We start from the raw sequence: 69,895 nt of genomic DNA on the forward strand, positions 1-69,895 counted from the left end.
ACAGCCCAATGGTCCCACATTTCTAAGTAATCTAACTATATAAGAGAAAGGTGTGTCTGCCTGTCTGAAGCCTCTGTTCTCCTCATTGGGTTGACCAATCCATCTGACACGGCATGGGCGTTGAGCATTGGGACAGCCAGGAACTGACGGAGAACAAGATATACAGTATGTACAGTATGCAAGGTTTTAACCCATTATGCTTAGCCAGTCACTGAAGTCTGCCTGCATCCATTTATCTCCTCGATTGGTTGGCTAATTGGTTGCCTAACCCTAACCCTAAATATTCGAAAAGTGGGACCATTGGGCTGTGGGAAGATAGGGATGACCCCATTTGATGTGAGGACACACATGAAGACTCCTGCCTCGGCCCTTGTAGCTTTAGTCAGACAGTCAAACCTACAGCACGGCTCGGTTTACTCAGCCATGACACAGCCACTCTTACTGGCTCCCCCACAGACATCCAGGGCATTCAAGCCTGTCGACTGACACCTACGGTAACATAACTGTGACACTACACTAGACTGAGTCTTTTGTGCATCAAGCTGCCATAGAACTTGGCACCTACAGTCCATGCCAGTTTGACAAATTAAAGATACTGTACAAAATAGAAAAGGAGAGAGCGCACAGATGAAAGATCAAACCTGAGAGAGGGCGTCATAAGCTGGTGTGTCAGATAACAGGAAATTTGACGCTGTTAAAAGCTTTTCATGACAAGACAGACATGGTGGCTAGCCATAGGCTGTGTTCGAAATGGCATACTAGCATACTATTCATAGTAGATATGAAGTAGATTTTGAGTATGCAGTGCGTTCACACTGTATAGTATGTGAAATTTGAGTATGCGAGAAATACTAGTATACATACTAGATTATCCCGAATCTTTGAGTATGCGGTCGATGCATGCTATTCCTACTCAACTTCCCCAAAATGCATTTGCGCGTCTCTTCAGTCTCGTCAAACTGCGTCATACAAACTCGTCATACAGCTGTTGTTTACATTGTCCAAGAGCCTGGATACCGAAAACTCCCAATAAACAGATTTGAGTGTGCGGAACATGACACTGGTTACTTATTAGAGTTAAATTCAAATTAGCTCGATGCCAACACATTAACCTTCTGAATCGCCACAACTTCCTGTGGGCCCTGCAGGCTCCGATCTATGAATAAGTAACATCACATGTATATTATTTAGAATTTCAGCTTTTGTGAGTTTCTCCAAAAATGTAGATTTCTATATCTATTATATTGGTATAAGGCTGCCTGGTTACTTGTTATTGTATTAATAAATGAATCAATTAATTCATAAAATAAATGATTAAAAGACTATTTCTGTTCCCCGGACACCAGTTAAGAGGAGGACATACAGTCAGTTCAAACGTACACCCCGAGACACTTTAGTCCACTTCTGCAGGCTGGACAGTTGCCATTACACAAACAGTGTCACAAATATTATTAATCTCACATCTTTTTTTGTTGTTGTTTGTTTCAATGTCAGAGGTGTGGACACTTCTATAGTGTAGGCTTGCCTGCTTTCCATAGACTCATGAACATACTGTACTGTAATGTGTCCACACCACATTACCGTTCATTACAAAAGCATTTACGTTTTCTATAATATCTCTAACAAAGCTAGCTAGCTAACAAGCTAACACCTGTGTGGCTAGCCTAGTAAACACTGACACAGATTAGCATGTAACATGTACACTAGGTAATAGTTAGTTAACAAACTGACACGTTTGGCTATGGAATGTAACTAGTGAGTAAATTGTTTATTATGGTTAATAAATGGCCTATAAATGGTCATTATTATAAAGTGTTACGTACATAGATGTTTATTTTGGCTTGACTGTGTGGTTCATTATATAATGATAAACGATGTCTGATCTCATTAGACAACACAGTTCTTTGTTTAACACTAGAAGCCCCGGGTCCTCAGTACTAATGAAAGTACCCAGAGGACCGGAGACATCCATGTGCTGACGTTAGTGTAACAGTATAATTAGATCAATACCGTGCAAAAAAATAAAGCAATGGTTGTGTTTAGTCAGGACTTAAGAATCATTCATATACCACATTTTGCTAACATATTGAATAGAATATGCCATATTGACGGCCATAACTGGTGGATCTGTACATATAGACACACAAATCTGGAACAACAATGACATGAAATATAATTCTACATATGTATGTGCAGGCACATCTATACACCAGTCGTTTACTAAAAAGTAAAGTGGACACAGTGGCAGTTATTTTATTAGTGTGGACCTTTGTTGACTATGACTAACAGAGTTTTTCAAAATAAGCTTTTGCTCATTGGTGTGGGGATCTCAAGAGCTTCCCTATACTTTAAGTTGAAAGTTCCTTAGTCATTAAAAACAGTATTTAACATTAAAGCTACATTAAAGCTAGGGTTATATTGATATTAGTGTTATCTTCTAAGCTTCTGAAAAAGAAATCAAACCTTTTTCTTTGGCGTCAAGATTAATTTGTAATTCAGAAAAGTATTAATTCAGCCTATGGGAGGTGAACAAATATAAGGTGAAAAGATAAAGTCACCATTTAATTTGTGCATGTAGAACATTTGTGCATGTCAGGGCACTGCCTTTGTCTTAAAACTGTGTTCAAGTGGCTTAGATAGGCTAGAGGTAGGCTTTGAACAAAAGTGAGCATGAAAATTGGCACACATGCATTTTTTTGCACTGAACAAAACCTGATATAGCACCAATCTAACCTGGTCTTTTTGGAGGCTATAGCACCACCTAGGGGTTAATGACGAACTGTAAATGCTTAGATCAAACATTATGAATATTATCAAGGTAAGATTGGCTTCAACATTTTAAAGTTTAAGGTTTAGAGTGTTTAGCTTAAAACACAGTAGAACACTAGTTCACCATATAACCAATGGGCCATTGATACCCATGTTAAATCATACAACTTTAGTGTAAAAAGTACACAACAGAAAAAACATCCAATTATACTATAGTAGAACGTTATCATGATGTATTAAGAGCTGCAGATAGTATGTAACTGGATCACTGAAGACAAACTTGTCCTGAACATATCTAAGACGGGGTGGCTGTGGCGCAGGAGGTAGAGTCGCCTTCTAATGATCACAAGGTTGGCAGATCAGCGGTTCGAGACCCGGCTGACCACATGTCGAAGTGTCCTTGGCAAGACACTGAACCCCAAAATTGCTCCCAGTGAGCGAGCCAGCGCTGTGTGAATGTGTGTGTGAATGGGTGAATGAGAGGCCGTTGTAAAGCGCTTTGGAGCAGCAAAAAAGGCGCTATATAAGTGCAGTCCATTTACCATTTATAAAGACTCACTTGTGCAAAAGATGTTGAGAAACATATCCGTAGTCAAGAGATATTTTTCTTTTTTGACACGACCAAGCATGTCCTGCAGACCCTGGTATTATCACACTTAGATTACTGCCCGGTGGTCTGATCAAGACCCATCTCTTCAGGTTACACCTTAACTGCGTCTCCTGAGACATCTACTGCCCCCCAGCACTGCGTCTCCTGAGACACCCGCTTTTCCCCTTTACTGTGTCCCCTATGACTTCTACTGTCCCCCTTGTACTGTTTCTCTGTTCTCCGGTGTCTATATAAAATTTAAATAAAACGTTTTTCCTTCTCTCACGGAGAATGGCCCCGGGCCTGAGCTGGATTACTCTTCCTGCTACGACTGGTGGATTGATGATTCACTTGCTTAGTCAAATGTATTGACTGTAAGTCGCTTTGGAATAAGGCGTCTGCTAAATGCCAAAAGTGTAAAAATGTAAAAACAACTCTAGGGAAGCTACATCAGAGTCAGAACAGAGCAGCTTGGCTTGCCCTGCAGTGCACAATGAGAGCAAAAAAACACGCATGACCGACTCTCCTGGGTAAGAGTTGATGAGAGGTTAAAAGCCTCACTTCTTTCATTTGTAAAAAGAATATTAATGTTCTGAAAACCCCCGAAAACATCTGATTGCATAGCAGCTCACACTCAGCTCTGACGCACACACACACACCCCACCAGACATGCCACCAGTGGTAACTACACAATTCCCAAAACTAAAACAAATTCGAAACAGCGTGCAGTGCTGTATAGAGCTATGGTTGAATGGAACGCCCTACCAGGTCATATCTCTAAAACCCAGAATAAAATCAGTTTCATGAAACAAGTGAAGCAACACATCATACGCATTAGATCCTAACCGAGTATTTGAATTCTATTTCTGTTATTTATCGTTGTGTGTGGACGGTTCTTCTTTGTTAAGTGTTTTGTGATGCTCACCAAAAACTGAGGCTGTGACCATTACTACTCACTTTTATTTTGTTTTTATTTTTGTTGTTTGTTATGTACGTTGGTGTTTTTCTCCTTTGTTATATGTTTTGTGATGATTTCTTGTATATGTTTTGTGTGAACCCCAGGGGGGTATTCCATCAACTTCACTAAAGTAAAATCCAGGTTTATCTGATAAGTTTCGCAAGAGTTCTTAGAAATATCCAGGCATATAAGTGTCGTGAGAGTTATCAAAAATAAGCCTGGATTTTCCTTTAGCAACGTTGATGGAATACCCCCCAGGAATGCTTTGCATCAGCTAATGGGGATCCTAACAAATCAAATATATCAAAGAAAACTACAATGCTCATTGTTGTCTGGCCTCATGTTTGTGTTTTAGCCAGTGAAGGTAAGGATGACACTGATATCAAGATCTTAAACCTTTTTACACACATGCCAAGATATGGAGCGCTAAACCCTAAAGCCAAAGCTGGGAACAACATGAACGGGACGTAATGGAATACTGTTGGTGGCGGGCCAGAATATTCTCCAACGATAAACGATAATGAATTATGTCTTGATGTAGAAAACAGCTCAAATATTCATGAATACATACAGTGCTTGTAAGCTCCAGGCGCTGGCATTCTCCACGTTAAGCAGACAGGCCCTTACAGTCACTGTAAATCTGTGTCAGACAAACTAGACATGTGTTCTCAAATCCCAATGCACCACACCATCTGACGCTGTGTCCATCACAGAACAACAAGCCCACAAAAGTATGCCAACTAAAAAGCCAAGTCTACAGTAAACATGTTGTTGGTCCCACAAATGATGTAGCGCCCCTCTTGTGTGTGAATTGGTGACTTGGGAAAGGTCACTGCGTGTTTCAGCTCCTCCCACACCCCCCAAAACCACCACCGTGGAGTGAGTCAGCGATTAAAGTATTATGTGTAAGCAATTACAGTTTTTCTCTATCACTTTAGTAACACGTTTTCTCAAAGCATAGCTCATTTTCTCTTAACTCTTAACACAAATCCAAAAACTCACACACACAAAACCCTAAACTCCACAAATCTCCACAAAACAAGCTAATTGAAAAGCTAGAATAGGTGTTTGCCCATAATGAGTGTGATTGTGTGATTGGTGGTTTGAGTTTAGCATTCTGAATGGTAGTGTTTTCCATGCGACAGAAGACAGACAGGAAAGTAAGGAGAAGAAGGGAGAGAGAGGGCGTGTCAGCAGGGCATGGGCCGGATTCTAACCCATGCCAACAAGATTTGTGCATTTGTGTATTTGTGCACTGTAGACCGCGGTGCTGGACCACTGGACCACCCCAGGCCACTTTTGAATGAATCAGCATCACCTCGAAACTCCTAAACCACCTCTGTGACCAAACGCATCATTCACCTACGTTTCATCAACACTGTCCCAGTAGTGTCGGAGATAAAACGTGCGACATACAAACAGACAGAAACCGATTCATACTAAACCCCCCAGATTTCATCATGGGGGGGACAATTACTGTACTTCTGTCTAGCATCACGATAGCTTGTAAAATGTAAAAACCCAAGCCAACACGAAAAGATATCAACATTTTAGAATCACAAGCAATCCCCTTTTTTTCTTTTTTCTTTAGGCACACTACCTATGAATTAAGAAAGACAATGTATCTAACTCCTGTTTTATGTGGATGTGTTTCTTTTGTCCTCTGCTGCCCTCTATGGCCACACTGAGAACTGTAAAACCGAAATAGGCAACTTCTTTCTTTATAGTTTTTCTCTATCGCTTTAACACGTTATTCTCCACATGGTAATCTGTTATGTAAGTAAGTACATGGGAAATTCTGATTTAAAATGTCTGGAACACCTCTGCCCCCAGGGCTGTATCCAATCTAATTGAATGTATACTCACTCCAGTAAGTATATGCAAAAGGACAGTGGAGGGCCTAATTACAATAGGACTCCATTACAAAACACTATAGGCCAACAAGCACACACACACACACACACACACACACACACACACACACACACACACACACACACACACACACACATTTAGGACCCCCTCGAAAACGAGATGTCATATCTCAAGGGGTTATTCCTAATAAAGCAATTTCCTCACACATACACACGCACACACACACACACACACACACACACACAAACACACACACACACACAAACACACACACAAACACACACACACACAAACACACGCACACAAACACATACACACACGCACACACACAATAAGGAGAGAGGAACTGTGTATGTTTACTCTTTCTAAAACTAGACATGTAGATTTCACGGCATTCAAGCAAATGATCTGATTATTTCTGTTTACATTCGGCTTGAATTCATTACTCTCATCCCCCCCGTCCTCCGTGTGTCTTATGTTCCAGCAGCCTTCAGAGGCCACTTGTATTGTTTGAACTTCCTTAGCTTCGAGGCACGCACCTATCCAACCAATAGGCACGCACCTATCCAACCAATAGGCACGCACCTATCCAACCTTGGAGAATGGGGTTGGACTGAGGATACAAGTAAGTATGAATGAATGAATGAATGAATGGTCTTTATTGTCATTGCTATAGTACAGGTACCAAACAACGACATTTAGGAGGGGGGGCTCCCCTGGTGCTAGGAAAGAAAAAAAAAAGAAAAAAAACAAGAAGGGAAGGAGCTGGTTTACATAAATAAAGGCTATGTACACTATCCACTATACTATATTGTACAGATAAAACGACTAGGGTTGTCATATTGCACATAGTGTTATTGCACATTCATTTAAAGTGTCGCAGTTTGCAGGCTTGAAATGTACACATTTGTGCCTCAGCACTACACCTGATTTTTCAATCCAGCAGCTGCCATCAATCCGTCCAGACTGTCCAGGGCCCAGAACCTAGGTCTTTGCTGCGATCAGGGCCTGGATGGCCCTGGGGTAGAAGCTGAGCTTCTTTGTCCTTGCGGCCATGGTCCTGTACCGTAAAGTAAAGTAAATCGAATCCAAACATTGCTACAGAATGCTATTTGTATGCAAGAAATTACAACACATTTCTTTTCATTAATTGAGTGTTTTCTGGCTAATTAATTAAGTCCACTTATAAACCCTTAATAGTATCTTTCTTCATATTCAGTTGGAATAGTGTGCATATGAAAAGCAATGTTTCAGAAAAAAATAATTTATATAATTTTTTTTTGCTTTATAAAGTCAAACTCATCAATAAATCAATAGACTCTCTCCCATCTTTGGGTCAAGGCAAGGCAGTGACTATGGACCATTGCAAATCTATTTGCACCTGCCTCGATTGATCCATTGTTTGTTTTTATTGTTGCACTATGTAGGCTGTTATGTATTTGTTGTGTTGAAATGTTTTTATTTATCCTGTACCCTCGGCCCCACCGAACATGAGGGTCCCCCTCAGTGGTCCCCGAGTTTAAATAAAGGCTTGAAATTAAAAGCTAGCCACCACACACTACAATGTATTATAGATTCAGACTAATGTGAAGATGCTTCTCACTGAAACCTGATCTGAGTTGGCTCTGCCCGAGGCTCCTCAGACCGTCTGCTAGGCTAGGCTGCTCCGCCCCGCTGTCGTCTGGGTCACAGGACCTGACTGCCCCATTTATCACTGCTGCTTTCCATGAAACTCTGTGATTTAAACATCTTGATAGAACAGCATACACCTATCTAGTCAGTCGGCTGGAGTCTGGGTTAGACTCTGTCTGGGTTACATGAACTGACTGCCCTGTTTCTCACTGCTGCTTTCCATGAAACTCGGTGAAAACAGGATATCCACGACTCTCCAACCCTGGCAGACAAGTGAATGCAGTGGTTTTAAGGGTTCAAAAAAGAACCCTATATGAATGAATTAATGGTCTTTATTGTCATTGATATAGTACAGGTACCAAACAACGAAATTTGGGAGGAGGGGCTCCCCTGGTGCTAGGAAAAAAAACTAAAAACAAGAAGGGAAAAGAGCTGGTTTACATAAATAAAGGCTATGTACACTATCCACTATACTATACTATACAAATAAAACACTGTGCTGTACTCTATGCTATGCTATACCTATTCTAACATTTCCTATCTCTGAACCTTATGTACCCGAGGGTTGTCATATTGCACATAGTGTTATTGCACATTCATTTAGTGTGTCGCAGTTTGCAGGTTTGAAATGTTCACAGTTGTGTTTCAGTGTTGCACTTGATTTCAATCTAGTAGCTGCCATCAAATTGTCTAGATTGTCCAGGGCCTAGAACCTAGGTCTTTGCTGTGTTCAGGGCCTGAATGGCCCTGGGGTAGAAGCTGAGCTTCAGTCTGTTTGTCCTTGCGAACATGGTCCTGAACCGCCTGTTCGAGGGCAGCCGAGCAAAGTGTTCGTACCCAGGGTGGGATGGGTCTCTGGAGATCTTGGAGGCCACTGCATACTATATACATACCACTGCATTCACTTGTCTGCTTTATGCCTGAAGAAGGTCTATGACCGAAAGCTCGTATTAAACTATGTTTTATTTACTTTTTTTTTTTAGTGTTTTAGTGTGCGGATGCTGTTATTTTTGGGCTTTGTCATAATAAAATAGTTTTGTATGTAGAGAACTCTGCAGTGAGAGATTGTTCACGTCTACAAAAATATGTGCAGTACTTTCTATTTTTCTCCACGACAAAATCAGTGCAACATATGCACAGCACATACAGTATACATTACAGTTGTGTGAACAAAAAATATACTCTCTGTCAAATACAATAACAGAAAAGAAAATAACTCTGTTGGGTTGAGAAATGGAGACTAGGTTGGAAGGTATTCATGTGCACTTGGTTTCGATGGAGAACGCAGGCCGGTGTGAACAAGCTGACTTGCCAGATGTTGCTGAAAATGGTGTTGTCCCATATGATGTGGCTGGGAGTCTAATTGCATTATTTGCCAAAACCAAGTTCAGTATTGCTGCTTAATGTGCATCTTTGAACATTCGAACCCTTCCACCATTATGTCTTTGTCTCTCTGTCCTTTAGAAAAAACTAAAATATAGTGGTCAGTGTAGCCATCGCATTTGACGTGCAACTCTGAATTACAAGTTATATGCGACCTGCCTGGTTAGATCACAAATGTGTCGAAATGACACATATCCGATTCGTATCCGATTTATTTCCACATATGATTGAGGCCTGAATCGGATCTGAGAATATCATATTCAATGTGCTTTTTTTACTGGTTACACGTTCATGTTACATATCCGATCGGTGCCACATGTGAGCAAAAAAATCTGAGTTGTGTCACTTGGCAGTGTAGATGCGGCCAACTAATGTCCCCTGGATTTCATCAGAAAGTTCTCTTCTTCCTTGTCCTCTTCTTTGCCCTCGTCCTTCTCCTCCCTTTCCAGCTCGACCCCTACCTCTCCCTTTCACCCTCCCTCTACCTCTTCCTCTCACCTCCATTGTTGTTGTAAAAAGATACTCATCTGTGGTCTTTTTTATAGAGCTTACCTCCTGATCGATGAGTCGACAATTAAGCAACAAGGTGTCTGGCCAGATGGTAAGTGGCATTTGGATTGGCAGTGTTTTTAGACTGCAAAATGACAGCACGCCTGAAGAAGGTCTATGACCGAAAGCTCGCAATAAACTTCTTTTTTTGCACAGTGTTTGAGTGTGCGGATGCTGTTATTTTGCACTCTACTGATACTCTTCAGTTCCAGCACCTCAGCAAAGTCTGATCACGGATGAGCGGTGGTATTTTCACTATTTTGATTGGCAGTGTTTTGAAATAGCAAACAAGTGACATTATGTCAGATTCCCGTGTCTTATGTAGAGGACCGCGTGCAGTGTGTTCCAGAAAGTTCCGTGTTGAATTGCAAATTGGTTAAGAGTGTGTTTTGGAGACTTGAGCTGAGGTTTTGCTCTCCGAGTGTCAGTTTCAATAATTCAATAATTATGTGTCATTTTAGTGTGTTGGGCAATTGAAAAAACAGACAAACTGAAAGACAAATGTAATCCCTTTCATGTAAAAACAGACCACACTCTCAGAGTGTTTGAGTGTTTTGAGTGTCGCCAATTGAAATAAGTGGGTTAGCCGGGAACAGGGTTACGGTTGGGTTGAGGGTTGAGCTGTCTTACACTTCTAAGCTGCTACTTTGCCAAAAGGGAGGTGGTGTCAGAGGCCTGAAAGAGAGAGAGAGAGAGAGAGAGAGAGAGAGAGAGAGGGAGAGAGAGAGAGAGAGAGAGAGAGGGAGAGAGAGAGAGAGAGAGAGGGAGAGAGAGAGGGAGAGAGGGAGAGAGGGAGAGAGAGAGAGAGAGAAAGAGAGGGAGAGAGGGCCCCGTCCTAGGAGGGGCCTTCCTTTGATCACAAACTACGAGGAAGAAGAAGCAGAGGAGGCGTTTCAGAGACGACCCAAAACAAACGGACTAAAGACCTTGCATGTCAACAAACACGAACCCTGGATCTCACTGATCATTCAAGGGTGGTCTGCCGGTCAAATTAGTTTCAGGGTCGCGTCTTAGCTATGCCCCTTCTGTACAGTGACCCCCAACCGTCACGCTTATAGGGAGAACACCAAATAAACCGATACAAAACTCAACAAAGAAAAACCCACCCCACCATCCCTCCCTGGTCCATACCCTAACCCACAACTAACTTGGTGGTCAATCAATCCCATAAGCACCCTCTCTTATTTTCACAAGGAAGTGACTTCCACAAAGAGCAGCTGTATTTCCTCTTGTTATATTCCTATTGTGGTCAGGGGATCCCCGACCCCGACGCTATTAGAGAGGAATCACCTCAACCCAGTCGGACCCCCTCTTTTGTTAGAGTCGAGGAGTTTTTTTCAACAACGACAATCGGCGGAGGTTTTGTGTGCCTCCTCGCGCTCGACTTGGCGCATTACCTCTCGCTTCACGTGGTCTCGCCCCAAGTTTGTCCAGGGTCTGTAACAAAGAAAGTGGCTTATTAACCAGCCTGCTGGAGGAGTTGTCTGCACATGTACGACTCGGTAATTGCTGCCGCTGAACAACCGGAGTGGATTGGACGTGACACTGAGCCATTATTAGGGAAATCAACTGCTGTTTTTGCAATTATGTTAGTTTGGCTGAGCACAGTGAATCGCCCTTGTGAAGGCTCATAAAAAGTTAATCTGGCCACAATCGCAGGGGCTTCAGTGCTACCGCGTGAAGCGTCGGAGGACAATGAGGCCGCGGGGAGAGTTTGAGAGGAGCGGGCTCGCACACTCTCCGCTATCCAAACCCAGACTGGTGGTGCCTTTGGAACGAGGGGGTGTAGTTTGGATGAACTGGTGGGGTTGGACAATAAAGCACATCCCCAGTAGGGTTTAAGTTTGTTTGTTTTGACTGGAGGGCAACTGAGTTCATTTCATTCTTCTCCACAAGAAAGGGTTATTTGGTGCATACCACTGCCCCAGTCACAACATTTTTTCCACCAAATTCTTACACATTAAAAAAAATAATCTTTATCTAATAATAAACATGGAGTTATTATACTATACATTATCTTGTCTTTAATCATTTCAATCAGAGCTTCACTAAAACAATTTACAGTATGAAACTCATTGTTTCATCCATTCCAGTGCTTGTAAAATGTAAAAAAAGTTGCTGGAATTGAGTCTATTTAAAAATCGACAGTTACTATCTACAGTGTGGCCCTGATTTAACAAGTAGGCCTAATCGTACAAATTCAAGCAGAATAAAGCAAAACATCTTTCCCACTGGAAGATGGTCCTCCAACAACAGCTGATGTGAGACTGGATGCACTGCACATTAAACAGGAACTCTCTCACAGAGGTCAAATGGTAGCCTACCAAAACTGACATTATAATACGTTCATTCATCGGTACGATTGGTAGATTAGCAGCCACAGCCCTGGTTTCATTGCCTTCCTGACCAATCCCAACCCAGCAAAAGAGTCACAGTGACATCATAGCTCAGTCCATGAGGGACCATGATTCCTCTAACTCAAAAGATGTTGCTGACCCTTAACTGTGTATTTAAAAGTAGATGCACCATTGAGTACACGCAATTGAAATTAATGGAGAGATATTACTCTGGCTATGGCTAGATATAACTCTATGGAAGAGACACATGAGGTAGTAGATAGAAAGTAATATTCTCGATAAAGGTATACAGTATAATGGCAGGAATAATCGTGTTAACTGAAAATGACAGAATTGCTTTAAGATTTTGCAATCTAATATGAAGAAAATGCAGTGCCTTTAGAGTTCACCATTTGCCCATACAGCATCAGGGTGGATTTCCTCAAACTGGCCTAAATCATGTTTAAATATAGGATATAAGTATATGTTTTTCAATAAAATAACCCCATGTTCATTAAAAAATAAAATGTGAGCATACAGTAGTTTGATAAATCAGCCATGCTGATATTATGGATAATGGAATGGCTGGAATGCTTTACAGCCAATCACAACGCTTGAAATTATCAACCTGTTGTATAATCAGTCATAAAGTAGATTCAGGACTTCAGGAGGGACATATTACTGTTGTTAGGGGAATAAATAAAAGCAACAGCTTAATGGAACTGAAAGGGAGCATTACTGGCAACAGTCTACCTGCAAGCAGTCTGATGTTAATAGAACCAGGCAGTCTGGAGGAGCTCCATGCAACGTTCTCAGCCTCCCTAAGTAATTGGTGACCCAGGGTCCCACCTCTCATGAGGAGCCGGGGGAGGTCAGGTCACAGCAAAGCAAACAGGTCAATCCCATACAGGGCTGTGCTCTACCCACTCTGAGATAAATGACCTTCCCATAACTCCTCTCTCTTTCTCTCAAAGCTGGAGATCAAGGCCTAGGCTCAGGAAAGGCCTATAGGCTCCTAGGAAACAGCAGTTTGGATACATTTACATTTACATTTTTGGCATTTAGCAGTGGCAGTTTCTGTGGCAAAGGACTGGCTCCGTTTTGGAAACCAGACCTGGACTACTTTAGGATCATCATTCAAATCAAGTGGTGATGGACCACATCCACATGCCACAGGCCAAGATGCAGCCTTTTTATACTGATGATTGGGCTTAGGTATGGCCATCAGAGCCCAACCACTTCTGGCCCGGGGAACAAACGTTCTGGTTTAGGCTGGGCCTATTTGTGGCCACGGCCTTAGCTATAATGTGTAATTACTCAAATTGTGGTCAGAATCTAATAACTGCCACTGGATCAGGCCCACACATATGGTTGTATTGAGCTTGGGAATCGTCGTCATGACGCTGCATTGTGGGATACGGCCGCCATGTTCTTTGCTCTCCCAACCGTTTACATAATTGCGCCTCCAACTGTTTACATTTTCTGTCATGCTTCGAGATAGCTAACGAAAATGATAACGAAATGATATACCAAATAACGAAAATGTCAACTGCCCCTTCGTACATGTAAGCAATGGTCAGCCCCCATACACCTGCCCATTCCTCCAGTCCACTCCTCCACCTCTGCTGGCCGACTGGCACCACCACCTCTACGGGTTTGCAGCAGTGGCACTACCCGGTCACGACCACCGACCTACCCACCACTGTCAGGACTGCAGAGTCACTCCCTATCTTCCGCCGTAGACTGAAGATCTCCATCTCTTCAGGCTACACCTTAACTGTCCCTCCTGAAACCTCCACATCCCCCTGTTAAATGTCTCTACTGTATATTCATTTTAAAAGTATAGATATTTATTTATTTTACCCCCCACCTTCTAGCATTATGACTGTTATGACTGGCCCCTGGTCAGGGATTACTTTTCTTGCGATGACTGATGGATAGATGATTCACTTACTTAGACAAATAGAAGTCGCTTTGAGGCGTCTGCTAAACGGCAAAAAAGTAAAATGTAAATTTCTATTCACTGTTGGCTGTGTTGGGTTGCGATGTGACTTGGGATTGTGTATGAGAGAATTTCACAGGTGCTTTGAAAACCCAAACCACTCGTTTATCCATTTCAATGTCATCTATCTTCTCATTAGCTAGGGCTAAACATTGCTATAATTGTTCCCAGCAGTGTATCAACATTCCTTGTGTCCTGTAAGTGTTAGTGAGTCAAGTAAGGGGAGAGGAGAGACGAATATGGGTGTGAGGGGGAGATGTGGAGTAGCACTTACAGAATTAACATTTTCATGTCCTATATTAGCCAATACAAGTGACCCAGAAACTACATTAACTTATTTGGTTCTATACACTATAATGCATGCCAGAAATTGCCAATAAACAGCGATTCAGAGTACCGTAGTGAGTAGGCTACTGGTCCCCTCAGACCTACAATGGGTTTAGCCTAACTAAACTTGTTATAGCTGTACTCTACAGACAATACCAGAGCTTGGCCAGAACCACAGGTCCAGCTGTCACCCATCCGTCACATTTAGACCAGAAATAGCCCAAGCAGTAACTGTGGGAACATATCAGAGCCACATTTCTCATAACAGAGCTGGCCCACGAGCAAAGTCCCAACTGTCACCCTGTAGGCGACTGGTCCCCCACATTTAAACCAAAAATGGTAACTACAGGAACATATCTTCCACTGACACGCCTTGGGGCGGCTGTGGCGCAGGAGGTAGAGCTGCCGTCTAATGATCGCAAGGTTGGCAGATCGGTGGGGCAATCCTTGGGCAAGTCACCGAACCCCAAATTGCTCCCAGTGAGCGGGCCGGCCGGCGCCTTGCATGGTAGCTTGCCACCATTGGTGTGTGAATGCGTGTGTGAATGGGTGAATGAGAGGCCGTTGTAAAGGGCTTTGGATAAAGGCGCTATATAAGTGCAGTCCATTTACCATATATGGGCACATCCCAGAGCTGGGGGCTGGCCCCCACAATTGGGACCAAGTCTGGCCCATATAATACATGCCATTTCCAGTACTTAGCCATATGTGCCACCACAAGACCACTACTAGCCTACAATTGTCTGCTGACTCGGTTAATGATGATGGTGACAAACAATTTGCTTGTAAACATTGTAAAAATGCCTCTTATTAATTCTTACCTGCAGCATTGTAACAAGGTGGCAGACAGGTTTGGTGGGGATCCATCTTGTGTCTTGTCTTGGGTGTGGTCAAAGGCCCCAGCAAGCAGTCTGGAAATATTCACAAACATAAATTAGGTTATGCCCTATGTTTACTAAACACTGTAACTCAAAATGTGTTGGAGGTAAGAATTCAATTAATTAATTCTCCACCTTCTTCCGGTCTTCTATGGCCGAAAGCTCGTAATCAACTTTGTTTTTTTTTGCAGTGTTTGAGTGTGCGGATGCTGTTGTTTTGCACTCTATTGATACTCTTCAGTTGCAGCACCTCAGCCAAGTCTGATCACGGATGAGCGGTGGTATTTTCACTATTTGGATTCATTAATTCATCCATTACCACCTGCAGTGATCAGTAAGTCTTCACTGATTGGACAGAATGTATTAGAGCGTTGTTTTTACGTCCTGACGTGTTTCAGTGTATTCCTCCCCCCCCCCCCCTACGTAATTACAGAATTACATTTTTAATACTAATATCAACAACCACAATGCTAACATAATTGCGTGCACACAAAAAAAGTCCGCAAAAAATATTGTAAAACTGTCTTCTTTTTTTCCACAAGATTGACACAGAGAGCGATGTGAAATGACAGGCTGTATGGTCCATGAGGCAACGCTGACAGGTTTATGAAACTGACACATCACGCCTCTGGTTCTGCTTTAACAGATGCTACACACGGCCGTGTGGAGGAGGGAGGGATACAGCAGCACTCCTTATAGACTGGATGTCTGCCATGGCTTGAATGGTCGCCGTCATGAAAATTACAGCGGAATGTGGAATTATGCTGCCCCCTTCTGGCCATTCCAATCATTACCTCTTTTAAACGGATTTGAGGAGACCGGCAATGAGAATAAACAACTTTCAAATGAAATACAGTATTATTACAAAGTAAACTTTCTCCTAGTAGAAAGTAGGTAAGTGAGGTAAAGTGTGACACATTTTAACGATGTATTTTTTTGTAATTTAACATACTAAATGTCAGTAGCAATTAAAGTCAAAACTGTTATTTATTTGTGTTTTATTATAAACATACAAATATGATGGTTGGAGAGACCATTAGATATAAATGGGAAAGATAAGATGAAGCTAAGATAAGATTAAATTGACAGGGCGTCCTGTAGCTTGTAAGCAGACATGCTTGTGGATAACGTGTAACACCTCACATATATACAATGCCAACTATACAATGCCTTCAGACTCCCTCACGTTTTCCACGTTGTTGTGTGTTAGACTCAATTTAAAATGGATTACATTTAAAACAAAATTACCATCAATCCACACACAATACCCCAGAATGACAAAGCGAAAACACATTTAATTAAAACTGGAATACAGAAATACCTCATGTACATGTAGTATTCAGACCCTTTGCTATGACACTCTTAAAATGACCTGAAATGCAAAGATATCATCAACAAATCACTCAATAAGTTAAATTGAGTCCATCTTAATGCAAGGATAATAGTTCATATAATTAATAGGTTCTCTCTGATTTGCATAGGAATCAATTACACACTGTGTGGATCAAGTTGTTAATACAAACTGAGCAAATGGAGAGGAACAAAACTGCTCAGGAATGCCAAAATAATCTCATATATCCATAATTGTATTGGCAACAATGAATTCAAGCGATACAGCAAAGTGGCATATCGTTAGCCTCATAGCATCATGCTTAAGTCTTATGGACTACAGAAGACAATTCTGTAGTCCATAAGACGTCCTAAATACGTCACCTGGACGTCCTAGAAAGACGTCATCTGAACCCACATTCCGGCATCCCTGAGGACGTCTTTTGGAGATGACTTGGGCAGATAGTGATTTTGGAATGTAACAAGCATTCTGATAGGCTGATGTCATAAAGGGCAATAACGCACAGTGAATCAGCAGTGTTAGGAGAGGAGAGTTAGATAGAGCCAGATATCTAAATTTGGCCAAAATATGACTTAGGCAATTATGCTATGAGGCTAACGATATGGAAGTGGAAATGGTTGATTTGCCTATGCCGTCAGCCTATCAGAATGCTTGTTGTTACATTCCAAAATCACTATCTGCCCAAGTCATCTCTTTGACATAGGCGTTTTTGACACTACATACAATGTAGTTGCAATTATGCTACGAGGCTAACGATGTGGAAGTGGAAACGGTTGATTTGGCTTAGTTAGTAGCTCCTGAGTAGCCAGGTGGGGGTGGAGCCTAGTTTAGTAGCCTCTGAGTAGCCAGGTGGGGGAGGAGCCTAGTTTAGTAGCCTCTGAGTAGCCAGGTGGGGGAGGAGCCTAGTTTAGTAGCCTCTGAGTAGCCAGGTGGGGGAGGAGCCTAGTTTAGTAGCCTCTGAGTAGCCAGGTGGGGGAGGAGCCTAGTTTAGTAGCTTCTGAGTAGCCAGGTGGGGGAGGAGCCTAGTTTAGTAGCCTCTGAGTAGCCAGGTGGGGGAGGAGCCTAGTTTAGTAGCCTCTGAGTAGCCAGGTGGGGGAGGAGCCTAGTTTAGTAGCCTCTGAGTAGCCAGGTGGGGGAGGAGCCTAGTTTAGTAGCCTCTGAGTAGCCAGGTGGGGGAGGAGCCTAGTTTAGTAGCCTCTGAGTAGCCAGGTGGGGGAGGAGCCTAGTTTAGTAGCCTCTGAGTAGCCAGGTGGGGGAGGAGCCTAGTTTAGTAGCCTCTGAGTAGCCAGGTGGGGGAGGAGCCTAGTTTAGTAGCTTCTGAGTAGCCAGGTGGGGGAGGAGCCTAGTTTAGTAGCTTCTGAATAGCCAGGTGGGGGAGGAGCCTAGTTTAGTAGCTTCTGAGTAGCCAGGTGGGGGTGGAGCCTAGTTTAGTAGCTCCTCAGTAGCCAGGTGGGGGTGGACCCCCCCGAGCGGACAAAGTAGCTCCACCACCAGGGCTTCTCCTGCCTCTCCTCCCCGTTGCGGCCCAGCTCCCTCATGGTGTAGCGCTCGAACTGGTTATACGGGTCGAACCGCTCGTAGGTCCCCATGGACGGGATGCTGTAGTCCTCCTCCATGTCCGGCTCCACCACGGCCTTCTGCAGCACAAAGTCCACCCTGCCTGCCTTCCGCATCTGGCCGGGGAGGTGGACCTTCTTCATGACCTTGGTGTAGCCGGGAGCAGAGGCGGTCAGGATGTGGACGCCTGAAGTCAGCAGCCGCCAGTAGTCTCCCTTCTCAGCTGGAGAGAGAGAGAGAGGGGGGGGGGGCAGAGAGAGAGAGAGGGAGAGAGAGAGAGAGAGAGAGAGAGAGAGAGAGAGAGAGAGAGAGGGAGAGAGAGAGGGAGAGAGAGAGAGAGGGGGGGGAAGGAATTTAGATTCATTTAGATTCACAACCTGCCATCTCAAGGAAAAAGGGAATAGCTTGTTACAGAAAACACAACTGTTATAGAAACTAAAGGCTTTCACACACAATCGTTTTAACTATGACTTCCTTTCTGAAAATAAACCACTCAGGTTTATTTATATAGCACATTTACAACGACAAAACAGCCGACCAAAGTGCTTAACAGATAAAACACTAGTAAAAGAAAACAACAAATTGTTGTGATGTCATAGCTGTAGCATGTTACCTGTGGTGATGTCATAGCTGTAACATGATACCTGTGGTGATGTCATAGCGGTGACATGTTACCTGTGGTGATGTCATAGCTGTAACATGTTACCTATGGTGATGTCATAGCTGTAACATGTTACCTGTGGTGATGTCATAGCTGTAACATGTTACCTGTGGTAATGTCATAGCTGTAACATGTTACCTGTAGTGATGTCATAGCTGATAGATGTTACCTGTAGTGATGTCATAGGTGCAACATGTTACCTGTAGTGATGTCATACCTGTGGTGATGTCATGCCTGATTCCTCTGACTGACACCCTCGCTCCTTTGATTCCGTTCCCATCTTCATCTTTTACTATGCCCTTTATTCCACGGTGGACCTGGACAGACAACCGACACAACGAATGCACCAAGGAATTTCTGATTGAATACAGGACATGGATGAATTAATCGGTATCAAACTGATAGTTTTTCATGTGGTAACCGTGGTCTGAAAGCGTTATGGAACTCGGAAAGCGGAGTGCCGTTACACCCCCTAGCTGTGCCAATATCCACGCTATACCGCGGCTTCTCGTTCCATAACTTAAGTCTTAAGTCTCCCCACAGCCTATAAGGAACAGGGGAAAGTCTTTTTAGTATTCAGCGTAAGCTCTCTCTCTCTCACTCTCTCTCTGTCTCTCTCACCGACTCCATGAAGGTGAGCAGCGCCTCCTTGTTGTCCTGCCATCCTGTGTACAGCTCCTCCTCAGCCGGGAACTTCTCACAGCTCAGCTCCACAGTCACCTCGAAACAGTTGGTGTGGAGATAGTTGAAGTCTTGCATACCTGACCAAAATGGATGGAAAGAGGAAATGTGTATTAGTAACAGAAATTAATCATTTTAATGTTTAGTTTAGTTTAGTTTGTTTAGCACACATGAGACGGTGCAAGGAGGGAACCAAGCCCAGAAGGCTTGTACATACAGTAGTTCCACTCCCGTCAACAGCAGCTGGGTTTCAATAAACCACAAAGAACACTTCATACATGTAAATAAAGATAAAAGAAACCACAAACAAAATCAGAAAACATAAAGAAAAGAAACAGAAATAGCCTGTTGAAATGTGTATTAATAACAGAAATTAATCCTTTTTAAAAAGGTGTTGATGGTTGAAATGGGCTTTTAGAATGTATGGATGAAACCAGCTTGGTTGGGTCTGAACTTGGCTTCTACTGGCAGTTAAACTGAATGAATCGTTGAGAAACGTCAATGTTTATATCACACATTCAATTGGTTCTCTTCTCTTACAGTAATAAGCTAAATACTTGTATCTAAATGTTAAGATAGTGTAACTTCCTACACCACTAGATGGCGGTCATGCTATAACTTGGTAAGTAAGCTCCACTAGGGTCACATAGCCTGTGCATTTCCAGGTACTGATCTGATACTGACATTTTTTTTATTGCCATGCAATCAACTTGTCAGTCAATTGTCAGTTGGAATCTGGTATTTTTGCTCTAAGCACAGTGTCAGCCATATTCGGCACCCCTGGAGCAATTAGTGGTTAAGTGCCTTGCTCAAGGGCACATGCAAGCTCCCCTCCTGAGGCGGGAATCGAGCCAGCGACCTTCCGATTGCTAGTTGACCTCTCTAACCTCTAGGCTGATGGAGGGATGACGCTGTACTGTATATGAAAACGTCTCATATACAGGGTGGCAGTTGAAATACAATATATACTTAACAAAGCTGTATTCAGCTTTTTAGACTTAAATGGACTGACTTATATAGCGCCTTATTCCAAAGCGCTTTACAATGGCCTCTCATTCACCCATTCACACACACATTCACACACCAATGGCGGCCAAGCTACCATGCAAGGCGTTGGACCGCTCATTGGGAGGAATTTGGGGTTCAGTGTCTTCGACATGTGGCCAGTCGGGGCTCGAACCACCGATCTGCCAACCTTACCATCATTAGATGCCGACTCTGCCTCCTCAGCCACAGCCTGACAGACTTACCACCTGGGAAGCTGTACCACTGCGCTCCGTTGACGATGCCGCCCTTACTGCCGAAGGAGGCGCCACAACTCTCACTCTCGTTGGTGTTCATGGTGGCGTGGGCGTCAGCGTACGTTCTCGCCACCTGCTTGAAAACCTGCAGGTGAAAAGAAAAACATTTACGTAACATTCTTAACTAATGTTTATTCTCTCATGACAATCATTTTTCATTCATTTCTATAGCTTTTGAATTGCTACTATTCATGCTACGAAATATCAAATCGGCAAACCAGAAACAGTACCCAACTCGAGATCCCCAAAACAAGAACAGCAAGACTCAAAACATCACCCATCCCGTTCTTTACAGCTCTCCTGAATACCAAATAACACAGGACGAACATCTTAGCCTTACCCATCACCGACATAGACTGTGTTGATAAATACTCAAGATTCAAGATTCAAGATTCATTAAGTTATTATCACAGTTTTTGTCCAAAATTGTGTTTTATATATGTTGTATTTCATTGATGTTGACGTGGCTGTAAATATTCTTGTATTTCAGTTTCACAAACTGCAAAAACAATATTCAATAAAGAAACTCGAACTTGAACTTGAACTACTATTTATCCAGCTCTCCACCTGTTCGTCTGGGGTGGGGGAGAACATCTTGTGCTCCAGGGGGTGTTTGGAGAGGTCGAAGGGGTAGGAGACCACCATCTCGCCCCCGTGGAAGTTAGCTGAGAGTACGAACGGGATGGACCGTATCCATTTCATGACAGCATAGGTCTCCGGTGCTACCTGCATTAGGAGTCACATCAGGGTAGAAGCATTTGTGAGACATTCTGATCATTTGGTCCGCATGTCGGCAACCAATCAAAATGTTCAGACTTTTCTTTTGAAAACACGGAACTACAGTACGTTTCAACGTTGTTGAGAATCACAACACAAACTCGCTAGTCGAGCTAAAATACTGCAAGGCAATGGATTTGGTGAGTAATCCCCCACTGCTACCTAGTGAACTATAACTACTTTACATTGTTAGCAGGCTCACAAAACAAGCTGCGTTAGTTGACTAGCGATGTGCCGTTGATTTTCAACAACGAGGAAACGTATTCACATTTTTCAAAAGAAAAGTCTGATCATTACATCGGATCCCGACATGAGGACCAAAGCATTAGAATGTGTCATAAACTTGAACAATAAACTTAAACTAATTTAAAGACATTAGATACCATTATACTGTACATAGACTAATTCTTCATAGACTAACTGTTCTTCTTTTTTTTTTGCACTGTGATCCTGTAATGCAGAGGCGGATTCAAATGGATAGAACTTCATACTGGTGGCCTGGGGTGGTCCAGTGGTCTAGCACCATGGCCTGGGGTGGTCCAGTGGTCTAGCACCATGGCCTGGGGTGGTCCAGTGGTCTAGCACCATGGCCTGGGGTGGTCCAGTGGTCTAGCACCATGGCCTGGGGTGGTCCAGTGGTCTAGCACCATGGCCTAGGGTGGTCCAGTGGTCTAGCACCATGGCCTGGGGTGGTCCAGTGGTCTAGCACCATGGCCTGGGGTGGTCCAGTGGTCTAGCACCGCGGTCTACAATGCACACATATGCCCATGTCGGCATGGGTTAAAATCCGGCCCATGCCCAGCTGACATGCCCTCACTCCCTTACTTTCCTGTCTGTCTTCACTATATCTAATAAAAATGAAAAATATGAGTGGAACTGCCCCACTCAGAAAAAAAAATAATATAAATAAATACAAATAGAATCATACTGTACCTTACCAAACCAGTAGGAGTCTGGGATTGGGATGTGGTCGGTGCGGAAGCCCTTGTGTCTGCGGCGGCTGTACGCGATGGCCGTCAGGTCCGGGAAGTTCCTGTTAAGGTCGATGTTCTGGGCGTTCGCTCGGCCACTGGTCCAACCGGTGTATCTGCTGGCCTGTAGGTTTCATACGGTGATGGTTACAGGAGGACGTGACTGGGTTGTTGGGTAACATGGATCCTCAGCTAGGTACTGTATTAATAATAATAATAACTTAAATGTATATAGCGCCTTTCACAAACCCAAGGTCGCTTTACAAGGGCATGGGACAAACAGAACAGAGCCAGAGAGACAAACACACAAAACAAGAAACAGTTAAACAGCTTCTACAGGTTGAATGCGATGGTGAATAGGTGGGTTTTAAATGGTGAATAGGTGGGTTTTAAATGGTGAATAGGTGGGTTTTAAATGGTGAATAGGTGGGTTTTAAATGGTGAATAGGTGGGTTTTAAATGGTGAATAGGTGGGTTTTAAGGGCAGCTTTGAATATGTCCAGGGCGGGAGAGTCACAGAGATCCTTGGGTAGAGAGTTCCAGAGGGTGGGTGGGGGGGGCTGCCACACTGAAGGCTCTGTACCCAAAGGTCCGGAGTTTGGCGCTGGGTTGGATGAGGAGGCCCGAGTTATTCAGTTAATCTAGGCATACTTGTCCACTACACGTTATATATTCCACATTTCTGGATCTCTTAAAAAGTGTGCAAATAGGAGTCTGTGGAACACATTTCACAAATTTCAAGAGAGGAGGCAGCCTCATATATTCCAGAAACAGCAGTGAGACCCCATGTGAGCCAAACTACAGTACATTCAGTACATTTCTTACCATTTAGCAGATGCTTTTCATCCAAAGCGACTTACACTTAGAGATTCCAGGGAGACAGTCTCCCTGGAGTAACTCAGGGCTAAGTGCCTTGTACTCAAGGGACACACTAGTGGTGGAGATTTGAACTCATGACGAACTCCAACAACTCACTATCCACTATGCCACCACTACCCCAGTAAGAGCGATAGGCTATTTGGGGCGGCTGTGGCGACTGTGGCTCAGGAGGTAGAGCCGGCGTCTTACGATCGCAAGGTGGGCAGATCGGCGGTTCGACCCCCGGCTGGCCGCATGTCGAAGTGTCCTCGGGCAAGACACTGAACCCCAACTTGCTCCCAATGAGCGGGCCGGCCGGCGCCTTTCATGGTAGCTTGGCCGCCATTGGTGTGTGAATGTGTGTGTGTGAAGTGAATGGGTGAACGAGAGGCCGTTGTAAAGCGCTTTGGACTAAGCTGCTATATAAGTCAGTCCGTTTACATTTACCATCTACTCACTTCCTCATTCTCGGGGTCGTCGTTGCTCTGGGCCTCTGCGGCCGCCAGCTCGTAGCCGTCAGGGTTCATGGAGGTCAGGATGTGGACGCGCGTGGTGTTGATCAGGGTCTGGATCCTCTGGTTCCCCAGCAGGTACTCAGAACACAGGTACTGGACCAGGTAGATCAACAGCTGACGGCCCATCACCTCGTTACCGTGCATGTTGCCGATGTATTTAATCTCCGGTTTAACTGGGGGGGAACAGACATCATGTGGTTTAACTGGGGGACACAGAGGTAATGTGGTTTAACACTAGAACAGTCATAAGGGGTCATTTGTCATTTGTGAGTAAAGAAAAATGTTATATCTTTGCACTCGATCAAATTTCAGGACCGTCCTTTCGTGACTTTTCCTAGATATGTGCGTTCTACCACCCAGTATCCTTACATTTTCAAAATCACATCAGGATAAGCTAGTACGAAGCTATTTTGCAGTTTTTCTGTGTAGGAAGCAGGCCAATTTACAAGAGGCCAAATAGTGATCATTGTGTGTAAATAGCAGCTTGAGCATTGTAAAGAGTGGGTCATTTTACCCCGAGGCGGCTCTTTTAGTAAAAAAAAAAGGCTGTTCTAGGCACGGCTGTTCTGTAGTGTTAACTGGGGACACAGACGTCATGTGGGTTAACTGGGGACACAGTGAGACTTATCAAAACAAGCATGGATTTTCCTTTAGTGACGTCGACGGAATACCCCCCAGAATAGGGCTTTATTATCTCTAGACTATAAATCACATTGTCGAGGCTTTTGTTTGTTTCCATTCGACGTCACGTAAGTCAACGGTCTTAAGCCAACATAATATGTACTGTGCGTGTGTACAAAGTGCATTGAAAAAATACATAAATCAAACATTGGTACACAAACAGACATTGGTAGGACATGTTTGACTGTTTGATGACCCGCCAGGAACCCTGACTTACGTAACTCGTGTTCGCCAGGGTTGTTGGAGAACTCGATCACCAGCAGGTCCTTGCCCTCCGTGCTGCGTCCGATGCTGTAGGTGGTGGAGATGTCGGAGCATCTCGCGGCCGTCTTCTTCAGGACGTTGATCAACTGGCTGTTGGTGGTGTAGGTGAACTGGATGATGGTGGACGGCTCCTCGGGGGAGACGTTGGCTTGGGCGACTTCCTGTTCCTCTATGATAAAGAAGAGAGAGACGGATCAAGTCGAAAAAGTCCCCCAGTGCATCTAATGACACTTATATCGTAATGGACTGACTTATATAGCGGCCTTATTCCAATGCGCTTTACCCATTCACTCGTTCACCCATTCACACACACATTCACTCGTTCACCCATTCACACACACATTCACATTCACACACCAATGGTGGCAAGCTGCCATGCAAGGTGCCGGCCCGCTCGTTGGGAGAAATTTGGGGTTCAGTGTCTTGCCCAAGGACACTTCGACACGTGGAATGGGGGGGCCACGAACCGCCGATCTGCCAACCTTGCGATCATTAGACGGCGGCTCTACCTCCTGCGCTACAGCCGCCCCTAGCACCTAAATTGACAGCTTGAATTTAATGAACAAATCACATTTGAAGGATAGTCATAGTCTCAATACTGGAGGTGCAGCCTCATCCCCTACCCATCATCCTACCTCCCCAAGTACCTATATAATATCGTAACCTCATAGCATAATTGCCTAAGTCATATTTTGGCCAAATTGAGATATCTGCCTAACTCTACTCTCCTAAAACTGCTGATTCACTGTGTGTTATTTGCTTGTTACATTCCAAAATCACTATCTGCCCAAGTCATCTCAAGTCAAGTCATTTTTGACACTACATACAAAGATGACTCGGCTGACCACAAGTGAAGCATGACTTAGGCAATTATGCTATGAGGCTAACGATATAACACCTATATATATATAATGCATTTGTAACATCATAGGTAAACAATTGAACCAAGCCAAATCATAAGAGTAGGGACAGTTTGAGTTTGAAATCAATCAGTATGGGAATAGTTATACAGCTCAGAGGTACTGCTGCCAGACATCTGCGTGGAAACAGGTTTTATTCCACATTGACTGACTGCACAATGTACCAACACACACTTTCTGTGTGCAGGACACTTTAAATCCCCTCCCCCAATGGTATTTAGGGCCATTTTATTAGAATTAAAGTCCAGCTTGGACTTGGTTGAACGTTCTGACGTGTGACTGGTGGTGCAGAACAGCTGTTAAAATAAACAGATAGATTGCGAGACAGGAAGAGAGGCGTCATGAGTGAGCCTTCACAGAGCACAGACACAGCCCAACGTGTGTTGCAGCCACAGCAGGAAACTAAACATTTCACTTCTACTAAATCTAAATCACATTTTGCTTACATCTGGAATCAAAGTTTAGAAACATACATTAGCTTGAGTAATAGTAGATTATAGTCAATGTTAACGGCCATGCTTGCTGACATTAAGCGGCACATCATCTGTTCTATTTGTCTTCCCAGACGGCTCACACATGATGTTGTTGTGAGGAAGCATGGCTCCACTCAGCAATGGAAATAAATGTACTTCACTTATATAGCGCCTTTATCCAAAGCGCTTTACAACGGCCTCTCATTCACCCATTCACACACCACATTCACACACCAATGGCGGCCAAGCTACCATGCAAGGCGCCGGCCGGCCCGCTCACTGGGAGCAATTTGGGGTTCAGTGTCTTGCCCAAGGACACTTCGACATGTGGCCAGCCGGGGGCTCGAACCGCCGATCTACCAACCTTCAAATCACTAATGTTCATTGCTCATGAGTTGTAATAAAGGCATAAAAAAGGTTTTCAAACTATGAAGTCCAGCGGATGCTATGCTTTCTGGGGGTATTTCAATGTTTCAAAGGTATTGAGGCAAAATAAAACATCAAAACAACCACAGGACAACAGAGATATAGATGTGGATGAGGACATTCAAATGTGCCTATGAATTATGGAAGTGTTTTTGTGGCAGACAGCTGGCACGAAGCTACATGGAAATAGCCATCATTGTTGATCCTCTAACAAAGCTGCTGACATCAGAGAGGCCTTCATCTCATCTCACTGAATTCACTCACATCATTGAATTTTCTAAATCAAAGCAATGGAAGAGACACAGTCTGAAAATGTCCCTTTTAGTGAACAAAGCCATGCCTGAAGAAGGTGAATTGAGTGTGCGGATGGTGTTATTTTGCACTTATTTTGATATTCTTCAGTTCCAGCCACTTCAGCCAAAGTCTGATCACGGATGAGCGGGGGTATTTTCACTATTTTGGAGTGAACAAAGCCATAAACATCCTTCAAACATACAGTATGATCATGGGTCATATGATATGGAGCGGGCCATCATTCTTTATCGCTCCAATAAACTTGACAGACTGCTAGCATATCAGCCCAATAGAGCTCTCAGCTTTCTCTGTGTACCACATGTACAAAAGAAGAGATTTGGTGAGGCTGCATTCTCATTTTATGCACCCAGATTGTGGAATGCACTGCTTGTTCACAATAGGGATGCAACCTCAGCACATATCTTCAAGTCAAGACTAAAAACCCATCTTTTTAATATTGCCTTTAAATGACTAAATAATTAAATCGGTAAATCTGTTACTCTGGTAAGCACCTCTCAGGCCCTCCAGCGGGTCGTAGCATCCCTCCTGGTCGCTGACGAAGAAGCGGTCGCAGTCCAGGAAGTAGGGCCAGGCCATGTCGATGCCCTCGAAGGCGTGGCCGCAGCTCCTACGCACCGCCTCGCAGGTCGTCCGGCAGGGCTTCAGCACCTTGTCCTTCTCACAGCGCGGCACCAACACGGAGCAGCCCAGGATACGGATATCCGGGGAGCACTCCCCCTTGAGCAGGGAGTGGATCACACTCAGCAGGAGGTACTCTGTGCCCGCCTCGGCCTCCTCGCGGGTCCTGTGGCCCAGGGTGTTGGGGAACATGGTCTGGCTGTAGGACATGTCCTCACAGTAGCTCAGCAACATGTCTGAGCATTTGGCTAGGGTTGAAATTAAAAGAGTTAGGGTTGGGCGGTGAGTTCAGAAAAGATGGGGGGATGTTTTAGTAGATTACCTGCATATTCACACATTCACACAGCTTTATAGCAGCAATGAATCATACGTAGGCTACATAGATAATAAGCTCTGAGGGAAATTATTAAGGGAGATATTTCTATATGTTTGATTTATTGCCATACTTCGTCATGTTTGTAATCAAGATGGGTGCTTCTGCTGTGAGAATATCTTAAGAGCTGTAAGCTACAATTGTAGCAAAAGTAGGCATAGAGTCAAGGAGGAACTGTTTCTATGAACCCGTTGTGTTTTCGCTATAAGAGTTAAAAGGACTGCCCTTATTCTCTTTTCTCTCTCATTCGATATATAAATTGGGTTAGAGTTAGGGTTAGGGTTAATCTAACCCTAACCCTAAGAGTTTTTGAAGAATAAAAGATAAGTGGTACAGTAAGAAAGGTCATCATTTCCTTCATTAGGAAATGTAAACAACCTGGGATTGATCAACTATATGTGCTGGAAATAAGAAACATTATATATATATATATATATATATATATAGAGAGAGAGAGAGAGAGAGAGATAGAGAGAGAGAGAGAAAGAGAGAGAGAGAGAGAGAGAGAGGGAGAGAGAGAGAGAGAGACAGAGAGAGAGAGAGAGAGAGAGAGAGAGAGATAGAGAGAGAGAGAGAGATTATGTTAATATTACATCAGTTGCTTCCGCAGCGCCCTCTGTCATTAACTCCCAACTATTTCAATTATCTCTGGAAATTAGAGTTTTAATATTTCATCAGCCATCGATCATCCAAAAATATACTTGATAGCTGAGATAGGGCCTTGAGGCTAGATCCCATTCAGCCTAATTTAGTGTGATCTCAGTACAAGTGTGTAAAACACTGAGTGCGATGCTCAGTCTCCTAGTGAATCATGCAGGGCTACCGGACACTTTTAACTTTAAAGAAGAAAAATTAAATATGAATTCGATATAATTTATTAAAATCGAAGAACAAAAAAGACGTGTGTGCGCCATCTTCACATTCCTCGCTGTGGCTCTCCTTAAAATGATCACGAATGCTAAAAATGTCTTCAATAAATTACTAAATAAGTTGAATTCAACCCATCTGTGCAACAACATAATAGTTCACATGATTGCAGAATGAATAGCATAGTCTTTGGAGGCCATATTATTTTTTGTCCCTCATTTGAGTCATTTACACACTGTGTAGATCAAGCTTGACACAGACTCTTACCCCACCCCCATAGACACTATATATTGTAAATATTCATTCATATTCATATTCATATCTTACTTTATTTTATATCTATGCTCCTTGATGTTTTTTTACACTACTTGCTTTTTAATCCTTATTATTATTATTATTATTATTATGTTGCCTGTTTGCACCAACAACCACAGCAAATTCCTTGTATGTGAAAACCTACATGGCGTCATTCTGATTCTGATTTGAATCAATGACACACTGTGGTGATCAAGCTTTCACTAGAAACTCAGCAAATTCCTCAAATGTCTCTCGATCCTGACACCCTCCCCAGTCCCTGCTGATGTAAGGCATACCAGTTACATGATGCAGCTACCAGAGTAGACCAGTCAGGGGAAATCCTGATTTAATGTATTTAAATGTTTGGCTCTGGGGCTAGAACATGTGAACATGTTGATAAGGGGTGTAGAGTTACTATTTCTACAGGCACTGTATTTTAATGCATAGGCTATGCTGCCTGCAGTGTGTGTGTGTGTGTGTGTGTGTGTGTGTGTGTGTGTGTGTGCGCGCGTGCGCGTGCGCGTGCGCGTGCATGTGCGTGTGTGTGTGTGTGTGTGTGTGTGTGTGTGTGTGTGTGTGTGTGTGTGTGTGTGTGTGTGTGTGTGTGTGTGTGTGTGTGTGTGTGTGTGTGTGTCAGAGAATGCAGAATACATACGTTTTTCTTCAACTCGTTCTTTGCAATGACCTGCACATAAACACAAGGCCTACGTTAGATAGTAGATACAGAACAGTTTTTATCATCACCTAGGCATATTGCCACACAGTAAAAGGTCTTATTATAAACCTGCTATCCAGCTCCATCATCTCTCAATTGTCTCTCTGTCATTAACATTTTATTACTTTTCTAATGAAAATTCTTGATCTTCATCAGGTGATCACTTGAGGAATGCAGCTCTCAATTCTACTCTTACGGTACTTTACTCTTTTACCAAGAAGTTAATTCACTGAAAGAGAAGTCTTGTTGAAACTTGTTGTTAGACCTACTGAACTTCTCATCGGAATATCGTGACGTTAGAATTACAAGGTTCTATCTCCATTTTTGTCAAAATTGAGTTTTTTACATAATCTGATCCATTATGTGCCTGTGTGGTGTTATTTTTTTAAATGTTTACATTTTTTAGTTAGTAATTAATAAAATACAAAGGTTCCATCTCACAAAACATAATGGAATGTAAAAACGTTGACACTCAATATCTCTGAACTGCCCTAAACGGAGATAGAACCTTATAATTCTAAGCTCACGATATGTTTAATGTTGTCACTTTTGTAGCAGTTTGTAGCATTATAAACTCACTATAACATACACAACCATTACATCAGCCATGCCTTACCCTACATGAGACAAGAAGCTACTTTACGACCACATAGGCGTACATGTCTATGCATAGCAGCGTCATGTCTAGGCTGGATCAGTATGCATGCAGTATCAATGAACCAAATGAGTCACTTTACCGAGAAATAATTCGTCCCCGGGTTCGCAGCGCGGAGGGGCGCACCGGGAGACCGTTATCCACACGCACAGAAACACCAAAGTGTCCCATGTCCTCCGCTGGTATTCCATTATGGTGATAAGTGTCACTTCAACGCGCGTCTAACGTCTAATTACATTTAGCACTTCGAAGGCACTTCGCACACAGTAAGTTTATTACACGTATTACGGTCGGGGCTATCAAATTACATTAGGAAATGTTCCGGAGAGAAGTTCAGACTGGAGGAAGAGAAGTTGCGTGTTGCTTTCCATCCTGACTGACTGACACCTGTTACTACGACCGAGTCTGGCGATGCCATTACTATGGACTGGTCTGCTTATTCTAATCTTCATGCATGCTGTGCACTTGCACCATGAAATAAAGCTTTCATTCATTCATTCATTCATTCATTCATTCATTCATTCATCACCAAACTTAAACAACATTACAAAATAATGTGTTAAACACACGACTGTACATACAGTAGGTTCGTAGTTCAGAAGCTTACTGGAACTTATTTGAGATGTAGAAGTGTTGCAGGCTGCCTTTGTAATTGCAAAACACCTGGTTAATCTGCTTACATAAATGCCAGAGGCACCAACTACCAGCTTCCAAGTAATTCATGCATGGATAAAACGTCACAACATATCAACAGACACATTCAAAATGTTATTGAAGTTACCTCATCGTCCCATTGGCAATATTGAAGGTCGATTGTTATTTATTTGACAGCTTTATTGCACATTTTTTCACAAACAGCTTCACTCACACACTGCCAAAGTACAGCAAGTGGCCTACAGGAATAAAATATACGTGGGGCCTTGTCTACTCTACACATCTAAACAAACACGTGTTTGATAGCAAGTAGTGACAACAGCCTATTCAACCATAATAAAAAGCACACACATTGAGATCTGGCACAAAACACAACAATGTGTTAAAGCACTTAGAACAAAATGACATTCCTCTGCTACATCACGTTGCCTTTTAAATAAGGTCATTTAAACAAATAAATAGGATGGTTTTCTCATACAGTGCAAAAGACTTAAAAGATAAAATCGTGTATTTGTAAATATCCATACAAACATTTTCCAAGAAATTACCTGTCAAAATAGAAGTAGTACTGTACATAGTAGTACAAATGCTTTTCCAGTGAAAACTGTAGTAGTTACATTCAGTTACAACATAACGCTTTGATATCATAGTCAAATGATACAAAATGCCTTTGGCTTTGTAACTACGGTAGTAGAGTCTGAGAGAATTATACAAAGTGCATCGATGTCCAGTGATTATTAACATGACATTGGGAGCAAACCGTAAAGTAGTCTCACACAGTCCATATACATCACATACAGGCCATCTAATTGGCAGAGCTTGCCACTGAAACTATCTGTTCAATGAAAACAGTACACAGAATTACTATAGAACTTAGAAATAGCCTGATGTCCTTGGTAGCTTAGCCCAATGGCTGCTAACCAGCTAGCAGCTAGCTTTCACATCCTCCCCCCCCAGAGCCACTGACAGGACCTCTGTTGCATGTCTTTGTATCCTACTGTTCACATAAGGCTGCTAAATGTGTCTTAGTCAGATCCTTTATGAAGAGGTTGACAACAAAAAAAGAAGCCCACTCTCAATGATCCCTCATTTTATGATTTGACCGAGTCTATGGTTGATTCGATAACATTGATTGTGTGTGTGTGTGTGTGTGTGTGTGTGTGTGTGTGTGTGTGTCTGTCATAGATCAGACTTCCTTGTTTACCAGTACTGTCTGGAGCATACAGTAGTCTCCATACAGTATGCAATCATCCTCCTATCTATCATTCCCACTTTCTCTCTCTGTTCTGTCTATCCCCTCGTGTCTTCCTGTCTTTCTCTTTCTTTTCCTCCCACAGTCTCTCACTCTGTCACTCTCTCTCTCTCTCTCACACACACACACACACTCTCTCTCCCTCTCTCTCTCTCACACACACACTCTCTCTCTCTTCTCTCCATCTTCCACCCCCCCTTCTTTCTCACCTCTAATCCTCCTCCTCTTCCATGAGGAAACCTTTATTATTATTTTGGGACTGCTGTGGTGGTTTTAAGATGTTTTTTTAATGTTCTTGCGGGCGGGTGCCGTGATTAACTGATCCTCTGGAGACAGTAGTCGTTCTCCGTGTCCAGAGAGCTGTTGTGTCCAGACGAGGGGTAGAGGTCTCGGCGCAGCAGTCTGTTGACGAACGTGACCAGGACCTTCTTGTACTGCTGACGCAGGAGCGAGTAGGCGAAGGGGTCGGACGCCGCCTTGCTGTACGTCAGGCACTTAGTGAAGATCCCCCAGTGGCGGTTGATGCCCACGAACGGATGGAGCTCGACCAGCCTATAAGGAAGGAGGAAGAGGAGGAAGAGGGCAACGTTGAATAAATATGATAGGTAGAGAGAGAGAGAGAGAGAGAGAGAGAGAGAGTGATAGATAGATAGGTAGGTATAGAGAGAGAGAGAGAGAGAGAGAGAGAGAGAGAGAGATAGATAGATAGATAGATAGATAGATAGATAGATAGATAGAGAGAGAGAGAGATAGATAGATAGATAGGTAGGCAGAGAGAGAGAGAGATAGGTGGATAGATAGGTAGGTAGAGAGAGATAGATAGATAGATAGATAGATAGATAGATAGATAGATAGATAGATAGATAGATAGATAGATAGATAGATAGATAGATAGATAGATAGATAGATAATGAACAGTCACTTATACAGAGTATGGTGACAGTAAATATGTCGGATTTAGCTGTGAGGTAATTTGCATCCGTAGTCCTCATGACATAAAAGAAAACAAGAATAATGGACAACATCACAACAGAATACAACAGGACATAAAACAATGAGCATGTGACCACAGGGACATACATTGGTGCACAGGAAGAGGGCAACATTGAATAAATATGATAAATAGCCTTACAGAAAAGGCCTAATGCTCACTATATTCAAAGTACTTTATCCATCTTAGAAACAAATTGGATTGTGTCTTCATTTTGTATATGTTTTGCTACTGTAAGTGATTATGTAATAGTTCAGTTGTTATTGCTGTTCATCCTAGCCATGAAGTATAGTATTACGAGGCTCTAAGACTGACAGTAGTTTAGAATACTGGATGAATCTATGCTATGGATGAATTGAATGCCCAGAGAATCAGGTTCCCATATAGGGAATGAATAGACATATTGCACTATGACCATATTTTTATGTATTATACCTGCCAGTGTAATGTATGTGTTATATAACCTAAACATTGTGACAATAAGAATGTGCTTGCTCAAGAAATATGTCAAATATATCAAGTTAATTGCGTAGTTCAGTGATATATCTTCATAGGAGTGTTCTCCCCTCAACGACAACGGTTCATCGAGGCTATTTCCCAGAGGGTACCGGGGTCAGAGGTCATGCCAATTACCGAGACCATTTTCCCTCACTAATTAGTTCCTCATATCCCCCAGGTGCTCACCGCCACGCCGGGCTCATGGCACTGTATCATCATCCCAGAACAAAGCACCCGCATGACATTTCATTTGACGTGCCCTGAAGCGCTCACACATGACGACGCGTCTAACACACAATCTATGATGTGGAGCTCTATTGACCCTTGGTTTAAATCACCTCTGGGCGATGCTATTCTCGGTTTATTTGGTTGATCCCAAAGTCATCTCATGATTCATGATTCGATGACGTGATAATAGATTAGCCATTAAAAGTATGGTTTGATGAAGGATGTTTAGCTACAATGGAGCTAGACGTACGTTTTCATGAACATAACACCAAGCCATGATGGGATGCAGTTCAATTAAACATCATGTGTGCAATTCGCCCAAACTGGCATACATAATTATTACGCAACTTATCTTTTCTTTTTTTCGTTCCTTTCTCTCTTTACTGAGCAATTTAGCAAATCTGTGAGACAGTGACCCTTTACTTATGCTTCACAGTACATGAAACAGCTATTGTTCATATATATTTATGTCATGCATTAGGTTTTTATATTTTTAATAATGGCTTATGGATACATATTGTGTTTATTGTCCCTTTTGATGTTGTTTTTGTGATGTGTAGCTATGTTTTTAATATGTAACACACGGCATACATTCCTGGTAACCATTGTTTGCTTGGTAATAATGTTCTGTAATAACGTTCTGTAATAACGTTCTGTAATAACGTTTTCTGATTGTGATTCTCATATTACATTTCATGAACAAAGTCTTCTCATCTGGTGTATAGGGACTGTAGTAACGATACCGTGTGTTTATTGTGGGTTAATTAAATCTTTATTCTAGCTGCCTTCCAGTAAATTTCACTTACCTTGTAATAACATAAGGAGCGAAACAGATGATGAAGGAGCCAATGAAAATGCTAATCTTCTTGGTAGCTCTCTGTTTCCGCCTCTTTTGTTCCACTAGACATCTTTGTTTCACACTGAAAATGATAATATATCAACGTATATCAATCCAGAAATATAAAATAACACAAATAACAAAATATTTAACTCTTAACAAGTTTCTTTACATTATGTGTAACACCATCTTCTCGGTATGTTGCTCTAAAGCTGAAACTCAACTTTAAAGGGGCAATCTACGATTGTTACATCAATTTTGGGACCTTTAAATCAATATATAGGCTAGATATAGCCATCAGTCTTTCCCCATCAGAACCTAAAATATAATCTTGTTTTACTCCATTGTTTGTAAACAATGTCATTGTAAACAAACACTATGTAGCTTCATAAAAGAGTTAAAACTATAACTTTGATCTCATCATGGAGGGTCAATCGTCGCATCTATAGCTCCATCTATGAAACTGAGAATGGTTACATTTCTCCGACTCCATCCTTCAGCTGTTTACCAAAAAACGTGTGGGGGGGGGGGGGGGGGACATGCCTTGTTGTTGCTTGAATTTGACTGATTGCCCTTTTAAATCAACGTCATATTATTCTGTAATCTGTTTACTACTCGTGACGTTAGAATGATAAGGTTCTATCTCCATTTTTTGCAAAATTGAGTTTTTTACATAATCTGATCCATAGGTGTTTATTAATGCCTGTGTGATGTTATTTTTAAAATGTTGACATTTTTGAGTTAGTAATTCATAAAATACAAAGGTTCCATCTCACAAAACATAATGGAATGTAAAAACTTTGATGCTCAATATCTCTGAACTACCCTAAACGGAGATAGAACCTTATAATTCTAAGCTCACGTACTGTATGTAGCCTGCTGTGAATGTTGAATACAGACATCAGACGTGCATGAATATAATAAATACCTTGGGTGAATATCTACCAACAAGAAAATAGTCTGCATGGTTATGATGTCAATTCTCTTGCAGTGAAACCGTGCAACTTTCAACACCTTCAAGTATGTGAAGCACAGGATCAGAAGGGAGAGCATGAAACTAGTGGCGTGGAAAACGACGGTGAAAACTACGAACTTAATCCGATCGTTCTCCTGGTTCAGGTGGAAGGTGCAGGAGGCGTATGTGTGGCTGTAGTCCACCCAGGAGAACAGCAGCGCGACGAACGAGAAGGTGAGAGAGTGGAGCCACGAGTAACACACCATGATCACCGCGTCCTTGTATCGCATCTTACTGGAATAACTCAAAGGGAACACCACCGCTATCCACCGGTCTATGCTCAGAGCTGCCATGCTCAACATAGTGTTCGCAGTCAAGAACGTCTCCAGAAAGCTCACTGTGTGGCAAAGGCAATCCCCAAAAGGTTGCTGGTTTCGTATAATCCCCACCAAGGTCGATGGCATGTTTAAAACGGTGATGAGGATGTTGCAGAAGGACAAGTTCATGGTGAAGATGCCCGGCACCTGCCGGCGTATGTCGGTGCTGTGGACGAAACATAGCAGCACCAGCAAGTTGGACAACAACGAGACGATCGCGACCACCACAATGAACAAAGCGAAGAGGAATTCCGCCAAGTCCATTTCTCAAGTCACTTCAAAAAAAAGTCCTCTTGCCGATTACCTGTTGAGATAACGTGCACATAACATAACATCCACCATGGTTTCCCCACCGTCGATCATCTCCTATGAGCATCTCCTCATTCCTGGTTAGAGAGATTAACTCCTGCTGGTCGTTTTACCATCTCCAAGTTCTTGGAGAGCTGCTGTCCAGCGTGCTGAAGTGCGACGCGCGCGTCTATTGAGCCCCGAAACCATTTTCTAAAGCCCGTCAAAACTTGATTGTTTATAGGCTAATGTTGTCCACTATGTCCACTATTAGTGAAACAACATTCGTTGAAATGTTGAAGTTGAGCATATCAATCACACATGGATCGTGGACTGATGTTTGGTACACCCGCTCTCCCTGCTCCTGCATGAAAACACTGGTGGAACGAAAACGCGCCCCCACCGTGCTGTGCGCAGAGTATGCGTAGCCACGCGTATAGCCTGAAAAAAAAAAAACTGTCGACCCAGTCAACCCTGCCACAATGCATAATGTTTGCGTAATATGTAGGCTATGATGTGCTATGCTTGGTATAGCATCACGTAAGGAAATAGAGGTACAACAACCAGACCAACTGTAGCATCATCAATCAACTGGAAAATTATACTTTATTCCATAATTAATTCACATGCAAGCCCCTATCGTCACTTAGGCATATTACTGGTCCCCAAAGCTATTGCAGCCAGCGAGGTCCGCTGTAGGCCTACAGATCGCAGTGATACTACTGCTGCACCTGAGGGACACACTCGATAATTAAGAGACGTGTCTCCCGTGGCCAAACGGCACCAGGTGCGCTTTGGACTGACTGACACGCCGGGGCAACGCGCACAGATCCGTTTCCTGAATTTAAATTATTCATAGACCCAGAGAGCGACTACCCACCTCCGCATTGTCTCTCACATGTTCGGTGAAATAGGATCGCTCACAATAAGGCCTCTGTGACCATGCATACATGACCTCACCATGCATGGTTAGAAATGAAGTGACACATGCATCGACCTCATCGTTCAAATCTTACAAAGCATACTCTAGACCCCCCCCCCCCCCCCCCAAATAGTTTCAGACTAATTATAATCTTGATTAATTGTTAGATACCGGAAATAGACACGTCAAGATGAAAGCGCACAAAAATAGCAGTGTAACGGTCTATCACCTTCAGGTGTTAATTAGGCAGCATCAACGCACGTGGTTGCATATAGGCAATGCATGTAGGTTTATGCACGAGGCGTTTTTCCGGGGAAAAAACAGGTCATCTGATCAGGATAATGACTGACGCAGATATTAGTTTTTTTCTTCATCTCAAAGATAAATACATCCCAGCATGCGGTGGTGTGCGACATGTCAACATGATGACATAGGCCTACGCGTATTCACCAACACACATTAGATATTGTACTGTTAAAGTACTGAATAGCTACAGTATAGGTTGTAAGACAACTCATCCAAATACACAAACGACGACATGCAGAGAAAATGTAAATTAGCTCTTCCCCATCATTAAAAGATTGATGATTACAAGTCCATGTAAAAAGTGAATTAACCAGTGTAAGTTCAAGGATGGGGCGGCTGTGGCTCAAGAGGTAGAGCTGGGCCGTCTAATGATCGCAAGGTTGGCGATTCGATCCCCGGCTGCATGGCCACGTGTCGAGGTGTCCTTGGGCAAGGCACTGAACCCCAAATTGCTCCCACAATGAGCGGGCCGCCAGCGCCTTGCATTGTAGCATGGCCGCCATTGGTGTGTGGATGGGTGAGTGAGAGGCCATTGTAAAGCGCTTTGGAACAAAGAGGTATATAAGTGCAGTGCATTTATAAGTTGTCACCTGCGCTGAAGAGATAATAGTTTAGCCTATTTAATAGTAGAACTCATCCTTTGTGATGTCACAGTAATGAGAGAATGCTGGTGGGCGCACTGCAGCACGGGCTGACTTGAGGGGTCCTGGGGGAGTGTGTGTTTTTGGTGTGTGTGTGTGTGTGTGTGTGTGTGTGTGTGTGTGTGTGTGTGTGTGTATGTGTGTGTGTGTATGTGTGTGTGTATGTTTTTGGTATGTGTGTGTGTATGTGAGTATCTTTTTGGTATGTGTGTGTGTGTGTGTGTGTGTGTATGTTTTTGGTATGTGTGTGTATGTGTGCGTGCGCGTGTGTGTGTGCGCTTGCGTGCATGCGCGTGTGTACCTGCGCGTGCACGCGTCTGTGTGAGTCAGAGGCAACGAAGCAGCGGGCGATGTCATCTCTCTGCGAGCGGCTGATCAAATGGCTGTGCGCGCTCTGCAGCTGCGCTCCGCTGGGAACGGGGCAGCAGCGCTATTTATAACCGTGACGGGTGTCATCTCTCATCTGTATACGCGGGTCTCAGAGCTCCTGATGCATTTAAACAACCTGAAAGTGGCCACCAGGGTGGCCTGTTATCAAGCCCCCCCCCCCCCCCTAAATGAGACGATCATGAAGGCCTCACGTATTTTCATTATTTTTCATTCGTCAGCAACGCTGTTTTATAATCAGTCCTCAACTATGGGGAGGGGAAATCGTTTATGCTTGCGACCCTCCTCGACATTGAGGATCAACAGTTAGATTCAGTCTATCATTCAGCACTTTTTATGAGATAAGTTTCGTACTCATCGCTGTCTATATCAAGCAGTGGGGTTACCGTCTTTAACCACTAGAAGGACCCAACACTGTCACTACCCAACACTACCACACCCCCTCCCGTTGCCTCAGGATTGCCGACCAAAACCACCCTCAAGACCACCAGGGCCAAGCTCCGGACCTGGGGTGATGGGGCCTTTTCAGCGTTCCTCTGGAACGCCCTCCCCAACCACATCAGACAGGCCAACACCCTGCCAACATTTAAACAGGCCCTCAAAACCCACCTCTTCAAGCTCGCCTTCACCAGTTAACCCTCTCCCCCCCCTCTCCCCTTCCCATGTGTCCCCAGCACTACCTTAATTAGGCCCCTATACTTTCTTTTATTTCTTTTTTTATTACTACTACTCAATCTTTTCAGTTTGTAAAGCGTCTTTGAGTGTCTAGAAAACGCTATATAAGTCGAATGTATTATTATTATTATTATTATTATTATTATTTATTATTAACTACCATACCATTAACTACCATACCAACCTTTGTATTTTATTAATTACTAACTAAAAAAATGTCAACATTTAAAAAATAACACCACACAGGCATTAATAAACACCTAATGGATCAGATTATGTAAAAAACTCAATTTTGACAAAAATGGAGATAGAACCTTATAATTCTAACGTCACGACTTACCAGACATGGTCTCAAGATTGGTTAGTCCTTCACGTCCCACGCGTCTCCTCTGAGCTGGGTGGAACGGCCTTTAGTCATTGTACTCTTTGGGCATGAAAAGAGCTGCAGAATAGAATACACTGAAGACTTGCTGCTTTAGTCACTAATCTAATCACTGGACCATTTAATTATTCCTCAGTGGAGGAGTGCTCCTGTTATAATTGTTGTTGTCTGTAATTGTGTCGCCGGTGTAAATCGCTTCCTTTTAAAATCTTGAGGTAAACAAAAGTGATGTGTGTATATTTTGTAACGAGGGCAACATACATCAAATAAATACAAATAAAATAATTTAGGGGAGTTCTCAGAAAGGCACAGGAAAGCCATAACTAACTAACACAGTCTCTCCAGATCTTGCCATGATGACGATAGCAGTCCTAGTTTCGTAACAACACAAACAGACACAGTTATTGTATATATATTGCACAACACCAGGCTAAGAAAGAAGCCTCACCAGGGTTATGAATTCATTATGAATGACCTTATATAATACCATCATATATTGATGACGATGACGATGACGATGATGAAGACCTCGAGGGTGCTTTTCTTCCAGTGTTATTGTTGTCTTACAAGTGTTTTGGTTGTGCAATATTCTTCCATAGCCAACCGTTTGACCTTCACAGACCAACAGACCTGCGTGGCAACAGAGGGGAAGAGAGCCTGGTGCTTTAAAGTGCTTCAGATGAAAGGTGACTCTCCCCTGTGTGCTGCGGTCTTATTCCCCTATGGCCAACAATGAGCCCTGTGCCAAGCCAGTTAGCGACCTACTGAAGCTGAACCTTAAAATAGCCGCGTTATTGAAGAGCCTCGCCGCTGTTGAAGAACGTCATAGAACAAGAAAGAACTCTCTCTCTTTGATGAGTCACAATGGCGTGCTCTCTGTATTGGCACGGTAGAATTGATCGGAGACTGGAGTGCTTTATCGATAATACGGTTCGTTACAACTCTAGGAGCGTAGGGAGAGAACTGAGGGAGGACACAGGCACAGGGGAGGCTGGGGGAGGTTGGGGGAGGTAGAACACCAGGGGAGGCTGGGGGAGGGAGGTAGAACACCAGGGGAGGCTGGGGGAGGTAGAACACCAGGGGAGGCTGGGGGAGGTAGAACACCGGGGGAGGTTGGGGGAGGTAGAACACCAGGGGAGGCTGGGGGAGGGAGGTAGAACACCAGGGGAGGCTGGGGGAGGTAGAACACCAGGGGAGGCTGGGGGAGGTAGAACACCAGGGGAGGCTGGGGGAGGTAGAACACCAGGGGAGGCTGGGGGACTGGGGAGGTAGAACACCAGGGGAGGCTGGGGGAGGTAGAACACCAGGGGAGGCTGGTGGGGGAGGTAGAACACCAGGGGAGGCTGGTGGAGGTAGAACACCAGGGGAGGCTGGTGGAGGTAGAACACCAGGGGAGGCTGGGGGAGGTAGAACACCAGGGGAGGTTGGGGGAGGTAGAACACCAGGGGAGGCTGGGGGAGGTAGAACACCAGGGGAGGCTGGGGGAGGTAGAACACCAGGGGAGGCTGGTGGAGGTAGAACACCAGGGGAGGTTGGGGGAGGTAGAACACCAGGGGAGGCTGGGGGAGGTAGAACACCAGGGGAGGCCGGGGGAGCACACAGGCATGCTCAGATACTTGACCTTCGACCTAAATGGGAGGCACTATTAATTGCCTGTCAAGTATATGGAACCTTGATATGTACCAATATACAGTTCCATACACGTACTTTTTTCCATATATACAGGTATATATATATATATATATATACAGTATATATATAGGTAATGCAATGCTTTTCCTCTCCCTCTTCCTATGTGGACTTCAGCTCATCTAGAAAACACTCTATTATGTACATATATAGTGAATGTCCATCCATATCATGTCCAAACAGGTCATCCATCATCTATTGCTGTTGACCAGAACATGACCAGAGGGAGGGAGAGAGAGGGAGAGAGAGAGAGAGAGGGGGAGAGGGAGAGAGAGAGAGAGAGAGAGAGAGAGAGAGAGAGAGAGAGAGAGAGAGAGAGAGTGCAGTGCGCGTGGAGACGACAGACAATGGATGACAGCAGCAGCGTTGGAGATCAGAAGTGAGAACGGAGATTGAGCTGAGATCATCTGATGTTGTCACACCAGCTGGAGGTTGCTATTACAAGGAACAGAAAGCCACTCACAACTGACAGAACAGCCAGGTATCCATGGCGACAGGCTTTTGTGTAGCTGACGTTTTGTTTTCTCTTTAACCGCCGAAGTGCGCTACTGCCTCAGCAGGGGAACCTTATTCAGACCCGAGTCCTGACAGCGCTAAACCATCGTGGGCAGGGTTCGAGTTATGTGGGAGCCAATGGGAGCTGAGCTCCCATAGAGATGGTCTGAGACTCTCTGAGCTCCCATGAAGGCAGTCAAATCAAAAATCTGTGGGGGTCGCTAATAATACATTACCACAACTATTATTTGATCAAAATGTCAATGTAATGAATATTATTTAATTTATATTATAAATACTGTAAAATAAACACGTTTTCCAAAAGAGCTACGCGCACCATTAATCTCCTGTGAATGACAGTAGGCCTTTGACTGCCTGCACTTCACCACCAAGACACCATGGGGCGCAGTAGAATATTGTGCAACAGCAAAAGGTTGATTAATCAGCTGTGCGGTAAACCGTTGGAACACACAGTGCACAGCTGATTAATCAATTAAACCAATAGAGTGAGACAGGATATGTTCATATACCAGTTGCCTTTCAGGAAGTAGTGAGATTGTGCACCTAGCCTATTATTGAGAAGCAAACATTCATTCATTAGCTATACAGGAGTATATACATACAGTAGCTACCATGCCGCCCAAAAAAAGGCCAGTTTTTGACCCTCTCCCGTTCATCCAATCTTGGATAAAGAAAGGACTTCGGACGTCAGCATCATGGGTTCCAGGACCGCGACTGCAGCCTACTGAAAACAGACCACTTTGGTCTATCTTGTCTCCGTAAAGGTAAGGTGGCTTTTACTTTTTACTAACCTAGTGTACATGTATTTTTCGCTCCTTCTGTATAGCAAAAATAACACAATTATTGGCCGAGATACATGTGTGACTATCGCTTTTATAGCTGTTGTTTCATGTGGGGCTGTTGATGTGGTGAAATGAGTAGCCTGCAGCTGTAGCGTCAGGATATGTTGGTATTTGAGGAGGAGGATGAGGATGAGGATGATGTTTCGGTACCGGTACCGTTTTTAAAGTATCGATTTGTCACCGGTATCGAATAAAACCCAAACTGTACCCAACCCTAACTATATGTTTACATGCCAACTAATTAGCTAATTCATTTCTGTCATTTAGAGCTGAGGGGAGCAACAGAGAGACGGACAAAAGGACAGCAACAGAGAGACAGACAACAGGACAGTAACAGAGAGACAACGGGAGAGGAGAGCAATAGAGACAGAACTGAATGCACTGAACCTTTTTTTTATTCTTTGCATTATTAACACTGTTGTGTTATTGTGTTATTAAAGTGTTTAAGTGTTTTATGGTAAAGCATTATGAGTGGTGTGTGTGTGCAGGGTGCTCGTGAGTTGTATATTTTGTGGAGGGGGGAGGCTTGTGTATGGGGGCGGGGGGTCCTCCTCACACAAAGGAGTAGCCTAGGGCCACTGACCACCTTAATCCGCTACTGCCTATAGCTAATTAAAACTTGTAAGTCCCATCGCTGTGTGGGCATGATTCGCGCGTGCATGAGAACATTTCGCACTGTTATTTTGGAGACCCCCACAGAGATCAGCTTATAACTCGAACCCTGATCGTGGGTCTGGTTCGATTCCGGCTGTCGAATATAACTATATATCCTAGCATGTCATCCCTTCTCTCTCTCTCACCCTTCCTTCCTTCCTGTCAATCTCTACCGTCAGTCTCTATCCCGATAAAGCAGAAATGCCCTGAAAAAGAAAGAAAGAAAGAAATAATAATAATAATAATAATAATAATACATTGTATTTGTAATGCACTCTACATAAGGAAATCTCGAAGTGCTACAGATTAAAAACAAGAATAATAATAAAAAGAAATAGACATTTCAATGAAAAAAGGCAAATAAAAGGTAGGTTTTAAGGCCTCATTTAAAAGCATCCACAGCAAAAGTCACATTTGAGGGGCGTTATGCAACATAAATGGTCCCTAACTAATCAGACCATATATGTCATCTACCTATGTCATCTGACACACATGGGTGAGACCAAACCCGTTTGTTTGTGAAAGGACATTAAGGTCATGTTCTCACATGAAAGTCTGAATCGAGACCCGGAGCAAGTGGATGAGATCACAACATTGTTGCATAAATAATTTCTCTGATTTGCATTCTCACAGCCCTTTATGTAAACGAAGTAACATACGCAAATTTTATCCTAAACTCAGATTCCAAGTGAAGCAAATGTTCTAGTGAGAACACACCCTAATGTCCTAGTGAGAACACACCCTAATGTTCTAGTGAGAACACCCCCTAATGTTCTAGTGAGAACACCCCCTAATGTTCTAGTGAGAACACCCCCTAATGTTCTAGTGAGAACACCCCCTAATGTTCTAGTGAGAACACCCCCTAATGTTCTAGTGAGAACACACCCTAATGTTCTAGTGAGAACACCCCCTAATGTTCCAGTGAGAACACACCCTAATGTCCTAGTGAGAACACCCCCTAATGTTCTAGTGAGAACACACCCTAATGTCCTAGTGAGAACACACCCTAATGTCCTAGTGAGAACACACCCTAATGTTCTAGTGAGAACACACCCTAATGTCCTAGTGAGAACACACCCTAATGTCCTAGTGAGAACACACCCTAATGTTCCAGTGAGAACACACCCTAATGTCCTAGTGAGAACACCCCCTAATGTTCTAGTGAGAACACACCCTAATGTTCTAGTGAGAACACACCCTAATGTTCTAGTGAGAACACACCCTAATGTCCTAGTGAGAACACACCCTGATGTTCTAGTGAGAACACACCCTGATGTTCTAGTGAGAACACACCCTGAGGCACGAATGGATTTCCCTTTCAGGAAGACCTCAGGGACGAAAGCGAATCCAAACATGAATCTGCGGAAGACAACACTACACATCCTTCCCTTGAGCAACGTGTTTGAAATGACTCATTATTGTCTCTCAACATTGGCTGAGCTATTGCCTTTAGACAGCTCCAAAGATATTGGCACTTTTGCCAGTGTTTTGACACCAAAAACACGAAAAAACATAATCCCAAAAGCATTCTACTGCTAAACCGATGGGAGTGCAGTATGAGAACCTGGGTCGGTTGGTGTTGATTGGCAGCTCTGTAAACTGTTTACAGGAAAGAGTAGCCGGTGACAGGTGGCCTGTCTGCAGATCCTCCACACCACAGAGAGCCGTGTATGACAACATACCTGAGACGCCAGACAGACACCAGTAAAAACAACAGCTTGGAGAACTTAAATACACACGGTTTATAAAATGTATGCACAGCTATCTGCTCTATAGATAGATATGCATGGCTCACTTTGTCTAACCACCTTTATGTATCACTGTCCCTGGTTCGATCCCGGGTTTCGGCACCAAAAAATGTAGTATTTTTACCTTCTTAAAGGATGGCTTGGACTGGTGATTGAAAGAAAGGTTCTTTATATACAATCTTTATATATAATCTCTATAAAACGAGCTATTAGATATTTCACTTTCTATTCAACGAGCTATTTTGCATTTCTTAAAAACAAACTGTCAACTTATATGACACCTTGTATACAAGGCATTCTAGAACCTTAACGATAAATAATACGATAAATAATAACACATAACTGTCAATCAACTATGCAACACATCAATCAATCTCTTTTAACAGTCAATCAATCATGTAACATATTATTCAATCTCCTTCAACTGTCAATCAATCATGCAACATAACCAATGTAACCTATAAAGTTACAACACGCCAGACAGACAACAGTAAAAACAACAGCTTGGAGAACTTAAATACACACGTTTATAAAATGTATGCACAGCTATCTGCTCTACAGTATAGATAGATATGGATGGCTCACTTTGTTTAACCACCTTTATGTGTATCACTGAACAGAGTAGCTCTCGTTATCAATAACAATGAGGCAAGTTATAATACGGCAACAAATGAAATATGATGCATTACACAATACATACATTCGGTATTCGGATGAGTACAAAAACAATAATTCTTTGACCTCATCTTAGGACAACTTGATTTCACTAACGTGTATTTTTCTAACCCATTCAACCTTTATTTAAACAAGATAAGATACAATAACATAGTAGATAAAAGGATAAAGGATAGGAGAATAAAAACTAAGAATAAAAGATAAAAAACAAGATCAGCTAAAACAATTACAAACTGAAGTGTAGTGATTATAGATCAAAACCTTGAACTGTGCAAAGTTTGGAAGTACATCAATCTTTAAAGTGCGTTGCAGATCATTCCACGAGCTAGGAGCACTACAGCAAAAAGGAAGTCTTTCCAAGGGTAGAATGTACCCAAGGGTAGAATGTACCCATAGTCCCAAGCAATGGTTTATAATCCATACCCCTAACCATCTCCCCTAACCCTGCCACCCCCCCCCCCCCCCCCCCCCTGGACATGCATACAACCTCCCCTACCCCTAACCATCTCCCCTAACCCTGCCACCCCCCCTCCCCCCCTGGACATGCATACAACCTCCCCTACCCCTAACCATCTCCCCTAACCCTGCCACCCCTCCTCCCCCCCTGGACATGCATACAACCTCCCCTACCCCTAACCATCTCCCTTAACCCTGCCACCCCCCTCCCCCCCTGGACATGCATACAACCTCCCCTACCCATCTCCCTTAACCCTGCCACCCTCCTCCCCCCCTGGACATGCATACAACCTCCCCTACCCCTAACCATCTCCCCTAACCCTGCCACCCCCCCTCCCCCCCTGGACATGCATACAACCTCGCCTACCCCTAACCATCTCCCCTAACCCTGCCACCCACCCCTCCCCCCCTGGACATGCATACAACCTCCCCTACCCCTAACCATCTCCCCTAACCCTGCCACCCCCCCTCCCCCCCTGGACATGCATACAACCTCCCCTACCCCTAACCATCTCCCCTAACCCTGCCACCCCCCCCTGGACATGCATACAACCTCCCCTACCCCTACCCATCTCCCCTAACCCTGCCACCCCCCGCCACCCCCCCTGGACATGCGTACAACCTCCCCTACCCCTACCCATCTCTCCTAACCGTGCCACCCCCCCTCCCCCCCTGGACATGCATACAACCTCCCCTACCCCTAACCATCTCCCTTAACCCTACCACCCCCCCTCCCCGTTTGTTAACTCTGTGTTCTATGTGTCCATGTTATCTGTTGCTTGTTGTTTCTGTGTTTTCCGTTTCTCCCATATTGTCAGCGTCTTTGAGCCTTGGAAAAGCACTATATAAATATAATGAATTATTACTATTATTAGCCTATACCAAGTGCATCAGCACACTGAATCCTGGCCTTGGTAGAGCTTTCACTCTGCCCACTGCTGTTGTTGAGTGCGTGTGTCTGGGTTGAGGTTTTGAGACATCTGATGTTATGAAATGTTATCGAACATTGTAGCTTAGCACTGCTGAACAGCAGCGTGTGTGCCGGTTGGCGAACAAAGAAATGTGAAAGAGCTTTCATGAGTCTCAGCCTTCGACTGACGACAGGTAGATAAAACCGGAGTTTTTAATAATGAGTCATGTTTCCATAGCAACAGCAGAATCAGATAAGTTATTGTCCTTCTTTGGCACTGTATGCGGCGTTGTTATTCAGACTGAGCTAATGTTTAAGCCTCTCTTAGTTAGTTATCTATTTCCCCCCCCCAGATTCCTATGTCACCAACTCACCCTCGTAATCGTGAGATGGTAAAATTGAACAAATGTGTGTGTTTTACTGTTTTTAAACAAGGCCATTAAATACTGTAGTATAGTGAAAATGTCACGTGTAGCTCCTTTTAAGCTTAACGTCGTACTAAATCAAGAATGAACACCAGTTAAACGACTTATTGTCCAGTCAGGGTGAAAACCACACATTAAAGTGTACTTTAAACTGCAAACTATACAACTCTGATGTCAACAGTTCAGATTCAATAAGATGAATGATGGTTCGTGGTCTCCTTATCAACAGCTCCTAATTTAAATATACTGTGTTTTTTTAGGATGCTATAAAAGCAGAGGTCAGGGACTAGTTCCCTTTTATCCTGAGACCAAAAGGAGTGAACAGAGAGTTAGCACGTAGGGCTGTGTAGGGGGCATCAATAATGCCTTTTCAGTTTGATGAGCAGAATGGATTGCTTCTACACCACGACTCCTTTATTGACAACCCTTTAGTTCACCTGGCCGATTTATTTGTTTAATTATCTATGTTACGTATCTGTTTGCTCAAACAGTTATGTGACTATGCAACCACACATTACCATTCAAAATCACGAATCGTTAGCCTCGTAGCATAATTGCCGAAGTCATGTTTCACTTGTGGTCAGCCAAGCCATCTTTGTATGTAGTGTCAAAAATGCCTATTATATGTCAAAGAGATGACTTGGGCAGGTAGTGGTTTTGAAATGTAACAAGCATTCTGATGTCATAGAGGCAATAATGCACAGTGAATCAGCAGTGTTAGGAGAGTAGAGTTAGGCAGATATCTACATTTGGCCAAAATATGACTCAATTATGATATGAGGCTAACGAAATAGACATATACTGTTGTTTTGTGAAGAAAGTGGCTGTATCGTGCTGTTGTGCCACGTTGTGTGTATTGTGTTGAGTCTGTCAGTCTTGTGTATTGAGTGACAATCTCTCCTTTTTGTTACCTGTGGCGTGTGTTTAATGCCATGGCAACTAAAAAATATATTAAAAGAAGTAGAAGCCACACACTCTAGTTCCAGATTTAGTTCCAGTTTTAATATGACAACGGTTTCGGCCGTAGCCTTTGTCAAGTCTTAAATATGGGTTAGGGTTAATGCCATGACAACGACCATGACAGAGGGGGAAGAAGGCACACAGACGCTCCACTCAGAGCCCTGTGACAGACTCACAGACTCACAGACTCACAGACTCACAGACTGGACAGAGGAGACCAGAAGTGACGGGAGAGAAGTAAGTTCCTCTCCCTGCTGCAGCCTGGTGAGGTACAGTAATAGTCTCCGTCTGGGAACTGAGACTTGGGAAACAGACTGACAATGGGCCTCTGTACAGACACACACACACACACACACACACACACACACACACACACACGCACACACACGCACACACACACAGGACCTCTGTACAGGCACACACACACAGACACACACACACGCGCGCACACACACACGCACACACACACACACACACATACACAGGACCTCTGTACAGACACACACACACACACACACACACGCACACACACACACACACACACAGGACCTCTGTACAGGCAGACATACACACACACAGACACACACACGCACACACACACACACACACACACACGCACACACACACACGCACACACACACACACACACACACACACACACACACACACACACACACAGGGCCTCTGTGCAGGCAGACACACTGCATTCATTATCATCAGCAGGCAGGAGAGCTTTGAAGCCAGCGCCGTCACTAACGCCCAGACAGGAGTGGCAGCAGGCTGACGGCTTCCACACACACCAGGAACACAGCCTCCCACACACCAGGAACACAGCCTCATACACACCAGGAACACTCATACAGCCTCATACACACAAGGAACACAGCCTCATACACACAAGGAACACAGCCTCATACACACAAGGAACACAGCCTCATACACACAAGGAACACAGCCTCATACACACAAGGAAAACAGCCTCACACACACCAGGAACACAGCCTCATACAAACCCTACACACACACCAGGAACACAGCCTCGTACAAACCCTACACACACACCAGGAACACAGCCTCATACACACCTTCCACACACACACCAGGAACACAGCCTCACACAAACCCTACACACACACACCAGGAACACAGCCTCATACACACCTTCCACACACACCAGGAACACAGCCTCATACACACCTTCCACACACACCAGGAACACAGCCTCACACACACCAGGAACACAGCCTCACACACACCTTCCACACACACCAGGAACACAGCCTCACACACACCAGGAACACAGCCTCACACACACCTTCCACACACACCAGGAACACAGCCTCACACACACCAGGAACACAGCCTCATACAAACCTTCCACACACACCATGAACACAGCCTCATACACACCTTCCACACACACCAGGAACACAGCCTCGTACAAACCTTCCACACACACCTGGAACACAGCCTCATACACACCTTCCACACACACCAGGAACACAGCCTCGTACAAACCTTCCACACACACCAGGAACACAGCCTCGTACAAACCTTCCACACACACCAGGAACACAGCCTCATACAAACCTTCCACACACACCAGGAACACAGCCTCGTACAAACCTTCCACACACACCAGGAACACAGCCTCGTACAAACCTTCCACACACACCAGGAACACAGCCTCATACACACCATGAACACAGCCTCACACACACCAGGAACACAGCCTCACACACACCAGGAACACAGCCTCATACACACCAGGAACACAGCCTCACACACACCAGGAACACAGCCTCATACACACCTTCCACACACACCAGGAACACAGCCTCATACACACCTTCCACACACACCAGGAACACAGCCTCATACACACCATGAACACAGCCTCATACACACCAGGAACACAGCCTCATACACACCTTCCACACACACCAGGAACACAGCCTCATACACACCTTCCACACACACCAGGAACACAGCCTCACACACACCATGAACACAGCCTCATACACACCAGGAACACAGCCTCATACACACCTTCCACACACACCAGGAACACAGCCTCATACACACCTTCCACACACACACCAGGAACACAGCCTCATACACACCTTCCACACACACACCAGGAACACAGCCTCACACACACCTTCCACACACACACCAGGAACACAGCCTCACACACACACACCAGGAACACAGCCTCACACACACACACCAGGAACACAGCCTCATACAAACCTTCCACACACACCAGGAACACAGCCTCATACAAACCTTCCACACACACCAGGAACACAGCCTCATACACACCTTCCACACACACCAGGAACACAGCCTCATACAAACCTTCCACACACACCAGGAACACAGCCTCATACACACCAGGAACACAGCCTCACACACACCAGGAACACAGCCTCACACACACCAGGAACACAGCCTCACACACACCAGGAACACAGCCTCACACACACCAGGAACACAGCCTCATACACACCTTCCACACACCAGGAACACAGCCTCATACACACCTTCCACACACACCAGGAACACAGCCTCACACACACCTTCCACACACACCAGGAACACAGCCTCATACACACCTTCCACACACACCAGGAACACAGCCTCATACACACCTTCCACACACACCAGGAACACAGCCTCACACACACCTTCCACACACACCAGGAACACAGCCTCATACACACCTTCCACACACACCAGGAACACAGCCTCATACAAACCCTACAACGCAAGAGGAGACCTCATCCATCACATAACTCTGTAAAGGGGTTAGTGTATGAGCAAACGCAATGACCAAATCACTGTCTTAAGGCCAATGCACACAGCGTGCGATTTTGTCGCACGACAACATTCGATTCTCAATTCACACCAATGAATGAATGAATGTGAATGGAGAATCGAATGTTGTCGTGCGACAATTTCGCATCGCACGCCGTGTGCATTGGCTCATTGGGTCTCATTCAAAACAATGGAATCAAATTCGGCGGTGCGACAAAATCGCACGCCGTGTGCGTTGGCCTCTACAGTCTGAATATGTTTCTGAAGTAGTATTTGGTAAATGTTAAGATACATGTCTACTGAGTCAAAAGGGTGTGTAGGAGCCAAATGCATATTATTGAATGCTATTGAATAATGATCATGATGAATTGAATGAAATATGAATGATTGCATGAGCTATTAGAATATGATGTATGATGGTTCCCCCCTTGTGCCCATTGGTCTGAAGTGTGTCAGGGACATTGTTTAAATAGCAGGAAGTGAGGCTAGCAGGCAGGAAGTCTTGGCAGGGCCTGGGTAAGGGGACAGGTTTTTGACCACACAATGACTGAAGGAAAGAGTCTTCAAACTAACTCAAGGAGACCTCAAGGAAACAATTACTCAAAGAAAGACACTATAAAGTGAGACTGCATTGGAATGATATTTTGTTATTTTGTTATCTTTCTGTTTTCTAAAGATGCTATTGGAACTGTGAATGTTATGTTTATATTTAAAGGAGAATGAATCCATATTTTTGTTGCAAGTCCTACCTGGACTGGATTACAACTTTGTTGGTTTGAATATTTGGATGTGCGTCAAAACCCCTGCCTTGCCTGGACGGTGGTCACTATATTAGCGACTCTACCTCCTGCGGCTGTGGCGCAGGAGGTAGAGCCGCCGTCTAATGATCGCAAGGTTGGCAGATCGGCAGGTTCGAGCCCCGGCTGGCCACATCAAAGTGTCCTTGGGCAAGACACTGAACCCCAAATTGCTCCCAGTGAGCGGGCTGGCGCCTTGCATGGTAACTTGCCGCCATTGGTGTGTGTGTGTGTGTGTGTGTGTGAATGGGTGAATGAGAGACTGTTGTAAAGCGCCTTATATAAGTGCAGTCCATTTACCATTTATGTATGTCTGTCCCTGACCATGCGGTGAACACAACGTTGACTACGCAGGTCTACTCAGAGACAACAACCGTCTCCCCATTAATGATCCCATTGAAATGAGTTTTTAACACAATGACTTGGTGTTATGATCCCCAAACACAGAGTGCAGTTACATCATCATGTTCTGTGTGACACAGACTAATAGTCATAATAGCTCATTTATATGTGTTATATAACAGCTCTATTGTTATCTAATAAATGAAGGCTAGCACTGTTGTTACAAAGGTCATATTTTCCTATCCTTCTCCTCGAGAGGCACTCTGAAGTGTTGTTGATTCTGTATCAAGAAGGATTTCTTCTTCTATAAAATGTTGGAGGAACCGAACAAAGCACAAGGCCACTAGAGGTTTGTTATTAAAGTATAAAGCAAATGTTATTTTCCAAATGGAGTCGTACTGCATCTCCTCCTGGCTGTCAACACATACAGTGGGGGAAATAAGTATTGAACACATCAACATTTTGTCCAGTAAATGTATTTCCAATGAGCCTATTTATGTGAAATTTGCACCAGGCATTGGTATTAACTCAAACAATCCAGACACAAAATCTAAACATTAAAGTCCATAATGGAAATAAAGTTATGTGTAATAAAGTGGAATGAAACAGGAAAAAAGTATTGAATACACTGACTGAAATTAATTCAATAGTTAGTGGAGAAGCCTTTGTTTGTAATGACAGCTTCAAGGCGCTTTCTGTATGAAGTAACTAATCGCAGTATTCAGGTGTAGATAGCCATAGCACTCTAGCAGAAACATAGATGTTTTTTAGGATATTTACTTCATTTACTAAGTAAAGGTAAGACCATGCGATATATACCTGTATTTTCATTTGTGTTGAATGAGTATGAATAGCGGAACTGCATTTGCCTATAAAACGTTAATCGAATACGTATGTTACCTGTATGTGTGTTACCTGTATGTGTGTGTTACCTGTATGTGTGTGTTACCTGTATGTGTGTGTTACCTGTATGTGTGTGTTACCTGTATGTGTGTGTTACCTGTGTGTGTTACCTGTATGAGTGTGCAAAGAATGCTAATATGAAATATGAAACATACGGTCGCCAACAGTATTGTGCAACCTGCCAATTGACAGTGAATTTAAGCTGAACCTCCAACATTCATGTGTGTGTAGATCTGGCTCTGATACTAGCCAGAGCCTCCCCAACCACTGACCTCACCACACGTCACTGGTATGACGTACACATTATATCATCGACTTCAAACATGCATGCACACACACACACACAAACACACACACACACACACACACACACACACACACGATGGATTGATAGGTTGAGAAACTCTTGCCTTCTTCCTATATGGTCATTTTTCACAAACTCTACACATTTTCACCCTCCCTCCCTTTGCCTCCTTCTCTAAACACACAGAACCTGTTATACCCTGAGGGGAAACATCCCAAAGGAGCACTCTGGTCCCCTCAGGACCTGGTACTGTAGCTTAGCTACAACAGACAGCCGCAGCACTTAAGCTATCCATCAAGATATCCATCAACACCACACCAGACGTGGCTGCCGCTGCTCCCAAGGTCTGGTGGGGCTTGCGAGGCACCGGGCCACCGACTGTTGCATAATGGAAAGGATGCATGAGTCATGCTGATGTCCAGAAGGCCCTGGGGCACTTGTCATACAGACTGCAGCACTCAGCGAGCATCAGGAGGACATACTGTAATGTTGCTGAGCTATAAATCCGCCGCACATTTATAAGACTTTAACGACCCCCTGTCATAACCGGCGCAGCATGTCTTGTCGTGTGGGCTGGAATGATGGGAAGTGGTGTGGGGGAGGGGTGTGATTATATACATGTGTGACAGAGTTGGATAATTTGGTCCGCATGTCGGCAACCGATCAAAATGTTGGGAGTTTTCTTTTGAAACACAGAAGTACGTGAGAAGTGTGTTGAGAATCACAACACAAAGTTGTTAGTTAAGACAAAATACTGCAACGAAATGGATTGGGTGAGTAATCCCCCCACTGCTACCTAGTTCACTATAACACTACTTTACATTGTTAGCAGGCTCACGAAATAAGCTGTGTTAGCTGACTAGCGACGTGTCGTTGATTTTCAACAACGCAGAAATGTATTCACATTTTTCGAAAGAAAAGTCAGATCATTACATCAGATCTGGATATGAGGACCAAAGCTTTAGAATGTGTCACATATCAAATCAACATATTGACATATATAATTCATTTTTTATTCATGTTTTACAGCATACAAACATATCAAACATATGTGAACACACGAATATATTCTAATGTTGAAGCTGTTTGGAGCCTCGACGAGGGAGGGAGGCACTGAAAAAGCCGCCTCATTATCCCACCTCTTGTGAGGGAATCATAACTTATTAAAAGCAATTTCCCACAAATCAACTCAACAAGTGATTTAGTGGGAATGAGCACGTTTTTTTCTCAACTTCAACACTTTGGAAATGCGGGAGCTCCAAATTTCACAAGCCGCCAATAAGCAAGAATGATTCCACCACAGCCGCGGATGTGTCATTACTTTTTCAGCAGGGCCCCATGCAGTATTAACCAGTGTTACATAAGTCTAATCAGGGAAGTAAGTGAGGCTTCTAGAAAAACCTTCGCAGTTCGCACACCAACCGATTTCTCGTTAATCTTTCATTAAGCACAAGGGCGCGGCGTTGATTCATCTGTTCGTGGTGGGAGCTATTCTCAGCCAACATCGCCCACACGGACACTCTCCAGGGAGGAAGACGGTCTTTAAAAGCAGAAACAGGCTCTAAAAAATGGTGCTCAAATGTGATTACAGTATATTGAACATGTCTAACTTCAAAGTTTCGACTTTGGACCTGTAATCTGAACATGTGGAGCAAGAAGATTAGGACATTTGAAAACCTTGCCATGCAGTAGTGGCTAATGGAAGCCAACAACAGTTAATCTATCAAATCTAACAAGTATAATACATTCGAACATGTAATTGTGCTGGGGTGTGATGTCGAACTACAGAAATTAACTAACAGCTAACTTGGTCCTCCCTGTTTGACATCATTCCATGTTCGGCTCCCTCCTGCAGTAGCATGACAGAGCAGCACAATCCTATTTCCAGCATAGGACAGTGTTGAATATTTCAGGCCGTTACAGTACAGTACTGTACAGTACATTCAAACTAGGATGTCTCCTTCTACATGTTAAAAGAGAGTTGTGCACCCTCCTAAAATGCAGAGGACCTATTTCTCTAGCAAAGGTTAAAGTGTAAAAAAGAATATCACCATCTATGGTTACTATTGTAAAGACATTTACCTAGCCCTCAAAAGAACCATATCTTCAGGTTACACCTTAACTGCTCCTCCTGAGACATCTACTACCCCCCAGCACTGTGTCTCCTGAGACATCTACTACCCCCCAGCACTGCGTCTCCTGAGACACCTCCTACCCCCCAGCACTGTGTCTCCTGAGACATCTACTACCCCCCAGCACTGTGTCTCCTGAGACATCTACTACCCCCAGCACTGTGTCTCCTGAGACATCCACTACCCCCCAGCACTGTGTCTCCTGAGACATCTACTACCCCCCAGCACTGTGTCTCCTGAGACATCTACTACCCCCCAGCACTGTGTCTCCTGAGACATCTACTACCCCCCAGCACTGTGTCTCCTGAGACATCTACTACCCCCCAGCACTGTGTCTCCTGAGACATCTACTACCCCCCTGCACTGTGTCTCCTGAGACATCTACTACCCCCCCCAGCACTGTGTCTCCTGAGACATCTACTACCCCCCAGCACTGTGTCTCCTGAGACATCTACTACCCCCCTGCACTGTGTCTCCTGAGACATCTACTACCCCCCCCAGCACTGTGTCTCCTGAGACATCTACTACCCCCCAGCACTGTGTCTCCTGAGACATCCACTACCCCCCAGCACTGTTTCTCCTGAGACATCTACTACCCCCCCAGCACTGTGTCTCCTGAGACATCTACTACCCCCCAGCACTGTGTCTCCTGAGACATCCACTACCCCCCAGCACTGTGTCTCCTGAGACATCTACTACCCCCCCAGCACTGCGTCTCCTGAGACATCTACTACCCCCCAGCACTGTGTCTCCTGAGACATCTACTACCCCCCCAGCACTGTGTCTCCTGAGACATCTACTACCCCCAGCACTGTGTCTCCTGAGACATCCACTACCCCCCAGCACTGTGTCTCCTGAGACATCTACTACCCCCAGCACTGTGTCTCCTGAGACATCTACTACCCCTCAGCACTGTGTCTCCTGAGACATCTACTACCCCCCAGCACTGCGTCTCCTGAAGACATCTACTACCCCCCCAGCACTGTGTCTCCTGAGACATCTACTACCCCCCAGCACTGTGTCTCCTGAGACATCTACTACCCCCCCAGCACTGCGTCTCCTGAGACACCTGCTTTTCCCCTTTACTGTGTCCCCTAAGACTTCTACTGCCCCCCTTGTACTGTTTCTCTGTTTCTCCAGTGTCTATATAAAAAATAAAAATAAAATGTCCTTCTATCACAGAGACTGCCAATGGTCCCGGGCCTGAGCTAGATTACTCTTCCTGCTACGACTGGTGGATTGATGATTCACTTGCTTAGTCAAATGTATCGATTGTGATTGTAAGTCGCTTTGGAATAAGGCGTCTGCTAAATGCCAAAAATGTAAATGTACATGACTAGGCCAAAACCTTTGAGCTGTACAATATGTATAGAACCAAGTTATTATTATTATTATTATTATTATTATTATTATTATTATTATTATTATTATGAATAGACCTAGTATCATCACACCGGTTCGTCTGACTAGGCCCAAACCTTTATCTGTACAGTACGTATCAAATCTGTGCTATGTCACCCAGTCATTAAACAGACAGCACACCATCCAGTAGTGGCTGTCCTGACTGTGTTGTTTGCCCAACCCTGGTCCACATGTCACTGTTTGCCTTTTCCATATTGGCAGCCAGACGTGCCTGCCTGCAAGCAAACACAGACTAGCCTCTCCAGCTAACACCGACTCATATATGCTGTATTTGGAGAGGCCTTGCTTGATAAAAGGCAAATACACATTTCTGTTCAAATACAGAGCATGATAGGATGATTATGTTCATCACCGGGCAACAGGTAGCGGCTCTTTGAATGGCTGGTACGGTTGAATAATTAATAACTTTTAATATAATAGCTTTTATTTGTATAGCACTCTTCCTGCAAACGTCGCAGCTCAAAGCGCTTTAATCATTATATAATCATCAGTTCATTATTTAGTCATTTAAAGGCAATATTAAAAAGATGGGTGTTTTTAGTCTTGACTTGGAACATATTTGCTGAGGTTGCATCCCTGATGTAAACTGGCAGTGCATTCCACAATTTGGGTGCATCAAAAAAATCCGGAAGTTTACATACACCGTAGCCAAATACATTTAAACTCAGTTTTTCCACATTTAATCCTGGTAAACATTCCCTGTCTTAGGTCAGTTAGGGTCACTACTTTACTTTAAGTTGTTTAACTTGGGTCAAATGTTTCGGGTAGCCTTCCACAAGCTTCCCACAATAAGTCGGTGGAATCTTGGCCCATTCCTCCTGACGGAACTGGTGTAACTGAGTCAGGCTTGTAGGCCTCCTTGCTCACACACACTTTTTCAGTTCTGTCCACACATTTCCTATAGGACTGAGGTCAGGGTTTTGTGATGGCCACTCCAACACCTTGACTTTGTTGTCCTTTGTGCCATTTTGCTATAACTTTAAAAGTATGCTTGGGGTCATTGTCCATTTGGAAGAGCCATTTGCGACCAAGCTTTAACTTCCTGGCTGATGTCTTGAGATGTTGCTTCAATATAGCCACATCATTTCCTTCCTCATGATGCCATCTATTTAGTGAAGTGCACCAGTCCCTCCTGCAGCAAAGCCCCCCCACAACATGATGCTGCCACCCCTGTGCTTCATGATTGAATGGGATGATGTTGTTCGGCTTGCAATCCTCCCTGTTTTTCCGCCAAACATAACGATGGTCATATGTTTGGCATGGGGTCGAAGATCCTGCGGACCTTCTACAGAGGCACTACTGAGAGCATATTGACTGGTTGCATCACCACCTGGCATGGCAACTGCACTGCCCTCAACTGCAGAGCGCTACAGAGGGTGGTGCTACAGAGGGTGGTGCTACAGAGGGTGGTGCTACAGAGGGTGGTGCTACAGAGGGCGGTGCCCACAGAGGGCGGTGCTACAGAGGGTGGAGCTACAGAGGGTGGTGCTACAGAGGGTGGAGCTACAGAGGGTGGTGTGGACAGAGGGTGGTGATACAGAGGGTGGTGTTACAGAGGGTGGAGCTACAGAGGGTGGTGTTACAGAGGGTGGTGTTACAGAGGGTGGTGCTACAGAGGGTGGTGCTACAGAGGGTGGTGTGGACAGAGGGTGGTGATACAGAGGGTGGTGCTACAGAGGGTGGAGCTACAGAGGGTGGTGTTACAGAGGGTGGTGCTACAGAGGGTGGTGCTACAGAGGGTGGTGCTACAGAGGGTGGTGTTACAGAGGGTGGAGCTACAGAGGGTGGTGCTACAGAGGGTGGAGCTACAGAGGGTGGTGCTACAGAGGGTGGTGTTACAGAGGGTGGAGCTACAGAGGGTGGAGCTACAGAGGGTGGTGCTACAGAGGGTGGTGTGGACAGAGGGTGGTGCTACAGAGGGTGGAGCTACAGAGGGTGGTGTGGACAGAGGGTGGTGCTACAGAGGGTGGAGCTACAGAGGGTGGTGCTACAGAGGGTGGTGCTACAGAGGGTGGAGCTACAGAGGGTGGTGCTACAGAGGGTGGAGCTACAGAGGGTGGAGCTACAGAGGGTGGTGTGGACAGAGGGTGGTGTGGACAGAGGGTGGTGCTACAGAGGGTGGAGCTACAGAGGGTGGTGCTACAGAGGGTGGTGCTACAGAGGGTGGAGCTACAGAGGGTGGAGCTACAGAGGGTGGTGTGGACAGAGGGTGGTGCTACAGAGGGTGGAGCTACAGAGGGTGGTGCTACAGAGGGTGGAGCTACAGAGGGTGGAGCTACAGAGGGTGGTGCTACAGAGGGTGGTGCTACAGAGGGTGGTGCTACAGAGGGTGGTGCTACAGAGGGTGGAGCTACAGAGGGTGGACCTACAGAGGGTGGTGCTACAGAGGGTGGAGCTACAGAGGGTGGAGCTACAGAGGGTGGAGCTACAGAGGGTGGAGCTACAGAGGGTGGTGTTACAGAGGGTGGTGCTACAGAGGGTGGAGCTACAGAGGGTGGTGTGGACAGAGGGTGGGGCTACAGAGGGTGGTGCTACAGAGGGTGGTGCTACAGAGGGTGGAGCTACAGAGGGTGGAGCTACAGAGGGTGGTGCTACAGAGGGTGGTGCTACAGAGGGTGGTGCTACAGAGGGTGGTGCTACAGAGGGTGGTGCTACAGAGGGTGGAGCTACAGAGGGTGGAGCTACAGAGGGTGGAGCTACAGAGGGTGGTGCGGACAGCCGAGCGCATCAGTGGATGTGAGCTTCCCTCCACCCAGGACATTATACAACAAACGGTGTGTCAGCAAAGCCCGGAGGATCATCACAGGAATGTCATAAATGACAAGAAACCCCAGTACTTTTCTAGTACTGGTCACTAGTTGGTCAGAAAAGTACTGTGGTTTCTTGTGTATAGTCAGGGGTGCACATAACTGGTGCGCCAGTGCGCATGCGTCGCCAAAATGCATGCTGCGCGGCAGATCAGCCGCATGAAGGCGCTCTTGCGCACCAACAGTTTTTTTTTTTTTTTTTTTTTTTTTTAAAGTTGATTTCTGTGTTTACAGAACAGAGCAGTGCTTAAAGAGATGTCCGTTTATATCAGCGTGTTTAAAGAACAGACATTCAGTTAGTGCTTAGAGAGATGTCAGTTTATTTCAGTGTGTTTAAAGAACAGACATTCAGTTAGTGCTTAAAGAGATGTCAGTTGATTTCATTGTGTTTAAAGGAGTCGGACAGACTTTCATTCTTAAAGAGCAGTCATTTGATTTTGCATTTGTTTCTTTTGTTTTGCACACAATAATTTGGTCGTTCATCTTTATTTATGAATAAATGTCGTTTTGCTAATAATATATCCATGTATCCCTTTTTGATCCATCCTGTGGGACGGGTCGTGACTCGCGAGCTCGGGGAGCACCAAGCAGCATCCCTAGGTGCTCCTCTGAGCACTGGCCCCAAAAAGTTATGTGCACCCCTGTGTATAGTGTATATCAGAAATGAAAATAACTATCTGACCAGACAGGCCATTTCAGGACATCTCTTACCACCTAGACCTAGGACAAATCTACTCAAATCTACTGTAGTTTACAGAGCCATTACAGGATGGAACTCTTTACCCAAGCATGTTAGGAAAACTAATTCTAGAGGCACTTTCAAGAAAACAATAAAAGAGCACTTAATACAATTAACTGCACACATTAATCTCTGTCAGATGTGACATGTGTGTTATATGTGACATAATCATCGATACTACGCCTCCATCTCTGCTACCTGCCTGCATGTGTGTCTTTTACGAGCTTTCAATGTGGTTGCTGTCACCAGTTTTTATTACATGAACCACATTGATTGCTGCCATCATCTGTGCCTGTTTGTTTGTGCTTGCTCTGGTTGTGGGTGATATATTTTGATGTCTTTCTTCATTTTGATTATGAATTGTTGATTGATGATTATTTTTCTTTGAACTAATGTATTTTAGGGCGCATATTAACAACTTGTCGGGAAATACAGCTGGAAGTTAAACGTGTAGGATAAAGCTGCTCCTTTTACTGCTTTACTGCTGTTAATTAAAGGGGACTGTCCACAAAACTATAAACTAATAAACTAAACTAAATATCAACAAATAAAATCTGTGAACCTGCACAGTGGGCATGGTTTTAATAAGGAACATGTTTACAAGGACATTTCAGGGATTTCAAGGGGCGTGGTTCATAGCTAGCTGGTGACAGCTATGCTGTACATTGGGAGACCTTCACATTGTACCGTATGTAACAATGTGTTGATGTGAAGATGTGATGGTGTGGTGCCAACCCAATCATCCCCACAATTCAGGAAATCACTTTACCAACTCACACTCAAGATTATTTTACTAGTCTATAAATCACTCCACTGCCATGCACCCGAATACATCATGGACATGCTCGTAAGATACACACCAGGTAGACCCCTGAGGTCCACTGGCACTGAACTCCTGACGGCCCCAGAAGCCAGGACCAGGAGATATGGAGGGTCAGCTTTCAGTATATATGCTCCCAGACTGTGGAACACCCTACCTGAGAGCCTGAGATAGTCCAAAACTCTGGAAACATTTAAGCGAGACCTCAAAAGCTACTTATTCAATCTCGCCTTTTAAATGTCCATCTTATTTGCTCTTTGTGAAGCACATTGGGTCACATTTTGTGAGAAATGCGCTATACAAATACAATTTGATTTGATTTGATTTAAACTGTGTAACCACTGTATAACCATTCCAAATAATTGTGCATGATTTCACATCAGGGCTAGTTTTTTTAAAAGCATTTATAAAAGCATTAATAAGTGGCTCCTGACTTAGCAAGCAAGCTCCCTATTTAGCAAGTACCAAGTGAATATCGAACGTATCTAAACAAATGTTACGTTTTATAAACAGTTATAACTGTATATTACTTCAAAACAATACAATTGTTATTAATATAGGCCTATGTCTGAAGCTTGTGCTGAAGCTATACTAACTCATTTGGAAGTGTTTATGTAATTGCACATAAGAGTGATTTAAACACACATTTGTTCTGCTCATGTTTGATAGATGAGGCTACGTTACTAGGCCAGCTACAATCCCCCTACTCCCAATAGCACTGTGGCTGTTTGGAATACCCCAAACACTCCTAATATATTCACTACTTAGGAGGCGGGGTTTGCCCCCTTTAGAAGCTGGAGCTTTTAGAATTTTGAAACACCTGGAAAGATTTTTCGCAACAATCTAGAACCCCATTCTAGAACCCCACAACAACAACAAACACAGACTGGAGACTGGATGCATTTTCACTAGCCCTGTACACACACACACACACACACACACACACACACACACACACAAACACATGACACACACACACACACACACACACTGTACTGTACTGTACTGGACCCCACTCTACAACCCCACTCTCTACCCCACAACAACAATAGACACAGATGCATGGATGCATTTTCACTAGACCTGTACACACACACATACACACACTGACACACACACACACACACGACACACACACACACACACACACACACACACACACACACACACACACTGTACGCAGTTACAGAGAGGGACAATGAGTTTCTTTGTGCCATCCTTCTCTCTCCTCCTAGTCAACTCTTTCCATCACTGCCGTTCTATGGAGCAGCCCAGCCAAGGGAACATGTGAGCACCTTCTGAAGGCAAGAAGAAGAAAAGGAATTACAGGAATGTTCAATAAAGGAGTACCGGTACTTTTTCATTTCCGTCTCTTCGAGCCCATCCCTAAACTAAACAGGATATTTTAATGGGATGAGAGACAGTTCTCATATTCGAGAGGGGAATTGTTTTTGTTAGGAATGTTTTTTGATATGCCAAATGTTTAGTCTAGTACAACTATCCTTTATGGCATATACAGTGACAGTGACAAGCAATTATGGTTATGACATGTAGCTGCTCCGTATATCTATTTTAGACAGTTGCATATTTCGACGTCGTCTAGGTTGAAATCAAGCTCTGTCTGAATGGCATCACGTTCAAAACAAAATCCCCTGACACAGAGAAACCAAATTGCTTTGAGATTTCTGACAGACCACATAACAACGTTTCACCTTTGTTTAAATTTCGCAACCATTGTTCTGTTCCATGTTTTGTGGCTGTCTGGTTCTCCAGTTATTGTTTGTCTTGGAGGAAAACAGTGGAAATGATCTGGTTGAAGAAGTGAAGTACACAGCTCTGTCTTTTAGAGCCTCTGGTCTTTACTGGACTAGACTGTTTGGTGTTGCCAAATACCGCATTCTTGCATCTCCGTGTCCCCTTGGACAACCCAACCTCTCTCTCTCTCTCTCTCTCTCTCTCTCTCTCTCTCTCTCTCTCTCTCTCTCTCTCTCTCTCTCTCTCTCTCTCTCTCTCTCTCTCCTTTTCCTCCCTCTCCCTCTCTCTCCCCTCTCTCTCCCCCCCCTCTCTCCCTCTCTCTCTCTCTCTCCTTTTCCTCTCTCCCTCTCTCTCCCCTCTCTCTCCCCCCCCTCTCTCCCTTTCTCTCTCTCTCTCTCCCTTTCCCTCTCCCTCTCTCTCCCCCCCCCCTCTCCCCCCACCCCCTCTCCCCCCACCCCCTCTCCCTCTCCCTCTCTCTCTCTCTCTGTGTGTGTGTGTGTGTGTGTGTGTGTGTGTGTGTGTGTGTGTGTGTGTGTGTGTGTGTGTAGGTGAGAGGGAGTATACAGGGGCAGGTAGGCAGACATCCCTCCCCTTCTCTCTCTCTCTCCCCCCCCTCTCTCTCTCCCCCCCTCTCCCTCTCTCTCTCTCTCCCTCTCTCCCCCCCCCCTCTCTCTCCCCCCCCCCCTCTCTCTCTCCCCCCCCTCTCCCTCTCTCTCTCTCTCTCTCTCTCTCTCTCTCTCTCTCTCTCTCTCTCTCTGTAGGTGAGAGGGAGTATACCGGAGCAGGTAGACAGCCCATCAGCACATACAATACCATGATGTCAGGAGGGACAGGGAGGGGACAGGGGGTGGGTAGGGAGGGCACCAGGGATGACAGCCGGCTCCCCCAGCCCTTATCTGTAGGCGTCACCCAGGCCTGCGTGTCAGAGATGTGGAGGGACGTCGGAGGCACAGGGGACGCTGGGAAGGTTGACGGATGTGGCTGGTAGGAGATCCTGTCTGAGGTATACTGAATGAATGAAGGGTGCTTTGGAAATCTCAGGGAAGCCAAGGACACTTTTCCCTCCCTGCTGTATAGTACCAAAGATAGTTATACAACCGGATAGATCCGGTCCATTGTCTCTATTGGTCAGTTTGGTCCATTGTCTCTATTGGTCAGTTTGGTCCATTGTCACTATTGGTCAGTTTGCGTTCCAGCCGTGCTGATATCCATGACATACGCACGGCTAAATGGAATGTTGATCTTTTTCATATTACTCTGCGTTTGTATAATATTACCGTTATCGACAGTTGCATTCTTACCGTTGCTGAGCAACCGATAAACAACTGTTTACAGTTTTACATGAATACGCTTACAATAAAACATAGTCTTTCTTTTGTGAAATATTGACCCCTGCTAGCTGTGCCGATATCCACGATATCGGCTTCTCGTTCCATAATAACGCTTAAACAGGGTCATATTCAAATATATTTCATTCCTCCTTTCCTTGAGATAATCACTGAACTTATTTCACATTATGGAAGGGAACATACTGTATTGGATACATTGCTTATCCATATTCAACCATGTCAGATCAAGATTAACCTCAAGGAGGGAAGGAAGATGGAATGAGAAAGTATTGAAACGGGACATACTGTAGATAGATAGATAGATAGATAGATAGATAGATAGATAAATAGACAGATAGATAGATAGATAGATAGATAGATAGATAGATAGATAGATAGATAGATAGATAGATAGATAGATAGATAGATAGATAGATAGAGCCTAGAACCACTCTCTTAAGACCCACATAGATGTAGGCCTACACAGAGAAAACCAGCGTCAGAAGATTGATTATTGGGCTGATATGCTAGCAGAAGGTCTTTCAGATATTCTGGTGCTGTGCCAGTGAGAGCTTTATATATATGTAAACATTGTCAGTCGAGCAGCAATGCGAATGGGAATCGTGTCAGAGCGTCTGAGTCGTGTGTGAACTTGTTTTGACCCCCTCTTCTATCTCTCCTGAGTCTACGGCAGCACACAGGGCAGATGTTCATGTTCATTACACTCTATTTCCTGATTAACTAACGACTGGTGGAGATCTTGTATTAGTCTCATTGGTACAGATCAGATTGGCAGTGCAAGATGTGGAGTTGTGAGCTATAAGCAAGTGTACTCATGTCGGGATCTGATGTAATGATCGGACCTTTCTTTCGAAAAATATGAATACATTCCGCGTTGTTGAAAATCAATGACACACATCGCTAGTCAACTAACACGGCTTGTTTTGTGAGCCTGCTAACAATGTAAAGTGGTGTTATAGTTCACTAGGTAGCAGTGGGGATTACTCACCCAATCCATTGCGTTGTTCCAGTATTTTGGCTTGACTAGCGAGTTTGTGTTGTGATTCTCAACCACGTTGAAACGTAGTTCCGTGTTTCAAAAGAAAAGTCAGAACATTTTCATCGGTTGCCGACATGCGGACCAAACGATCAGTGGGCTATTCCATCGACGTTGCAAAAGTCTCGCGAGACCTGTCAAAATAAGCCTGTGTTTTATGATAAGTCTCGTGAGACTTAATAAGCCTAGATTTCCCTTTAGCGACGTTGATGGAATACTCCCCAGATTGTGTCACATAATGTCCATCGATATTTTCTTTCATGGCTATCCGTGTCGACGTTATCTTAAGGCGTGATGAGGAGATAAGACAAGGAGATGAGGGTTCAGGGGCTAGAGTTACAATCAGGTCAGTTATTCAGAAATATTGCTCTGTTTTTTACGCAATATCGAAGTCACACATTTTGTTGAAACGTTCATAAAACGGTTTTTATTAGTTCAATCTCACACACACTCCTACACATTCAACCGGCCACTCCAGATCCTAACTCTCGCTCATAAAAACATTCCCCGCAACAACCGGAGCCATGAATCTGTGGTCGTTTGGAGTGTGATATTTACTGCCTTGGCCAGCCGCCGTGCCAATGACCTCAGTGTGACCACATGGGTTCACTCAGCGCTCCAACCGTCTGACCGGCCCAGCCAGGAGTGACCTCAGACGTTCTCCAGATGGAGACGTTTAGGAGTTTCCTCCTCCTCCTCCTCCTCCTCATTATACTCCTTCTCATTCCCTGACGCACCCACGTAAAACTGTACACACACACCCCACTGTAAGAGTGTGTATGAGAGGATACAGGGTGAATGGTAAACAGTGATAATAGTGTACACTGTACAGTAGAGGTTACATTTAGTTAGTCCTTTGAACATTGAACTTTGAGGAGCTAAGCATTCATAAACTGTACACACACACACATCTTAAATATTTTCAAGGCAAGGGACTCGGATTAAGACTGTGTTATTAATGTTTTATCTTTTTATTTCTTGCATTTGTTTCTCTTCTTTTATTTGTATTTATTTGTACCTTCTTTTTACTGTTTTATATACTTCCCCCAGCTTTTATATTGTATTGTATTGCTTGTATATGTTTTTTATCTCCCTGTTGTAAAGCACTTTGAGCTGCGTTTCTATGAAAGGTGCTATTTAAATAGAGCTTAACTTACTTACTTACTTACTTACTTACTTACACCACACTGTAAGAGTGTGTATGAGAGGATACAGGGTGAATGGTAAACAGTGATAATATAGTGTACACTGTACAGTAGAGATTACATTTAGTCCTTTGAACATTGAACTTTGAGGAGCTAAGCATTCCGAGACGCACCCACGTAAACTGTACACACACCAAACTGTACACTGCAAAAAGTAAATCTAAGTAAGATGAAAAATCAAGGCAATATATGCTTGTCTTTTGTCTGACTGCACTAGTTTTAAGATATCTTTTAGTTGTTGAAGAACATTGCAGAGCAAGTGAAATTTTCCTGTTCTGTTGGCAGATCATTTTGCTTCTTTAAAGTAATATTTCCCCCATTTTATTGCTTTTTGTTTTTGCTTTTGAAAGCTGACTTTTTGCAGTGTAAGAGTGTGTATGAGAGGATACAGGGTGAATGGTAAACAGTGATAATAATAGTGTACAGTAGAGATTACATTTAGTTAGTCCTTTGAACATTGAACTTTGAGGAGCTAAGGAGAATTAAGTTGTAATACCACTTGGTTTAATACCGACCACGTAGAATATTTTTACGACACTGTACATCAGCCAATTTTTTCGTGGAAACAAAAGTTTAAGTTTAAGTTTAACTTGTCTAACGGCTTACAGTATATACACCGAAATGACGGTGGATGTTAACAATGACGAAATGACGGTTGGATGTTAACACAATCTGACATGATATGCTTTGCTGAATGAGAGAGGCGCTTTTGTAAGTCTGAAACATTACATCACATTCAGCCCCATGGCAACACGATGAATAACACATGAGAGAAACATGATGAAAGTGCTTGTTGCTTCCTGGACCAGCCCAGAACCAGACCCAGACCAGGGCCGGGTGGTCATTGTGTCAGTCAGTGTATCTCTTTCTCTCTTTCTCTCTAATTCTCTTCCTTTTGGATGGAGAGACCAGAGTCTGGACTTGCTCTAGATGTGGCAAGACATGTCGCACACACACACACACACACACACACGCACACTCACTCACACACCCACACACGCACACACACTCACTCACACACACACACACACTCACACACACACACACACACACGCACACTCACTCACACACCCACACACGCACACACACACCCACACACGCACACACACTCACTCACACACACACACACACTCACTCACACACACACACACACACACACTCACACACACACACACACACACACACACACACACACACACACACACTAAACACACCCAAGGGGGCTCCCAGCACAGAATGGCCTCCGGCTGTGTTGTAGCAGCACACACACACACACACACACACACACACACACTTTGCTTAATTTGTTGCTATGGTTGTGGTTGGCGTGGTGATGCATTCTTTGGGCCAGGCTCGCACGATTTGTTTGTGTAGACACCGCTGGGGGGGTCGACTCCGTCTAAGGAGGGGGGGGGGGGGGGGGAATCAATCTCTGTTGTTCTGGGTCAGGGGGTCATGAAGTCATAATGACAGCTCATTCGGCAGTGGGGGGGGGGGGGGGTCGGTGAGGGAAGATGGGGTCACGGGGTCAAAGTGAGAGAAGCGAGGAAGGGGGAGGTGGGGGTGGGGGGTGGGCGGCCCTCCGCTTCCTGTCCAGGTCACGCTCCCGGCTCCTGGCTGGCAGATGTAGGGCAGCGGGTTGATTGGCTGTTTGGGATCGTCATCGACCTAGAGAGTCTTCCACTTTTAATGAATTGATTTCTGCCTGGCGCACAGGGAAGGGAGGGAAGGAGAGGGAGAAGGGGGAGGGAAGGAGAGGGAGGAGAGGGAAGGAGAGAGGAGGAGAGGGAGGAGAGGGAGGAGAGAGGAGGAGAGGGAGGAGAGGGAGAAGGGAGGGAAGGAGAGGGAGGAGAGGGAGGAGAGGGAGAAGGGAGGGAAGGAGAGGGAAGGAGAGAGGAGGAGAGGAAGGAGAGCGAGGAGAGGGAAGGAGAGAGGAGAGAGAGGAGGAGAGGGAGGAGAGGGAAGGAGGAGAGGAGGAGAGGGAGGAGAGAGGAGGAGAGGGAGGAGAGGGAGAAGGGAGGGAGGAGAGGGAGGAGAGGGAAGGAGAGAGGAGGAGAGGGAGGAGAGAGGAGGAGAGGGAGAGAGAGAGGAGAGGAGGAGAGGGAGAAGGGAGGGAAGGGAGGGAGGAGGAGAGGAGAGGGAGGGAAGGAGAGGAGGAGAGGGAAGGAGAGAGGAGGAGAGGGAAGGAGAGGGAGGAGAGGGAAGGAGAGGGAGGAGAGGAGGAGAGGGAGGAGAGGGAGAAGGGAGGGAAGGAGAGGGAGGAGAGGGAGGAGAGGGAAGGAGAGAGGAGGAGAGGGAGGAGAGAGGAGGAGAGGAGGAGAGGGAGAAGGGAGGGAAGGGAGGAAGGAGGAGGAGAGGAGAAGGGAGGGAAGGAGAGGGAGGAGAGGGAAGGAGAGGGAGAGAGGGAAGGAGAGGGAGGAGAGGGAGGAGAGGGAGAAGGGAGGGAAGGAGAGGGAGGAGAGGGAGGAAGGAGAGGGAGGAGAGGAGAAGGGAGGAAGGAGAGGGAGGAGAGGGAGAAGGAGAGGGAGGAGAGGGAGAAGGGAGGGAAGAGAGGGAGGAGAGGAGGAGAGGGAAGGAGAGGGAGAAGGGAGGGAAGGAGAGGGAGGAGAGGGAAGGAGAGG

The 69,895-nt window shown here is 44.5% G+C and overlaps 2 protein-coding genes across 2 annotated transcripts; both read right to left on the reverse strand.

Annotated features, from left to right (window-relative positions):
- Positions 1–18,076: 18,076 nt before the first annotated feature.
- On the reverse strand, positions 18,077–29,377 carry LOC308169500 (carboxypeptidase Z-like; the record flags this gene model as incomplete). The annotated part of the gene is made up of 10 exons (XM_080544182.1): positions 18,077–18,429; positions 19,085–19,184; positions 19,489–19,628; positions 20,799–20,934; positions 21,417–21,575; positions 22,560–22,721; positions 23,914–24,143; positions 24,869–25,084; positions 27,529–27,915; positions 29,368–29,377. 10 exons carry the CDS (start codon positions 29,375–29,377, stop codon positions 18,077–18,079), a joined length of 1,893 nt encoding a protein of 630 aa, XP_080400308.1.
- Positions 29,378–32,794: 3,417 nt separating this feature from the next.
- Positions 32,795–36,631, reverse strand: LOC308169230 (G-protein coupled receptor 26-like; the record flags this gene model as incomplete). Its single annotated transcript, XM_080543902.1, has 3 exons — positions 32,795–33,032; positions 35,004–35,117; positions 35,964–36,631. 3 exons carry the CDS (start codon positions 36,629–36,631, stop codon positions 32,795–32,797), a joined length of 1,020 nt encoding a protein of 339 aa, XP_080400028.1.
- Positions 36,632–69,895: the final 33,264 nt, after the last annotated feature.

Source organism: Nansenia antarctica (genome assembly GCF_963989245.1).
Source record: "Nansenia antarctica genome assembly, chromosome: 13".
In the NCBI taxonomy this organism is placed as follows: Eukaryota; Metazoa; Chordata; class Actinopteri; order Argentiniformes; family Microstomatidae; genus Nansenia; species Nansenia antarctica.